The sequence below is a fragment of the Lactuca sativa genome, chromosome 2 (genome assembly GCF_002870075.4).
Source record: "Lactuca sativa cultivar Salinas chromosome 2, Lsat_Salinas_v11, whole genome shotgun sequence".
In the NCBI taxonomy this organism is placed as follows: Eukaryota; Viridiplantae; Streptophyta; class Magnoliopsida; order Asterales; family Asteraceae; genus Lactuca; species Lactuca sativa.
This window is the reverse complement of record NC_056624.2, coordinates 203,481,193-203,553,281: the sequence shown is the minus strand read 5'-3', so window position 1 is coordinate 203,553,281 and position 72,089 is coordinate 203,481,193. Positions and strand designations below refer to the sequence as shown.

General features: G+C 41.2%; 1 long non-coding RNA gene across 1 annotated transcript; it reads right to left on the bottom strand.

Annotated features, from left to right (window-relative positions):
- Positions 1 to 63,961: 63,961 nt before the first annotated feature.
- On the bottom strand, positions 63,962 to 70,544 carry LOC128132110 (uncharacterized). Its single transcript, XR_008230038.1, has 3 exons — positions 70,458 to 70,544; positions 69,491 to 69,585; positions 63,962 to 64,135 (listed from the first exon to the last, which is right to left on the bottom strand). It is a non-coding gene; the product is annotated as an uncharacterized LOC128132110 (long non-coding RNA).
- Positions 70,545 to 72,089: the final 1,545 nt, after the last annotated feature.

The window sequence follows — 72,089 nt, the reverse complement described above, 5'->3', positions numbered from 1 at the left end:
CTCGGCTAGGGCTGCAATTATCTGTGCCTGAAATGCCTCAGACTGGAGTTGGACATTATCTTGTATCTTGTCCAGTCTACGGATATCGGAAGTGTGAACCTGCACTTCCACGTTGATATCCCGGAGTCGGCTTGCTTGTACTCCGGACTGATAGGACTGATTGGCTAACTTACCAACCATTACCGGGAGTGCTCGATCAGCCGAACTGCCACCGCGGACATCGTAGAAGTCCCGACACATGCCGTAGGGAGGGCGTATGCCTTGTTGTTGGCTCCAATGATGTAGGTGACTTCCCCAGACGGGAGTGGGTCCTTGGAAGTTCCTCACATGGACAGGAGGTTGAATGGGCGGTGGATCGATCACTTCAGGCTCTGAGTCAGTACCGGAGTCATCACCCAATTCTATGGGTTCCTCATCCTCTTCTGGATCATCTTCGATCCATCCTCCGTTGCCTTGGTTGGGAAAGTAGGGGTCATTGGGGTGGTGAAATCCAGCCATTTGACTGTACGAGAAATAGGGTCGTAAGATTTGAATAAAGTCGGAACATGCAAAACATGTAAGTTAGTTTAAATAGCAACTACTCCTATAGCATTTAAATTATTGTGTTTGATTCTAATAACGGTTTGGTAAGTTTTTAAAATTTGTTGTCCACTGCAGACACCCCTCGGCACACGTTAGTCGGCTCTCGGACAAATATAGTTGATCAGGCTATATCCTTCCCAGTTCCGATTACATGTCCCAAGGCGTACCTGTACTGCACAACTCATTAATAATACTTCTAATATGGTACGATGTGGAACTGTTATTTATTACTAAATGAATGCATGCTTACTTACAAAAACTAAATAGATTTAATTTCAAAAGCATGACTCTTCTCAGAGTGTTTTTGCCCAGTTGAGTTTATAGTTGTATATAAAAAAATGGTTTTGATATACTTAATTCACTATAAACGAAGCTCTGATACCAATCTGTCACACCCCCAAACCGGAACGGCGGAATCGTTCGGGGGCGGAGGACATCATATTCAGTATCATAACAGTTCATAGAAAGGAAAGTACACACCACCATAATATAAATATGTTTGAAAAGTTTACATGATTGTAGGTGTTACATGTTTGCAAAAGAAATCAAATATAAAATGGTGATCCAAAACATGTTACTAACGCCAATGCGTTAGTCTTCAGAAGTAGTTGCTACCTGGCTAGCGGTTTCCTGTGAATACAAGTTATTTCAAAGAAAAAGTGTCAACATTTAAGTTGGTGAGTTCATAAGTAGTGTTTTGAGAAGATGTATGCCATTCGAAAGTGTTTGCATGTTTTCCAGAAAAACCCTTATTTTCTTATTAAAGTATGCAATGCATATGAATGTTCGTGATGTAAATTGCAACTAATTGTACCAAGAAAATCCCTTATTTTCCTATTAGTTGTTTGGTTTGTATACAGGAAAAACCCTTATTTCCCTGACATAGCTGGCAGTCTCTAAGACCGAAAATCGCAAGCAATCGACGTGCTCGAAAGGTGTGGCATAGTTTTACATAGTAAAGCTATACGAAGATCGCACTTATTAGATGAAGAATAGTTTTAATGACTACTCGTTCATAAAAGCATAATACCATAATAATTGTATATCCGATGAGTTTTATAACCATACTAAACATAATATGCCTGTAGCGACGTTCTTCAGGCGTCGTAGCGTTATGACAACTGTCACCCCAAAAGACGGACTGTAGCTAACAGTCAGGGCGCGGGATCATGACTTCCCGTATAGATCTATACACATTTGACACGTTCTCCGAACGGGAGACTCTGGTTATAGACAGGACTTGTTGCATTATTTTCTAATAAAGAAAGTAACGTTTGAAGATATACACGACTCATGGATTCTCAACTAAGTCCGTAATAAGGTAGTAGTTTGTATGCAAAGTTTAACCTCTTTCACAATGTTTGACAAAGCATAATCATAAGTTCTTTGAATGCATGAAATGATTTAGTAAAGAATGTTACCCTTGATATGATGTGTTTGTATGTAAACGTATAAATAAAACATATTTCTATTTATAAACATATTATATCCCAAAGAGGGTAAAGCTGTGTTGTGAGGGGTTTTGTATCATAATAACTTCACCAGATAGTTAAAACAACAGTATGAAAAGTATACCAAAAGGTTAATGTTTCACACGAATTTAGTCATGTGTTAACTTGTATTCCTCCCCAAAAAGAGTATAAAACATTTAAAATGTATTTAAAGAGTGTTCAAAGGGGATATGAACTCACTTGATAGTTTGAAGATTGTGAGGTGGAAAACCGAGCAGAGTTTCGTCTCGGGAAACTGATTTTTCTTGGGATTCTCGGGAATCTCGGGAGTAGAATCGGCCTTCGGGACTTGAGCCAAAAAGACCAGAACTTCGGGTTTGAACGGACATGGAAAACGAGGAAATGCTGAGAGAGAGAGAAGAGAAATGAACCCTTTCTTTGGAAAGCCTCGCATTCTATTTATAGGAAGGCAAGTCTGCCTCGGCACGCGGGGCGTACGCTCGTACGCGCTGCGTACGCGTACGTCATGCATGACCGAAGCCTCGACTGCCTCGGTTCGGATGGGACGGGTTCTTGGGTTATCGGGTCGGATGGGACGGGTTGCTGGGGAGGTGGGTCGGATGGGACGCCGGGTCGGATGGGACGTCGGGTCGGACGGGTCGGACGGGTCGGACGGGTCGGCTTCCTCGGATATGGCGACGTGGACGATCCGAGGCCAATCCTCTCGGTTACGCGGGGCGTACAGGAGTACGCAGCGCGTACTTCGGAGAAGGACGCTGACTCCTCTTCGGATAAAATCCGAATTTTGAATTAAATAATTAATTAATTTATTTAATAAACTTCAAAAATCCATATCTTCTTCATATGAACTCCGTTTTCGATGGTCTTTATATCCACGCGTAGGTGAGACTACGATCTACAACTTTCGTTTAGACTCCGTTGGCAAATTCCAAAATTATTTTTATTATTTATTTTATAACTAATCGTTTTTAAGGAATTTCTTTGAAAAATCATAACTTCCTCATGCGAAGTCAGATTTGGACGTTCTTTTAGTGTACGCTCACGGTTTAATGTTATCTATGACTTTCATTTAGATACCTAAGGCTAAATGTTATCGTATTGAAACTTTGCGTTTTTCGTTTGATCGGTGTTGTCGGTTTTGACAGAAATCTTAGAATGGTCATAGCTTCTTCGCCATAACTCAGATTTTAGTGTTCTTTATTTATTTGGAACCTTTAAGACGATATCTACTACATAGCGTACTCCAAATCAGAGCTTTTGAACAATTCATTTATCGATGATATTCCCATTACATTCAAAAAGGGTTACAAGACTCGGTTTATAATGCCCGGGATAACGGGTTGTTACAAATATGTATTCAATGAGAATGCTATACAGGTTTTAAACTATGTATAAAAATATATATTTTTATCTACTAATATGTTGGGTAGAACATGGGTAGATATTTCTGCGATAAACAGATGAGAGGCCTCGATGTTGTTTTGATTTAGTCATCTAGCGGAGTTTAGATGATGACCACAGACTTTTCTAGACAGTCCTATGGAACGCTAGCAGGTTCGCCACCTGTAGGTGTTAATGAAATCGGGTGCTCATTCGCTGTACTCCATCCCCCTCATGGTTGCCTTATTTGACATATATTGCCGGGAAACCCCCGAATGCATGTGTTGTCGCCCCGACGAAATATTCTAAGACTAGGTCCCTTGTGTTAGTTGTTTTAGGGACGTAAAGTGAGAATAACGGGAATGGGTAATTGGGTTATTGTTGGTTGGTGGAATTAAATATAATTATTTATTGTGGGTTGAAAACCTTATATTCTCACCAGGCTCCCAAGCCTGACCCACTCAGTTTATTTGTATTACAGGAAGTGGCGCAAGGGCATAAGATGGATGAATCATCAAGTTGTTTTGTTTACAAGTCTGTATATGTATATATTTGTTGAACGACTGGTAATGTTATCGTTTATGCTTTATGGTCTATATCGAAACATGACATCCCGAGTTTTGATTATATAATGAAAATACATTTCTTTATGAAATGATTTGGTAAATATTATTTTATCACATTTTGTTTTTGGCAACAAATTCCGCAACTCTTTCAAATCAAAAGGATTTACTCTGAAATTATTTTAAAAGCATAAATAAAAATCGGTCTTTTCTGGCCGAGATTTTGGGGATGTCACACTTATACCGGCTATGGTTCATTCAATTGAAGAGGCTGACAAGCCAGCCAAGAGGGGTAAGAAGCCTGAAACACAGAAGGAAGGACCGGTCATTAAACCAACCAAGGGGCAAACCCCCAAGAAGCAAAAATCTGATAAAGCTGCCACTTCTCAGGCTCAACCGAAAAAGCAAAAGAAGCCAGCTAGGAGACTTATTCTTCAATCCTCCAGTGATTCAGATTCAAAATATGTTCCTCCTAAGCAGAAGAACGCTCCTCCTTCAGAATCTGAGGGTGAAAGCTCTGATGAAGAGGCTTCGGGCCGAGGTGATACTCCGCCTTGCTCCCTTACTCCAAAAATACTAGTTCGCTCTTCTCCTCCTTCACCTCCACATGTTACAATCCCAATCTCCATCTCTCCTATCTCTCCAATTACCACCTCTCCACCATTCACTACAATTCCTATTCCCACTCCCATTTTCACAGATACCACCACTACCACTACTACTACAAAACCTGACTGTACTGTTCCCAATCCACCGCTAACCGAACCTCCTGTCACAACCGAACCTCCACCTTTTTCAAAACCCTTATCTTCCACATATTTCAGTCCTTATTGAGTACAGAGCGATGATGATGATGATGATCTTGTTACAAAACGTCATCTAAAGGCAGTAAACGAAAAGCTTGATCAACTGCTTTCATCCTCTTCCTCTGGTGCCTATTCTGAAGCTACCTTGAAGGCCTTGTTCTCTTCGGTCGTCACCGAACACAGTGCCACTTTATCTGTTGCAGCCAAGGCTATCGAAGCCTCCACTTCCCAATCTCAACAGGCCTCTCTTTCTGTTGATGCCTCTACTAAGAAGTGCAAGGAGGCAACCGTAAAAGTTGATAAACTAATCTCCGAAGCTCACTTATTTTTGGATTCCTTGCAGGCTGCTGCTGCCAAAAATGCTCAAACTGTCAACGCTTCAGTAGAGAATTTTCAAAGGTCTCTTCAATCTGAGTGCTCGAACCTGGAAGCGGCACGCCAAGCCATTGAAGAAGCCAACGAAACGCTCCATGCTAATGTCAACGAACGCTTAACTCAACTGGAGGCGGAGTTAGCTGTGTAAAATCAGATTGTGGATGAGTTAGACAGACGTACTGCCCAGCTTAAATTGCAAACACATAAGCTGCGTACTACTAATGCTGAGATTAATGACCTCACGTCAGAAAGGGAGGTCATTCGGAGTTCTGCTGTAGAAATTCACTCCATCCTCCTTCATCTTATTGAGGCTCATGATCCAATCATCACGATAACTATCAGACGTCATCTGGCGGACAATCTCAGACCGACATTGGACATTCTTAGCCGTATCAAGGGTGTTCCGGTGATCAGGGTCCAACCGAAACAAGGGGGAGAGAAAGTGTCAAAATAACCTCCTCCTTCTGGATCAAAACCATCTGCTGAACCGAAGGGTAATGAAGCTTCGGCCAGTAACAAAGACAAAAAGAAGAAGAAAATCGGTGAGGACGACACAGACAATGAAGATGATGTCTATGTCGAGAATCCCAAGAAACCCGTCCAGAAGGTTAACACATCTGAAAAAGAAATGGAAGAAAACACCAAGAAACAGCAAGCTGAGCTAGAGCTGAAGCGAAAGGAGGCGGAGCTCCTAGAGAAGAAAAAGTCCATGTTTCCTGTGTGGACAAAAGACTCGCTTCGAAGGTGTGCAATTGATGAGCCAAGCATTCTCTGGCTTGAGCCAATAATGTCATTTTGCCTTGACAATTCCAAGGATGCACAGTTCGATATGCCAATCACTCGAAAGGCATTTATCTTCCACTGCTTCAACTCAACTGCTGCTATTCCATCCCCAGACCCGAAGGTAGATAGGGATCTTCTGGAATTTTACTTGGAGTTTGCTCAAACCCAATACCTGAGTTGGAGCTCAAAGAAAATAGAGTAAACTACACGAATGGTCCCTATGGTTTGGGGTAATTTGCATGTTTGGTCCCTAACTTATTTTTTTAACTCGGAAGGTCCCTACTATTTGTTTTTGTTACGCACTTGGTCCCTACTGTTTGTTTTTGTTACACGCTTGGTCTCTGTCTTACCTAAAACGACTATTATTTAAATAGGAAAAAATGATGGGGTGGGTAAGGTAAGGTGAGAGGGGTGGGGTTGGGGGTGTGTTTATTTAAATAAATTAAAAAATCAAGGGCAAAATAGTCTTTTTATGTATGACAGGGACCAAGCGCGTAACAAAAACAAACAATAAGGACTTTCCGAGTTAAAAAAATAAATTAGGGACCAAATGCGCAAGTTACCCAAAACCATAGGGACCATTCGTGTAATTTACTCAAGAAAATAACCATAGTCAAGGTAATGAAGCCCTATTCAGCAGGGAAATTTATTAATGTCAAATTCAGGGTGACTCGAGGAACCGAAGGCTCAGTCTACCATTTTACCCTTGCTGATCTACCAAATCTTAATCCTCATGACTGGATACTCCTCAATAACATTCTTTTGTCGAATCCTCTGGAGTATCAGCCAATAATCGATCATGTCAAGCGTATGCTTGTTTGCTACATTCATGAGGTAGCGAAGATGGACCAGGAGATTGCCTCTGCCATACAAAAGCGAACAACGATCAAGACTATGGGCAGAGCTGGCAATGTCAATACCATGATCAAGGGGAAAATCGATTCAAAGTATCACACAGTTATGTTCCTCAGGGGTGAAGGTCAAAAATGTATGTTCACTCTTGTTGAAAAACACCTCTTCTCAACGTCTTGCCTTGAGCACATCTTGGAGATCATTCAAAGGTGCGACTAGAACAGTGCTGCTAATAAGAAATTATTCGCTGACATGCTGAGGTGGTACATACAGTTTAGACAGACTCTTCTCACCATAATTCCTCGTTTGTTTAAAGTTATAAAGAAGGTGAAGCCTGCTCAGAGGAAATAATCTCTCGCCTCATTTGACGCAAAGGGGGAGATTGTTGAGTCTATTAGATTGCGTCATGGGCTCGGTCCATAGCCCAGTTTGAATGCCGGTATTTGGCCTATCCAACCGTGCATATTTTTGTACTAGGTTTTAGTATATAAGTTGCATGCTTGCAAACTTAGTAGTTACTGCTTTCATTGTTTATTTGCTTCATAGTATTGTAAACCCTAGCTCGCCTCTACAGCGGAAGTTCTTCATCGAGCTCTGCTAAGGCATGACTCAGTTTTGAATCATAAGCGTATATTTGATTCTATTCTGTGCTCATTCTCATATTGTTTTTGAATTGTTTGATTTCTTTTATCGTACTTGTGAAAGATCTAATCGATCTAAGAGTTTTGAACTCATCAATTTCATTATGGTTTTAATCTGATTTTTTTCTAAAATCTGAAAATCTAAGAATTGGGGTTTAATCGAAGGAAGCATGACACGCTTCTTAAGGGTGCAATGCTCAGGCCCATGGACTGAACGTATTTTGGGTTTTCGAGGCTATTTAAGCACCATTAACCCCTAGGGTTTGCTCATATTCGGTCTCTGTCACTCCTTAGAGATATTTTTAAAAACCTTAACCTTTTCTCTCTTATTTCGAGCCTAAAACCTATCCTGGAAGCTTATTTCTCTTGATTTTATGTGAAGCTTGAAGAATAATGTGTTCGCTAAGTGTCTTGGTGAAGGGCTCAAGTGTAGATATAGCAATGCTACTTCATTTTTGGACCATTTTGAGTAAAACGTTTCTATCTTGCTCATTGGCTTCATAGATCTTGATGTTTGTCAAAGTTGTCACTTTTGGTCCCTTTGAGCTTATGTTTTGGAGTTAAGAGAACTCCAACACCTTTTGAGGACTATGGAACACTCTTTGGACTTGTTAGACTAGGGAATTTCTGTTTTGGTGCTTGTTCATTAAGCCTTGCAAGTTATGTGGATGATTTAAGTCATTTTGAGTTGGAAAGTCTAGATCTTGTGAGTTTTGGGAGGACTTAATGGATAAAGTTGGAAAATTTGTCCATTTGGACATCGTTGGAGCCTAGATCTGAAAGATGTAGTTCTGCCTTAATGGATTAAGACGAATTACCTTATGAAAATGGTCAAAGCACGACACGCTTTTCATGGGAACGAGGCGTTTTTAGTGTTTTGTGGTATGTGCCTGTTTTAGCCAAGAAAACTTACTATTTTGTCCTTTTATAGCCTTAGGGCATCCAAAAGGAGCGTGGCGCGCCCATTAACATGACCCACTGACTTTTTTACTCAAGTTTGACCGCAGGTCAAACTTTAGGGTTTAGAGTCCTAGACTTAGTTTTGATCTTCTATATGATGTCTAGGTGGTTTGTAAGGATAGTCATTACGTTTCTGTGAGCTGTGAAGTTTTACTAAGCTATTGTGTGGTGAGTTTTCTCACTATATTACCTATGTCATGTTTGTTGTGATTGGATTGTATCTTTAGTTGTGCTTGACTGTTGTTGTATGTTATATGTTATAATTAATTCATTGATGATTCAGGGTCGGGACATGTTGTATTTGAGTCGCTGATAACTCAGGGTTGTTGAGGGTCCAGATATGCTCACTACTAGAAAAACAGCCTTTTACGATGGGCAATGCATGTCATAAAACGCTCAGATGACGCGCAAATGCGTGTAAAGGAAGGGTTGAAGGCCCTGTTATAACAAGAAACGACACACTTTTGCGTCTTGTCTATAGACGGCGCGTATTTACGACACGCATTTATGACGCGCAATGCTTATCAAGGAAGCCCCTGTCATAAAGGAAGACTTCAGCAATCATTTATGATATACATTTACGACGCGTCTTTACGATACTCATTTACGCATAATAGAAAATTATGGAAACAAATACATACCAAAACAATCAATTTCATCCATAACATCAGGTCAAAAAATTGTAATACATTGGTATTAAGGGGATCCGATTGTACATTGTTATTAAGAGGTTTTCCCTAACTATATAACCTAATACTACATTGCTATTAAGGAACACCTTCTTGTTTCTACTTCTTATTGTTATTCTTCTGTTTCCACATGATACATGTTTTCATCATCAACACATTAGTAGTAACATACCTTTTTCCAAGAATCTAAGCTTCAATAGAGCCCATACTTGTACAAAATAAAATACAACAAATAAGTACCTCTAAAGATGAGGTATACATGTATACACAAGAATGATTCAAGAGATGGTATACATGTTGAGTTGATTTTATTTCCAACTTTGGTTCCATTTGCTAAAGGATGATGTGGCAACCTAAAAAATTTTGCCTTACAAGTCCAGCCATTCAATTCAACTGATAGTCAGACTCGTTTCTGCTATCAATTAGCATGGTTAAGGATCATTTTAAGGGTTCTAAGCTCAGTACATTCAAGCAGTGGGTATAGGATTGAGTTTTTTTAGGTTCTTCGCATTGAAATCAAGCCGAACACTCCATCAAAAAGAGTGTACGACCGAAAACATGGGTGTACGGTCGTACACCCATGTTGACCGTACACCCACCACTATATGTAGAGTATCCCTTCATTTCTAGTCATTTCTCTCACTTCCAAGTCTAGAAAATCGATTCTCTCTCAAGTATCATCGAGCTCTTCATCCAAGATCTTCAAAAACGTAAGTGATTCTTCCATCTTTGAGTTGTTATCCTTCTTAATCATGTATCATCCTTTGTTTCCATCCATGAAAATCATCTTTTTAGGTAGATCTTCAAGATCTTCATCTTTCACCAAGAACAACAAGAACACACACTTGTTCTTGGTGGCCGTGAACCCTCTTTGAGCCTCCAAAACGTAAGTATCCTTTCCTTATGCTTAGTATATGTTAGAAACTCATGTTAAACACCTTGGAATTGACCATTTAGCTGGAACAAAAGGAGTGTACAGCCGTACACCCTTTCATGGTCGTACACCCCTCAAAACACCCCAAAAGGGCATCCAAAGTGAGAGTCTAGTTCATATACTTGATGAGCAATCGACCCACTAGCTTTCCTATTATTCAAAGACCCTTTTATGCATGTTTTACCATGAGTGTACGGCCATACACTCCATGGCCGTACACACCAATTTGTGGCCGTATACACCCCTTTGATGAATCACATGTGATTCTAACACTTAGTCCAAGTGTTTCTTAGTCCCTAAGGGTGTTTCCTTGCATGATAGTTGCTTTAAACACTAAATTCATTCCAATATATGTCATTAGGACTCGTTTGTCCATCGGGACTTCATTCGTGGAACTTCTCATCCTTACACACATATTAGATTGGATCGCCCACATAAGGTGAGTTCATACCCCTATAATCAAGCTTTTAAATTGTTTTAAATGCTTTTAAGGGGGGGGGGGGGGGAATACAAGTTGGACACAATGATAATTGTGTAAATGTTTGGTTATAAAAATATTTTAAAGGATTGCTTATGTATTTATAAGTCATCAAAACATTTCAAAAACTCTTTTAAAGTCATGTTACTTTATAGTTTACAAAACTCCGTTCTTAAAGTACAATCATAACTTAGTAGATAAAATGAGTCTTTTCTTCAAGTCAGTATCAGTTCAAGTAAACATACTAGTAATCTATAATAGGTATAGTTTAGGTTTAGTAGATAAAATGAGTCTTTTCTACAAAACATACTTTTCAAATAGAACATTTGGTAGACAAACTAGAAACTTACCAGTAATGGGTTTAATCCATTTTATTAAACCAGATAACTTAAAGGACCTTAGGTGATTAATTCTATAATACCTTAGCTTATACATCAGGGTTATATATAATTAATACCTGGTACGTAGTTGGATGTGTGTTTTCCGCTCCATTTCCTATTCCTTGTTTGGTTGTGGGCTCAGGGTAGCTTCACACAACTAACTATCTATATTATATATAGCTGGTATAAACTAAGTGATTATAGAAGGAACCATTGTGGTTTCCATTTTTACTAGAATAAATAAGGGTTTTCTTAAAAGAATGTTTTCATCAAATATAAAGGAACTATTGCAGTTAACACCATGAGTACCAAGTGAATACGTCAAGGTTGATCTAACAAACAATGGGATGTGTGCTTTCCGCCTCATTCCCTGTTCCTTGTTTGGTTGTGGGCTTAGGGCAGATACACACAATCGATTGTTTGTTTACTCTGGGTTTTATATAACTTGTATCCATTTAGTACTCATAGAAAGGATTGTAGAGTCATTTTTACTTATCTTTCATCAAAGCAGGAAATATAGGATTTTCTGGAGGAACAGGAAAACTTTTCCAAAAAGAACTTACAAATTACTTACATCGCTAAAATCTTATGAACTCGCTAGCTTAAATATTGATCTACTCTTTCAAAATAACTTGTATTCCCAGGAAACCAGTAGACAGGTACACGCACTGGTATTCAGAAGATGGAGCATAAATAGCTTCATGTCTTGTTTTCTTATTTACATATGTAGTCTATGTTATGTGAACCAAATACTTTTTAAACACTTTATTTCTAATGAAATGGTTGTTTATTACTTCGATTACTATAATCCATGTCTTGTGATACTAAACATAACGCCCTCCGCCCCCAAACGTTTCCGTTGTTCCGGTTTGGGGGTGTGACAGATGAGCTCTTGGAGGAAAGACAAATGTGTGTCTAAAAGCTGTGAATAATATGAAATTACACCTGTGAGGGGCTTTAATGACTTATTGACTTTCCCATATATTCATTAAGTCCTAACTTTTGCAAATTTACCCTAGTTTTTTTTTCTTTCATTTTCTCAAATAACCTTTAAACATAATTTATCCATATTCCAGAAATTGATGAGTAGAAAGTATTTAGAAACTAACCATACCATACTTGATGCCTTCTTTCTTCCAATCATTCATAGAATAATAACGAGACATATTTGTAAGATCAATTACTAACCCTAGCTGAAAAAATATCAATAAAAAATCAAATAAAAATAGCTTCCCACAATTAGTCCAATCATACACAATACAAAACAAGGCATTGCAGAAATAAACAGAAACACATTTAAAGGTAAAGTGATAACATATACTCGCCTTCCTCCCCAAAACCCTTTGTTGGTGAATGACTTGTCTAAAGCAGTTTCTTTTACCAAGAACAATACATACATCAAAAGACTCACCAAGAGGAACTTTAGAAGGAACAATACAACCTATTTCATGACCATATGCAAGACAATCCAACCATCCTACAATATGAAAAGTAAACAATCTGATAATATATTATATATCAACCATGAATGACATTTTTTCCCTCCCAAACCATGGAAATAACTGGGCCAGAGATGATGTATTCAACGAGTCCATTGAAGAAAAGCTTTGAGGACAAATCAGCATAATGCTTCTCAGCAAAAGCTTGGTTAAAAGTCAAGAATTTCAAACATGATGTAACATCCGGATTCCCAGGTATATTATTATTTTCTTTTATTTTTTGGAGGTTGTGAAGGGACTCGGCGAGTTTGTGCTTAGACTCGCCAAGTAGGGACGCGGATTTTTATCCGGGTTCATGGTTGGACTCGGCGATTTCATGAGTGGACTCGGCTAGTCCATGCTGTTTAATGAAACCCTAATTTCCTGGGTTTGGGACCTATTTAAAGGCCCTTAGGGCCGTCATTTGCGGCTACCAAACCCCAGAGAGAAACCTAAAGGAGTTAGAGCGTTTGTGAGAGGAAAGGAGCCATTTCTTGATCTTTGTGGTTGATTCTTCCAAGAAGGAGGTGATTCCAGCTTAGGGGAGACCAAGGAGGTTGTGTATCTATGGATTTCGAGCAAGAGACTTCATCTTTGAGGTATTATATCGCCCCTTATCTGTTTTGTTGAAGGAATCCATAGATGTAGAGTTTTATGACCTTTATTGGAAGAAAATTGTGAGGATATGGCCCCTATTCACTTTGAGACTTCAGATCTAGACCCATAGTGGTCTAAAGAGCTTATCTCAGCTTGCTTTATGTTGAGCTATCGAGGTGTTGAGCTAAGGATGTTACTTTTGGGGCTAAATCACCAAGTGAAGCCTCCTAGACGTCCCATGAGTGTCAAGATTCGAACTTTACGTGTTTATCAGCCTTGGGAAGGTCAGATCTATGGAACAAAGGAACATATCTGACCTCAGGAGGCCATTTGAGTTCGTGCATGGCATGAACTCGACGAGTCCAAAGGCAGACTCGGCGAGTAGGGTTAGGGTTTCACGTACATGACTCAGTGAGTGGACTTGCCGATTTGGGGGCATAACTCAGTGAGTCATAGGGGGATTAGAGGACTGGAGTTCAAAGTGGATCTCGCCGAGTTGACCTTGAGACTCGGCGAGTTGAGTCGGGGTGGCCCCGCAATTCATGTCAGGTGTGACTCGTCGAGCAAGGGGAGGGACTCGACGTGCCAAGCGAGACTAGAGAGTTAGTGGAAACATGTAGACTCGCCGAGTTGCCCAAGTGCAGTCGACGAGTCGGGTCAAAGTTTGACCACTGACTTCTGTTGACTTTAGGATCTGGTGAACAATGTGGCCTTTGAGCCATAAGAGGGGTAAAATGGTCTTTTGCCTTCTGAGGGTGCCAAGAGAGGGTTGAGTCTAGTCCCGAGAGTTATATTTATGAGAATATTTACCTTATGTGATTAGGCGGAGGCTAGATCGTATTTCTACCGAGTCAAAGATTTACCGAGACATCTGAGGTGAGTCTTCTCACTATACTTTACCTAGTATGGTACAGAGATATGTGACAATGTATTTTAGAGTTATGTGCCAGTATATTTGCATGTTATTTATGTGTTGTGATTTATTGTGATATGTGATATGCATGATTCAGAGTATACAGAGTAGGACCAATGGGTCCATAGAGTTAGGACCAGAGGGCCCACAGAGAGTTGGGACTGGAAGTTTCCACTGAGACACACTGACCAGAGGGTCAACAGAGTTATAGCCTCGAGTGGCTAATATGTGTTAGTGTGGTATTTTGGGGAACTCACTAAGCAATTATGCTTACAGTGTTATGTGTTGTGTTTCAGGTACCAACGATGATCACGGGAAGGCGCCGGCATGATTCGTACACACGTACACTGGAGTTCATATGTTTAGATCTTGGGGTTTTGTATTAAGATAATGATGATACAATGTTTTAAAATGTGGATGTGAATGAAATTATATGGTTTTTAGAATGTCAAAAATTGTTTAAATTTTTACGGTGTTACAAGTTGGTATCAGAGCCTTGGTTTGAGGGATTCGGATGCATCTTCGGGCGTATCTGAACTCAAACTGAGGATTTGAGGAAAAATTTTGATAATATAAGTAAAAAAAATTTAGTAAATAGAGTTTTGAAACAAACAGAGCAGAGTCGTGTGTACGATTAGCCAGCGCCCGAACGGTGATTTCCCAAAATACCCTTGTAATAAGTGTTACGAGATACATTATGTTATGATGAGCTATATTATGCATGCTAGAGTAGACTAGGTATCCTTATTAGGACTAGAGTGGCCTGATATATATGATGCCTTAGTCAAGGAGTTTTGCTGCTATGGATGCTTGAGAGTGTTTAGATAGCAGCAAGGAGCTTATGAGAGATCAGCTAGCAAGTAGCATATGATTTAAGAGAGTAGAGTGCTTGGAATTTGGGACTCTGGGAAGAGGACTTGGGAAGAATGCTGAGGCGGTGTGGTCGGTAGTATTGGGCCCGTACTACCGAAGGCAACGGGTCAGTGCGCAACCCAAGTAAGAATCCTTAGGGTACCAGAGACCAAGTAGGATTGGGGTATCAAGTGTGTGTACACCCGAGCGAGTCTCCGATATCTTGTGTTGTATTTCAAAGAGGCATCATGGTGGGGACGCGCCACAGACCGGGTACTAGTGGAGGGGGTGTGAGTGACAAGGAGCTCCGCTAGATGATTCATGATGAGGTGGTTGCTGCCATCCGCTCTGAGATTCCAGAGATGTTCGGGTCTATCAAGACCACCCTGATAGAGACATTTGACGAGAGATACGCTGCTCTTTCTGATGCTGCTGTTGTTACGGCCATTACAGTTGTAGCTGCGGCTAGACCGCAGGGTGGTGATGCATTGTTGTTCCTGGAGTTCAGCAACACAAAACCACCAGAGTTTGATGGGACCCAGGATCCGATTGTAGTGATGAGGTGGATTTCAGACATCGAGGGGTGTTTCTTCACCTGCTCATCTCCAGAGCATTTGAGAGTTCGGTTCGCGTTGAACCAGCTTCGCTTGGGAGCGAAAGACTGGTGGAAGTTTGTGACAGCGCATTATTCACCTGCTGAGCTTTCTGTAGTGATTTGGGAGAGGTTCACTGCTATGTTCCGAGATGAGTACGTTCCCCAGGTGGAGAGGGAGCATTTGGCCCAGGAGTTTCTGACCCTCAAGCAGGGTACTAAGTCTGTCAAAGTGATTACGAGGATGTTCCATGAGCGGGCGATGTTCTGCCCAGAGCATGTGTCCTCCGAGCAGGCACGTATGAGCCGATATCTGAGCATTTTGAGGAGGGATATACGGGAGTTCATGGAGAACTCGACGTACCGAACATTTGAGCTTCAGGCAAATGCCCGGAAGAGGGAGATAGAGCTGGAGACCCAGGCTAGGGAGGACGCAAAGTCTCAGGGAAGGGATCGGCGACCGACGTAGTCTCAGCTGGCAGCCAAGCGGGCCAAGCCCACTGATTCGAGATCTGGGAGTCAGAAGGGTCGCACTTGTGGCAAGTGCGGCAAGATCCACGATGGGGTGTGCAGAGCGGGGTCTTGCTACAAATGTGGCAAGGAGGGGCATATGGCCAAGGATTGCCTCAAGGGGTTTGCAGTATGCTTTCATTGCAACTAGACCGGACACCGCAAGGCAGAGTGTCCATAGTTGCGAGGGACAGCCTAGGGAGCACCTCAAGGATCTGCCCCTGCTGCTATCAGAGCTACTGAGAGCCGGCCAGTGAAGGCCGAGGTACCGAAGACACGAGGGAGAGCCTTTCAGTTGACTGCAGAGGAGGTCCGCGCGGTGCCTGATGTCGTGGCTGGTATGTATCCTTTCTTGTATTTATTTTGATGTTGGGTTATTGTGTTTATTTTATGTTATGCGTAGGTACTTTTCTTGTGAATTATGTACATGCCTTGGTGTTATTTGACTCGGGTGCGAGTCGGTCTTTTGTATCTTTGGCTTTTAGTCAGCACATCAGTATTAGCCGAGAGGCATTGAGTCGACCTCTAAGAGTTTCCATAGTTGACGAGAGGACGGTGTATGCCGCCGAAGTGATCCGAGGATGTGTACTCGAGATTTTTGGCGTTGAGTTCCCGATTGATTTAGTTCCTATTGCGATGGGAGTTGTCTATGTCATCGTGGGCATGTACTGGTTGAGCAAAGTTGGAGCAGTCATCGACTGCGAGAGACAGTTGGTGACTATACGAGACCCTATTTGGGGAGTTCTTACGGTGTACGGCGAGGGTACACGTTCTGGGTCAGCATTTTGTTCGGCCGCCAGAGTGAGACAGAGTCTACAGCAGGGCTGTAGGGGACTTGTAGTGTATGTGATGGATGCGAGGGTTGATTCAGAGAGACCGAGGTCAGTTGATGAGGTCCCGATAGTGCGTGAGTTTCCGGATGTATTTCCAGAAGAGTTGCCAGGCGTGCCTCCCGAGAGGCAGGTAGAGTTTGGTATCGATTTGGTTCCGGGGGCTGCGCCTAATGCCAAGGCACCTTATCGCCTAGTGCCTCCAAAGATGCAGGAGTTATCCTCGCAGCTTCAGGAGCTGCTGGGAAAGGGGTTTAATCGGCCAAGCAGTTTGCCTTGGGGAGCGCCTATCCTTTTTGTCAAGAAGAAGGATGGTTCACACCGGATGTGCATTGATTACCGGGAGTTGAACAAGTTAACAGTCAAGAACCGTTACCCATTGTCGAGGATCGACGATTTGTTCGATCAGTTGCAGGGAGCATCTTGGTTCTTCAAGATTGATTTGAGGTGTGGATATCATCAGGTGAGGGTGCGAGATGAGGACTTCCAGAAGACAGCGTTCAGGACTCGTTATGGGCATTACGAGTTCGTGGTGATGCCTTTCGGACTCACCAATGCACCGGCGGTGTTCATGGATCTCATGAACAGAGTGTGCAGGCCAATGTTGGATTGCTCGGTGATCATGTTCATCGACGACATATTGGTGTATTCGAGATCCATAGAGAAACATGAGGAGCATTTGAGGGAGATCCTCGAAGTTCTGAGATCGGAGAGGCTTTATGCCAAATTCTCCAAGTGTGATTTCTGGTTGCGAGAGGTCCAGTTTCTAGGGCACCTCGTTAACTAGAAAAGGATATTGGTCGACCCGGCCAAAATTGAGGCAATGATGAGTTGGGAGGTGCCGAGGTCGCCTAACAAGATCAGGAGTTTCCTTGGGTTGGGTGGTTATTATCGGAGATTTATCAGGGATTTCTCCAAGATCGTCGTGCCACTCACCAAGTTGACCCGGAAGGGGGTTGCTTTTTCATGGGGTCCATAGCAGCAGGCCTCCTTCGAGACACTTCGCCAGAGACTATGCGAAGCCCCAATGTTAGCCCTTCCGAAGGGGATGGAGGACTTCGTAGTGTTTTGTGACGTGGTTATATTGGGGTTGGGAGCGATGCTTATACAGAGGGGTCATGTGATAGCATACGCATCGAGGCAGCTGAAGCCTCATGAGATGAGGTATCCCACCCACGATCTGGAGTTGGGGGCAGTGGTGTTCGCCCTCAAGATATGGCGTCACTATCTATATGGGGTTCGGTGTACCATATTGTGACAACCCCAAATCTAATTCCGTTACAAATACCATTTTCACTAACGGAACGTGTCGCTATACGTTATTTATGTAATATTTGGAACCGACAAAATCCGAATATCTAAGTCTATGCATGACTTAATATTATCATAAGAAATATAACTCATACGTGTTAACCCCGTTTAACCTAATAGAGTTGTTTTACCTTTTCAACCACTTCACCCGGGTAAAAAGATTTAACCCAGTTAACTTTAAACATCGGGTAGCCGTGTATCGAGTGCGTTTCCCGAGACATATGCAATGGGTGTGCACAACATTTGAACACTCATTTACTACACACCCACTCTCCCTCTCTACTTTCTCTCTCTAGACTCAAAATCGGCCCCGGTTCCGCTAATTTCCGACTTCCAAACGTAAGTACTCATCCCCTAACTTATTCTAGACATGCTTCATTGAAATTGAGGGCCAAAAATCATAGGAATCAAGGTTCAAAGAGGAGTTTACGGCCTAAGAAGCTCCTTAGGCCGTAAACCCCCAAATCCAAGCCAAGGACCAAGTTTTTCCTTCTTGTATGTTAGTATACTAATTAAGGCTTATAACTAGCAAGGTTTGGACCTTAGAACACAAGAGAATGATGCTTAAAAAGGAGTTTATGGCCCAAGCATGTGCTTAGGCCGTAAACACCTCAAACACCCCACAAATCCATGTTTTAAGCCCCAAAAACACTTCTAGGATGTTTGGTAATTTAGACTTGACAACAAGGAAGGCTTAAAGGCATTAAACAACATCATTTGAACACAAAAAGAGGAGTTTACAGCCTAGCTTAAGCTTGGGCCGTAAACACCCAAGAAATTGTGTCAAACAAGTCCCTAAACTACCCTAATGCATGAAAGGAATTTATCTAAGGCCTTTGGAAGTGTGTTGTACCATTAAACACCTCATTTTGACACCAAATGAAGAGTTTACGGCCAAGGATGTTCTTGGGCCATAAACTCCCCAAAAATGTATGCCAAATTGCTCCAAACTCACTATAGGGCCTTCTAGGATTTTTCTAAGCCATTTGAGACCATGTTGTACAAGTAAAACCATCATCTTGAAGGACTTATAGGAGTTTACGGCCCAAGAACAAGTCTTGGCCGTAAACTCCCCAAAAATATCACAAATTTTGATGTTAATCCTTCCCTCTTGGTCCAAAACACACACCACTAAATTAAGGAAGTGATATACGGCCTTAAACATACACTTTGGGACACCACAAGAGTTTACGGCCAAGCCTAGGGGGCTTACGGCCGTAAACTCCCAATGAATGGCTTTTAGGCCATAAACTCTAAGAGATTAAACTCAAGGACCCTCCCGTAAAACATCCATGGCCTTGTACCACTCCCGGGAACCCTTTCTAGGCCTTAAAACCCCGAAAACGACACTAGAATGTCCAAATTCTATAATGAAAAGCATAAGATGATTAACTTCTTGTAAAATACATATTTCATATGACATTAGGGTCCTAAAAGGTGCACAAGTGGTTATTTGGTACCAAACGCTCAATCGACACTATTACCCGATTTACCCGATTCGCCCGATTTCCGCGATTTCAGGTGAGTTCATACCCCTTTTATGAACCTTTCAAATGTTTTAAATGTTTTAGGGGGGGAGATACAAGTTGCTTATAAATGTTTATGTAAAGTTTTACAGAACGATTTCCGAGTTACAAGGATTAATCACATGTGATTCACTACTCTTAGTTCAAATCACATGTGATTTGTCCCTCTGCCTTAAAAACGGGTTTTACCCTTTTCAAACTATTTTTAAACAGTGAATCAGAATTTAAATGTTCTTTTGGAAAATACTTTTATTTAATCAATTTGCTTATAAAATGTAACCACTCTGATATATTTATATAAATAAGACTTGGAGGACTTAGGACCGATATCTCGCCTTATTTCCTGTTCTTGTTTGATTGTGGGCTTAGGGTAGTAGTTATCCGTCCGACTGTCGTTGATTTCTTACTTATATAAAATCTGTATATCAGTATGGGATACGAATATTACTGCTTTCACTTAATGCTAAAGTCACTAACGTGCTAAGAAACATCCCCACTAAGATAACCATAATAGGTATGGTTAGGGTCGCTACCGCTACTACTCGCTAAAGTTATTACTATCTACACTATAATACTCAATATTACTAGACGATACACTAGTAAGAGAATACACTATGATCAATACTAAAAGATTACTACACTATAACAATAGAGAAAACACTAAACAAACAATAATACACTAACCCGCTACGAGATACTCTATTCGCTATTCACTACGCCCGGAGTTTTCCAGCAGGGAGACGACTCTACATGTATAGATCTATACGGGTCAGACGCTATTACATCCCGACTGTTAACTCAGTCCGTGCCGTACAGGCCCAGGGATGCCACTACTTCACTACACTGTGCATGACCGGGAAGGTCATGGGATCCTCTATTATCCACACTATTGGTAATATACAAGGAATACCCTACAACTACACTAAAATACTACACTAAATGCTAAACCACATCCCGAAGTAAGTAAGTATCTATCACTAAAGGAAGCTCGCACCTCTATCATGAACCACGGGCTTAACTTATCCTATCACATTTGTTATTTGGAGATTTGCCAAAGTATTTTTACAATAAATTGTTTTCAAAGAGATAAAGAATGCATACTTTTCACAGATTGTCACTTACAATGTATTTCCTGGAAAAATATGGGATTTTCTAAGTTTCTACTACTTATGAACATAAATGATACCTTTTTAACACTAATGCTTTGTATACAAAAACTCACACTAAACTCTTATGAACTCACCAGCTTTATGCTAATAATTGTTTTCAAAATAACTTGTATCTTCAGGAAAAAGATAGACAGGTTCAGACGCGGCATTTTTTTGGAGAAGGTGGAGCACACAAGACCCATCTCTTATTTTTGATTTACTTTTGGGTGACTGTTAAACATTACAAAACACACTTGTAATTAAATTCACTATGTAAATGCAATGGTTGTATGTTTCTTGTTTTTACTATATTGCAATTGTGATGATACTGTTCACTACGTCATCCACCCCGAAACGTATTCCGCCGTTATCGGTTTTGGGGTATGACAGATTGGTATCAGAGCATTGTTTATAGTGAATCAAGTATATCAACCTATAAAAGATATACGAACTATAAACACTTCGGGACTAAAACACTCTGACCAAGAATATATACTGTTAAGTATCTAAAAGATCTAACTAAGTATATATATACTCACATCACTATAAAACACACCGTATTATTCTAGAACAAAACAAAAGTATTAAGATTGTTGGGCAGCGCAATTGGGTTTAGAGACATATAGTCACATTCAGGACGATGTAGCCTGATCAACTACGTCTTCCTGAGAGTGACTAGCATGTGCCTAAGTTTGGTTGCGATGTTTCAACAAGTCTAAAACTTACCAACAATACCACAATAACGCTAACATAAGAATACTATAGGAGTATTCTGTATCTCTAGATTATACGTATGTGTTAACAACAAGGGTCGTTACTAGTAGGACAATAGTTGCTAAGTGGATACACCACGATTACATGTGATTGGGGCGCTATAGACTCAGAATCTGTAGCCTTTGCTTCATTCTCTGTTTTTGTTTGAATGGGGGTCTGAAGTTAGGGTGGTTTATTCGAAGGACTATCTTGCTTCGATTACATGTAATCGGTATGCACTATGCAAGTATTGGGTCAACTAGTAATGATTCTCCCTATAAGTATCTTAGAATAGTACGTCTATTAATCTTCTTTCCCCCTTTCTCGCGTAGATAGCATGGCTGGCTTCCACCTACCCGGCGATCCGTACTTTCCGAACCAGGGCAATGGAGGATGGCTCGAAGAGGAGTCAGACGACGATCACCCTATTCCTTTGGATGATCATCATGCTGAAGGCTTCTCGGATAGCTCGAGCTCCGAGCCAGAAGTCAGCAACCAACCTCCTGAAGCCCCAAACCCAAACCCCCGACCGGCATTTCAGGGCCCCACTCCTATGTGGGCAATATCCTTGTGTCGATGGAGCGAGGAGCAGGGTCAGCCCTTGCCTTACAATGGAGACCGAAGTTTCTACAACATAAGTGAAGGAGGATCAGCAGATCGGGTTCTGCCCATCATGATCCGAAGAATTGCCAGGAATGTTGAGCAAGGTCAAGCTGCTATTGGTCGAGTTGTAGAAGTGGATGCCAACTCAAACCTCAACACTGTTCGCATTCGCCAACTCGAGGAAGCCGTGGACAGGACAAGGAGGACCAACGAGGCTCTGCAGCATCAGCTGGCCGCATCCCGAGCTGAAGTTAGGGAACTCCGAGCACGCCAAAGGACCCATGGTCGACACCTTCAAGAAGTCATGCGTCAACTGGAGGATCTAAGGATTCGCCCGACAAGCAGCCGTCGCCAGTAGAAGACATCTAGTTACCTCACTCTTTTGTTTAAAGGACTAGCCTTTTATCTCTATGTTCCGTAGGTCTCTTGTCTATAAACGTTCCTAGTTTAAAAGTACTCTAGCTGAACCTCTAAACTGCCAACATTTCTCTATGGTATGATGTAAGACCTACTGCTAGGTCAATTTTCATGAACTATTGTTGCATCATTAATACCAGTATATTGGCAGTTGATTCCTTTATTACTATAACTCTTACCCTGATCTTGGATTATGTTGATTTAATCCATGAAACACTCTATTCATATTCGCAATAGGCTCTTACTATTGCTATCATTTCTATGATCTTCCAGTGAAGGATGCCCCCACGAAAGCGTCCCAGCAGAGGAAGACCTGAAACTCAAACCCCTCCTCCACCACCTCCTCCTCCGCAATTCGATCCGGTGTTGTTTCAAGCGGCTGTGACTGCGGCTGTAACAACAGCCATGGCCCAAATGAATTCGGGTGATGCGAGCGGTGGAAATTCTAGATTTTGTGAAGTCCACCAACGAGTGCAGGGATGCACTTATAAGGACTTCATGAAATTGTAAACCTGCTTTCTTTGATGGGACCGGAGGAATTCTGGCATTGTCCCAATGGTTCGAAAGAACCGAAGCTGTGTTCGAGATGTGCTCTTGTCCCGAAGAGAGCAAAATCAAGTTCGCTACCGCTACCCTCACTAACAGGGCTTTGTCATGGTGGAACGGCCATGTCAACGCACTCTCCTTGGTCACAGCCAATGCCATGGGCTGGGACACTCTAAAAGATCTTATGAGAGGAGAGTACTGCCCTAGGGGCGAAGTTCAGAAGCTTGAGGAAGAACTCTGGAACCTCAAGATGAAGGGGACCGACATAACGGCTTATACGGCCAGGTTTTGCGACTTGGCGGCTATGTGTCCCAACATGATCCCCTCTGAAAGCAAGAAGATTGAACGTTACATCTGGGGTTTAGTGCCCCCGTATCGAGGAAATGTTCTAGCTTCACGCCCTACCACTTTCGACAGCACCAAGGAATTGGCCCAGAGTCTGATCAACCACGAAATCTCCTCCACTCCAGCAACAACAACCACAACAACCACTGCACCATCCGGATCATCCGATAGAAAGAGGAAACGATGGGATAAGAAGAAAGGCAAGAAAACTCAAACCGCTTCCAGGGATCAGCAAATTGTGGCGGTTCATGCTGCCACCATCCCGGCCGCACCAGCTGCTCCAGCCCCACCGAAAGCTTACAGTGGGAATTTGCCTAAGTGCCCCAAGTGCCCTTTTCACCACAACGGTCCATGCCGTGAACTGCAGTGTTCCAACTGCGGACGGAAGGGCCATACTGTCCGATTTTGCAAGGCCCCTCCCAAACCTATTACACAGGTTCCTAGTACGGGAGTGACCCCGACGTGTTATGGTTGCGGCGAAGCGGGCCATTTTAAGAAGAACTGTCCGAAGACTGCAAATGTCGGGGGAACTGGAAGGTTACTTGCTATCGGTCACAATGAAGCAGTAGTCGATCCCACAGTGGTCACGGGTACGTTCCTTCTCAACAACTCTTATGCTTGTGTCTTATTCGATAGTGGTGCAGAAAGGAGCTTCATAAATCAGAACTTTAAACACTTACTCAAACAAACCCCTCAACCACTAAAAGAAACATTCGTTGTAGAAATGGCTAATGGGAAGACAGAAAGCTCTAATGAAATCTATATAGGTTGTACTCTCACGTTAGATGATCACCCCTTTCTAATCGATCTTATACCAGTCTCAATAAAAAATTTAGATGCCATTGTTGGTATGGATTGGCTAAGCCTTCACTACGCCGACATTCTATGCTCCGAGAAAGCCATTCGCCTGAACTTTCCGAATCGAGAGGCCCTATTGATATACGGAGATAAGCCAAGTACAAACCTTCGTATCATCTCTAGTATTCAGGCTCAGAAATACTTGCGCAAGGAATATCGTGCCTTTCTTGCTCACGTCGTCGACACTAACCAGAAGTTGAAAGATCCAAAAGACATTCCAGTAGTATGCGATTTTCCTGATGTCTTTCCGGAGGATCTCCCAGGCCTACCTCCTAAACGACAGGTTGAATTCAGAATCGACCTAATCCCAGGAGCTACCCCTGTAGCTAAGTCGCCCTACCGACTAGCGCCCGCCGAAATGCAAGAACTATCTGGTCAACTCAACGAACTGCTTAGCAAGGGTTTTATAAGACCGAGCTTCTCACCTTGGGGAGCTCCGGTCTTGTTCGTGAAGAAAAAGGATGGGTCGTTTCAGATGTGCATCGATTATAGAGAACTCAATAAACTCACGATCAAAAACCGCTATCCTCTCCCTCGTATCGACGACCTATTCGACCAACTCCAAGGAGCAAGTTACTTCTCCAAGATTGATCTTAGATCGGGGTATCACCAATTACGGGTGCTTGAGGAAGATGTTCCAAAGACAGCCTTCCGAACCCGCTACGGACATTTCGAGTTCGTAGTGATGCCCTTTGGACTGACTAACGCCCCCGCAGTATTCATGGACTTGATGAATAGGGTGTGTCGTCCATATCTAGATCAGTTCGTCATCGTCTTTATTGACAACATACTTGTCCACTCTCGGAGCGAGGAAGAGCACAGAAGCCATTTGCGATTAATCCTGGAAACCCTGCGATCCGAGAAGTTGTATGCGAAGTTCTCTAAGTGCGAGTTTTGGATCCGGAGAGTTGAATTCTTAGGACACGTGGTCAGTGAGGAAGGAATCCACGTGGACCCCTCCAAAATTAAGGCTATTGAGAACTGGTCAGCACCAAAGATGCCTACGGAAATTCGTCAATTTCTAGGCCTCGCTGGCTACTACCGTCGATTCATCCAAAACTTCTCTCGGATTGCGAAGCCTCTCACCACGTTAACACAGAAGGGTGTGCCATTCGACTGGGAAGAGAAACAGGAGAAGGCATTTCAGACCCTGAAGCGAGCCCTATGCACCGCACCAGTATTATCCCTTCCCGAAGGAACTGAAGATTTCGTCGTATACTGTGAGGCATCCAATCAGGGGCTCGGTTGTGTCTTAATGCAACGAGGCAAAGTTATCGCCTATGCCTCGAGACAACTAAAGAACCATGAAGTGAACTACACTACTCACGACCTTGAGTTAGGAGCAGTCGTCTTCGCACTAAAAATCTGGAGACACTACTTGTATGGGACGAAGAGCGTGGTGTACACTGATCATAAAAGCCTCCAACATATACTGAACCAGAAAGAACTCAACATGAGACAGCGTCGATGGGTTGAATTACTTAACGATTACGACTGTGAAATTAGATATCATCCGGGGAAAGCCAACGTAGTAGCAGACGCCCTGAGCAGGAAAGAATATTCCGGACGAAGGACCAAGTCGTTGACAATGACTATACATTCACATCTATCCACGCAGATCAAAGAGGCTCAGCTGGAAGCTCTAAAGCCTGGAAACGTGACGGGAGAATTCCTGCGTGGAATGGATAAAAATCTGGAGGTTAAGGGTGACGGAGCCTATTACTTCATGGACCGAATCTGGACTCCACGCCATGGAGGTTTCAGAGATTTGGTTATGAGAGAAGCACACAACACTCGTTACTCCGTCCACCCGGGTTCAGATAAGATGTATCTGGATCTCAAAAAGCTATACTGGTGGCCGAACATGAAGGCAGAGATCGCTACCTTTGTAAGTAAGTGCCTTACTTGCGCGAAGGTCAAAGTAGAATGTCAAAAGCCATCAGGACTCCTCCAACAACCAGAAATACCAGAATGGAAGTGGGAGCGAATCACAATGGACTTTATCACCAAGCTGCCCAAGACAGCAGGTGGATTAGATACCATATGGGTCATCGTTGACAGGTTGACCAAGTCCGCCCACTTCCTACCCATCAAAGAGACGGATAAGATGGAAAAGCTCACTAGGACTTATATAAAAGAAATAGTGCGATTGCATGGCGTCCCTATATCTATTATATCAGACAGAGATAGTAGGTTCACCTCTAGGTTTTGGCAATCATTACAAAAGGCACTAGGGACGAGGCTGGATATGAGCACAGCCTACCATCCGCAGACTGACGGACAAAGTGAGAGGACGATCCAAACATTAGAAGACATGTTGCGAGCTTGTGTGATCGACTTCGGGAAATCGTGGGATACACACTTACCTCTTGTGGAGTTTTCCTACAACAATAGTTATCACACGAGCATCAAGGCAGCTCCATTCGAAGCTCTCTACGGCCGAAAGTGCAGATCCCCTTTGTGTTGGGCCGAGGTGGGACACACTCAGTTAGCTAAAGGACGAGTTCCTGACAGCACCCTCACTGGTCCAGAGATCATTCGAGAGATGACCGAGAAGATTGTACAGATACGTGAACGACTAAAAGCCGCTAGGGATCGACAAAAGAGCTACGCCGACAAATGAAGGAAACCCTTGGAATTCCAGGTCGGAGACCGGGTCCTTCTGAAGGTCTCGCCCTGGAAAGGCACGATACGCTTCGGGAAGCGTGGAAAGTTAAACTCGAGGTACATAGGGCCTTTTGAGATTCTTGCCAGAATCGGCCCTGTAGCTTACAAACTAAACTTACCCCGCGAGCTAAGTAACATACATCCGACCTTCCACGTCTCCAACTTGAAGAAATGTCTGTCGGACGAGACTCTCGTGATCCCCCTCGAAGAGATCGAGATCAATGAGAGCCTCAACTTCGTGGAAGAACCTGCTGAGGTTTTGGATCATGATGTAAAGCGGACGAAACAAAGCCGCATCCCAATTGTGAAGGTTCGGTGGAACGCCAAGCGAGGACCGGAATTCACTTGGGAGCGCGAGGATCAAATGAAACTCAAATACCCTCATCTCTTCGCTTAGTAGTATTGTAATATCATATCTGTTTGTATTCTAAATTTCGGGACGAAATTCCCCTAACGGGGGGATGATGTGACAACCCCAAATCTAATTCCGTTACAAATCCCATTTTCACTAACGGAACGTGTCGCTATACGTTATTTATGTAATATTTGGAACCGACAAAATCCGAATATCTAAGTCTATGCATGACTTAATATTATCATAAGAAATATAACTCATACGTGTTAACCCCGTTTAACCTAATAGAGTTGTTTTACCTTTTCAACCACTTCACCCGGGTAAAAAGTTTTAACCCAGTTAACTTTAAACATCGGGTAGCCGTGTATCGGGTGCGTTTCCTGAGACATATGCAATGGGTGTGCACAACATTTGAACACTCATTTACTACACACCCACTCTCTCTCTCTCTACTTTCTCTCTCTAGACTCGAAATCGGCCCCGGTTCCGCTAATTTCCGACTTCCAAACGTAAGTACTCATCCCCTAACTTATTCTAGACATGCTTCATTGAAATTGAGGGCCAAAAATCATAGGAATCAAGGTTCAAAGAGGAGTTTACGGCCTAAGAAGCTCCTTAGGCCGTAAACCCCCAAATCCAAGCCAAGGACCAAGTTTTTCCTTCTTGTATGTTAGTATACTAATTAAGGCTTATAACTAGCAAGGTTTGGACCTTAGAACACAAGAGAATGATGCTTAAAAAGGAGTTTATGGCCCAAGCATGTGCTTAGGCCGTAAACACCTCAAACACCCCACAAATCCATGTTTTAAGCCCCAAAAACACTTCTAGGATGTTTGGTAATTTAGACTTGACAACAAGGAAGGCTTAAAGGCATTAAACAACATCATTTGAACACAAAAAGAGGAGTTTACGGCCTAGCTTAAGCTTGGGCCGTAAACACCCAAGAAATTGTGTCAAACAAGTCCCTAAACTACCCTAATGCATGAAAGGAATTTATCTAAGGCCTTTGGAAGTGTGTTGTACCATTAAACACCTCATTTTGACACCAAATGAAGAGTTTACGGCCAAGGATGTTCTTGGGCCGTAAACTCCCCAAAAATGTATGCCAAATTGTTCCAAACTCACTATAGGGCCTTCTAGGATTTTTCTAAGCCATTTGAGACCATGTTGTACAAGTAAAACCATCATCTTGAAGGACTTATAGGAGTTTACGGCCCAAGAACAAGTCTTGGCCGTAAACTCCCCAAAAATATCACAAATTTTGATGTTAATCCTTCCCTCTTGGTCCAAAACACACACCACTAAATTAAGGAAGTGATATACGGCCTTAAACATACACTTTGGGACACCACAAGAGTTTACGGCCAAGCCTAGGGGGCTTACGGCCGTAAACTCCCAATGAATGGCTTTTAGGCCATAAACTCTAAGAGAGTAAACTCAAGGACCCTCCCGTAAAACATCCATGGCCTTGTACCACTCCCAGGAACCCTTTCTAGGCCTTAAAACCCCGAAAACGACACTAGAATGTCCAAATTCTATAATGAAAAGCATAAGATGATTAACTTCTTGTAAAATACATATTTCATATGACATTAGGGTCCTAAAAGGTGCACAAGTGGTTATTTGGTACCAAACGCTCAATCGACACTATTACCCGATTTACCCGATTCGCCCGATTTCCGCGATTTCAGGTGAGTTCATACCCCTTTTATGAACCTTTCAAATGTTTTAAATGTTTTAGGGGGGAGATACAAGTTGCTTATAAATGTTTATGTAAAGTTTTACAGAACGATTTCCGAGTTACAAGGATTAATCACATGTGATTCACTACTCTTAGTTCAAATCACATGTGATTTGTCCCTATGCCTTAAAAACGGGTTTTACCCTTTTCAAACTATTTTTAAACAGTGAATCAGAATTTAAATGTTCTTTTGGAAAATACTTTTATTTAATCAATTTGCTTATAAAATGTAACCACTCTGATATATTTATATAAATAAGACTTGGAGGACTTAGGACCGATATCTCGCCTTATTTCCTGTTCTTGTTTGATTGTGGGCTTAGGGTAGTAGTTATCCGTCCGACTGTCGTTGATTTCTTACTTATATAAAATCTGTATATCAGTATGGGATACGAATATTACTGCTTTCACTTAATGCTAAAGTCACTAACGTGCTAAGAAACATCCCCACTAAGATAACCATAATAGGTATGGTTAGGGTCGCTACCGCTACTACTCGCTAAAGTTATTACTATCTACACTATAATACTCAATATTACTAGACGATACACTAGTAAGAGAATACACTATGATCAATACTAAAAGATTACTACACTATAACAATAGAGAAAACACTAAACAAACAATAATACACTAACCCGCTACGAGATACTCTATTCGCTATTCACTACGCCCGGAGTTTTCCAGCAGGGAGACGACTCTACATGTATAGATCTATACGGGGCAGACGCTATTACATCCCGACTGTTAACTCAGTCCGTGCCGTACAGGCCCAGGGATGCCACTACTTCACTACACTGTGCATGACCGGGAAGGTCATGGGATCCTCTATTATCCACACTATTGGTAATATACAAGGAATACCCTACAACTACACTAAAATACTACACTAAATGCTAAACCACATCCCGAAGTAAGTAAGTATCTATCACTAAAGGAAGCTCGCACCTCTATCATGAACCACGGGCTTAACTTATCCTATCACATTTGTTATTTGGAGATTTGCCAAAGTATTTTTACAATAAATTGTTTTCAAAGAGATAAAGAATGCATACTTTTCACAGATTGTCACTTACAATGTATTTCCTGGAAAAATATGGGATTTTCTAAGTTTCTACTACTTATGAACATAAATGATACCTTTTTAACACTAATGCTTTGTATACAAAAACTCACACTAAACTCTTATGAACTCACCAGCTTTATGCTGATAATTGTTTTCAAAATAACTTGTATCTTCAGGACAAAGATAGACAGGTTCAGACGCGGCATTTTTTTTGGAGAAGGTGGAGCACACAAGACCCATCTCTTATTTTTGATTTACTTTTGGGTGACTGTTAAACATTACAAAACACACTTGTAATTAAATTCACTATGTAAATGCAATGGTTGTATGTTTCTTGTTTTTACTATATTGCAATTGTGATGATACTGTTCACTACGTCATCCACCCCGAAACGTATTCCGCCGTTATCGGTTTTGGGGTGTGACACATATACACGGACCACAAGAGCCTGAGGTGTTTAATGGATCAGCCCAACCTGAATATGCGCCAGAGGAGATGGTTGATGTGGTGAAGGATTACGATTGTGAGATCATGTACCACCCGGGCAAGGCTAATGTTGTAGCCGATGCACTGAGTCGTAGGGCGGAGGGCGCCCCGATGCGAGATGTTTGTTTGAGATTGAAAGTGATGACTCCGGTGTTAGACACCATTCGTGGGGCCTAGGCTGAGGCCATGAGACAAGAAAGCCAGAAGAAAGAGCGAGTTGTTGGGCTGGTATCGGAGTTCGTTACCGATAGTCGGGGGCTTATGACATTTTAGGGTCGGGTATTGTAACACCGAAAATTTCAAAAGAATTTTTCATTTAAAAAAATAATCGTTTAATTCTTAAAAACACTTTGCTTAAAATCTCATTCATAATCGAATTACAAAACATAACTCCATTTTCACTTGCATAATAAATCAGGATCCTCAAAACATGACTCTTTCTCTGGTGTGTACAATCGAGCCGGTGCCGTCCCGTGATCCTGAGAGAAACCTGAAACACATAACACAAAACACTGTAAGCACGAAGCTTAGTGAGTTCCCCAAAATACCACACATAACACATATTAGCCACTCGAGGCTATAACTCTATGGGTCCGTGGACCCTACTCTGTGAACCTTCCGGTTCTAACTCTGGGAACCTTCCGGTTCTAACTCTGTAAACATGCACATCATAAATCACATAGAAATAATGCAGTACAACACGTAACATACATAACATACAAATACTCTGTCACATAACTTTGGTTACCTACTCAAGGTAAAGTATAGTGAGAAGACTCACCTGGAAATCAGAAAGCAGTTATCTGCACATGCGAACCTCGGACTTGCTTCCGCCTAACACATAAGGCAAATATCTCTAATTAGTAATTGAAGTCCCAACTCTAATTAACCGGCGATTACTCTTTCCCTCTCTAGTCAGGTAATGGGTAAAAGACCATTTTACCCCTCCCTGTCCTCTATTACCTCTGTTGACCAAAACTCCCAAAGTCAACATAAGACGACTCAAGTCAACGGTCAACACTGACCAGACTCGGTGAGTACCCAAGAGTGACTCGGCGAGTCCATGCAGGTTCTCTAAATCCTTTTTAAACCTCTTAGACACGACGAGTTCCCTCTCCACTCGTCGAGTTACTCGGCAACGAAACGCGGGGCAACCCCGACTCGACTCGTCGAGTTTGCCTATGGACTCGGCGAGTTGCTCCCATGACAACCCTCATCTGACCTTCTGAGGTCAGATCCGCTTCACCAAACCATAGATCTAACTCCCTCAAAGCCAATAACCACGAAAAGGTCGAACCTTGGGCACTCATGCAAGGTTCTACAAGCTCATTTGGGTGAAACCCTCCATTATATAACAACCCTAGCTCAAAACTCCAAATAGAATGCATAAAGCAGGATGGAAGGGACTCTCTGGACCTCTTTGGGTCCAGATCTATGGCTTCACACTCAATGGGACACTATACTCCACAAATCAAGCCATAAAAGAAGCTAGAAAACCCTAAAATCACCAATCTTACCCAAACAGAAAAGGGAGAATGATTTGATACCTCAATAGTGAAGATGCAAGCTCAGAAGCTCTGAATCGACACCCCCATTGACCTCCCTTTGCTGGAAATGACTACTCCATTGCACAACCACCTCAAGAATGCTCCAAAATGGCTCTTCTTCACTCTCTCAGCTCTCTGGTTCAATAGGAGTCTATCAAAGGTGTAGGTGGCCGCCACTGAAGGCCATAAGGGCCTTTAAATAGGTCCCAAACCCGGACACTTAGGGTTTTCCTTGACAGCGCCGACTCGGCGAGTCCAAATACCCGACTCGTCGAGTCCCTTCATTAAACTGGTCCCCAAAACGCGATCCTACTCGACGAGTTGAGGGGTCAACTCGCCGAGTCTCCTCATTCGTCAATATAAAATACTCAAATTCCCAACCTGAATATCCGGATGTTACAATTCTCGCCCACTAGAATCAGACTTCGCCCTCGAAGTCTCACTCTGGAAACAACTCTGGATGCTGCTCACGCATCTCACGTTCCGGCTCCCAAGTAAGCTCTGACCCCTTCCGGTGTTGCCACTAGACCTGCACCAGAGGCACCTCTTTGTTCCTCAGAACCTTGATCTTTTGATCCCGAATAGCCACCGATCTCTCAACGTAGTTCACGCCCACATCCACTGAATATCCTCTAATGGCACTACTGCTGACTCCTCGGCTATACACTTTCGCAGCTGCGACACATGGAAAGTGTCATGGATCTGACCTAGCTCTGCAAGTAGCTCCAACCGGTAGGCTACCCTGCCTACCCTCGCGATCACCCGAAAAGGACCGATATATCGGGGCCCCAGCTTGCCCCTCTTCCTGAATCGGATCACTCCTTTCCAAGGAGATACCTTCAGGAGTACAAAGTCACCGACCAAAAATTCGAGCTCGGACCGGCACCTGTCCGCATAACTCTTCTGGCGACTCTAAGCGATCAACAACCTCTGCCTGACCTGCTGTATCTGCTCTGATGTATGAAGCACGATCTCTGTACTTCCCATCACACATTGCTCTACCTCTCCCCCGCAAATGGGGTCCGATACTCCCTTCCCTACAACAGCTCAAAGGGCGGCATACTGATGCACTAATGATGGCCGTTGTTGTAGGAAAACTCTGCCAAGGGAAAATACGGGCCACAATTTCCCCCCCCCCCCCCCCGGAATCTAATACACATGCCCGAAACATATCCTCGAGCATCTGAATCGTTCGCTCGCTCTAAAGTGTCCGTAGACATCACCATGGTAAACTCTAGCTCATTTCTCATATTCATCTTCGATACCGAGCACCAGGTCAGCTTTTGGCCCCACAGCTGAACCCCCAAAGGTCACACATAACATAATCCAAAACATCTCACTAACTTCCTCCCCGTGACCACTATCACGGCCCAGTGACACGCAAGTCACGAAATTCCCTTTTTCCTCATAAAAAAAATCCAATCGAAGATCGACTCAGCTCTAACCTCTGGCGTCTACTGCGCATATTCTCCCGCGCGCCTCGTTGACCCTCCCGACAGAGACGGAGACCCTAGTCTCGCCCCGGTGTAACCACTAGGCTCCAAAAACTCAACACTAGGGCTACTCAAGCCTAAAACTCTTATTCATCATGCTCTTATCGGAGAACATTCCATCATCACACTCTCTTGCCGTCTAGTGGGTACTATGGCTTCCCACAACATTACGACAGCCTCTAACTAGTGAGTACTACGGCTCCCTGTAGTATCACAACGCTAACTAACTAGTGAGTACTACGGCTCCCCGTAGTACCACGACTCCCTCCCTCTGACTTGTGAATACTACGGCTCCCCGTAGCATCACAACACCCTCTGACGGGAAAATACTACGGCTCCCCGTAGCATCACGACTCTCTCTCTCTCTCTGACTTGTGAGTACTATGGCTCCCCGTAGCATCACAACACCCTCTGACTGGTGAATACTACGGCTCCCCGTAGCTTCACCCTATACTCTCATTCTCATTACAACGCCACACTATGTTCACTAACTCATGCACCGAAGACTATCATAGATAGTTACACACACACTTGCCCCGATATGCATTACAGACTCTGGCGGCAACTGCCATATCACAGATCCTACCTCTGTGGAGATCCACTTCCTTAAATAATCCATCTTGATGACAATACACGAAGGGCTCCTACTGGAACTGTGGATACATGATACATCACTAGTCATCATAAACTCAAGACTCTAAATAACTCTGAAATCGGGACGTTATACGCGGAAACCACGGAACACCCTAACAGAGCATCACAATGTCCTGCCTCTACCACTAATTCCCTTACTCCCAGAACCATACACATACAACAATACATTTCCTCTGAATCCCATAATAATTTCCTATTTCACTCAATGCGCAACTTCGGTGCATCCAAACACTCAATTGGAATACAAGGAAGGCGCTAACCCTTCAGAACACACTGATGATCCTCCGAAATCCTTTCCACTACTGCTCAAAATCCAAACAAGAATACACATCCCAGCCCGGGAGTTGGCTACTCGACAATCTTCTACCCATATTTCAACCCAGAAGTTCTCAACTGCCCATACCATCATTACGAGTCTTCCACTTGAAACGACTCTGACCACCACCAGATTCCTGTCCATTGACCACCCGCCGTGGGGACACCCATCCTTCTCTCAGACATATACCACATGCATTATCTCGCCCTGCACCTTTCCTTGATCACCAATGACCCTGATCTCATGAATTCAAGCCGCAGGTTTCTGTATCCAACCCCTAACCGCTCTTGCACCAATCTCTAGTTCTATCAATAAACCACCCGGTTCTCCCCCACTTAGGGTTCGAACCATCACTATCTGACACATCAACAACCTCACGAACTATTTTCACCAGCAATAACGCACTTGCCCGTGGAAAGTGCTACGCAACGCCCGATAATCCCCTTTAAGGAAATCAATCGATCTCATAACTCTGAACCTCAGATGAAATCCCCAAGAACTTCTCGTCACGACTGCCTCTAGTCGTTCCAAGTCTCGTACCAATCCAATACCAAACAACTCAACTGTCCAATAACATCACTGACTCATAGACTGGACCACGAAATCATCATACTCCCCCACCTCGACTCATCAACCAACGTTCCAACACATGGATCATACCAAGAACAGGGACCCACTCCCTTATTCAATACCCAACATAGATAGAAAAACCACTGCACTGATTAACTCGACTGGACTCCCCACTGATACCTCTATAATACACCCTACTATACTCAAATAGGTGTAACGTGGTCCTCGACTATCTCAGTCCCAATTAACTATCTGCTCATGGTAAATCACTGCCTCGCGGCACACATGCTACCTGATACTCTGATGGAAAAATCATCATCAATAACAACCTGCAGGGTTTAACCCCAAACCCAAAACTTAAACATCATGCCTCTCATGTTCTGCACACGAACATAAATAGCACCACCCAGGTCATAGAAGGTGACATCTCCTCTATCGACTGATTGCTCAACTCAGACCGAAATTCTCCCCTCCCTCTGACTCCTTACCAAAATACTCTGAAACGCTCTCGACCTCCCTCTCAAGGGACGCCTCTTCGAACTCAATCATGGCCCACAGGCCTAAAACCCATAGCGTCCAATCTCTACCTCATCAATCGTGACCGGATAACTGGAGAACCACAAGCATCATTCACTACGAACCATGGTACTCATCCCATGACATCTCTTCTCAATATGCTCCGGTGTATGGTACCCGAACCATAGCATCACCCCTCCATCTACTCTGGTGTATGGTACTCGAACCATAACATCATTCCTTCATCCGCTCCGATTTATGGTACTCGAACCATAACATCACTCCTCGATCTGCTCCAATGTATGGTACTCGAACCATAACATCACTCCTCGATCCGCTCCGATGTATGGTACTCAAACCATAACATCACTCCTCAATCGGCTCCGATATATGGTACTTGAACCATAACATCACTCCTCAATACGCTTCGATGTATGGTACTCGAACCATAACATCGCTCCTCAATCTGCTCCGATGTATGGTACTCGAACCATAACATCACTCCTCAATACGCTTCGATGTATGGTACTCGAACCATAACATCACTCCTCAATACGCTCCGATGTATGGTACTCGAACCATAACATCACTCCTCCATCCGCTCATTAGAACCTTCAGAATACTCCCTGTATCAAGTATGGGTCCTCTACTTTCAGTAGTACGGGCCCATACTACCTGCCACATCTACCCATACTTTCCACACGGATTATCCCGGAGCTCCTAAGTAGCTGCTCAACCTTCTCATTCACCAATTCCGTGTTGCGCTCGCTCCCCAGCAAAATTCTCTACTCTGCCAGCGCACTCATCTGGCTAAGGTTACTCCCTAGGCTCTTCCTAGATTCCCACACTTCTCTACCATCAGCTGCTGAAGAGCTCCTAATGATGCCATCCATCTACCTCCTGAATATCGTCATATTCGCTTGGTAGCTAACTCCCACCATCGAGAGTTCCACAAAGCACGAAGCAAGCAGCATTCGAGCATCGAAAAATATATATGACTCACTCTGGGTGATAACTCCGCTTGCTCTGCTCATCCTCGAAAGTACCACCAAACTCTGCAACTCTTCCCCTCGTGGGTTCTAACTATTCTTTCTCTAAGTACCACGGTACTTATCTAGGTATCTCCCCTAGATTACTCCTCTACTCAAATCCCCTAAAGGATTCCAACTAAATATTCTCACTCATCACATTCTCAAAAGCACATCACATATAACAGCAATTCCTAGGCTAAGGCATCACAAATCAAGCCACTCTAGTCCTAAGATATGGAATACCTAGCCTGTCTCTAGCATGCAATAATATCTCATAAAGTGCATCATAAATATCTCATAACACAAAAGTAAGGGTATTTTGGGAAATCACCGCTTGGGCTCTGGCTGATTGTACACACTGCTCTCTCTCGCTTTCTCTTTGAACTCTTATTCGCTTTAGAAAATTATTTCTTTGAAAATTTTTCTTACTTCCTCAGTTTGAGTCCAGATTTACCCGAAGGCGCATCCGAATCCCTGAAACCAAGGCTCTGATACCAACTTGTAACACCGAAAATTTCAAAAGAATTTTTCATTTAAAAAAATAATCGTTTAATTCTTAAAAACACTTTGCTTAAAATCTCATTCATAACCGAATTACAAAACATAACTCCATTTTCACTTGCATAATAAACCAGGATCCTCAAAACATGACTCTTTCTCTGGTGTGTACAATCGAGCCGGTGCCGTCCCGTGATCCAGAGAGAAACCTGAAACACATAACACAAAACACTGTAAGCACGAAGCTTAGTGAGTTCCCCAAAATACCACACATAACACATATTAGCCACTCGAGGCTATAACTCTGTGGGTCCGTGGACCCTACTCTGTGAACCTTCCGGTTCTAACTCTGGGAACCTTCCGGTTCTAACTCTGTAAACATGCACATCATAAATCACATAGAAATAATGCAGTACAACACGTAACATACATAACATACAAATACTCTGTCACATAACTTTGGTTACCTACTCAAGGTAAAGTATAGTGAGAAGACTCACCTGGAAATCAGAAAGCAATTATCTGCACATGCGAACCTCGGACTTGCCACCGCCTAACACATAAGGCAAATATCTCTAATTAGTAATCGAAGTCCCAACTCTAATTAACCGGTGATTACTCTTTCCCTCTCTAGTCAGGTAATGGGTAAAAGACCATTTTACCCCTCCCTGTCCTCTATTACCTCTGTTGACCAAAACTCCCAAAGTCAACATAAGACAACTCAAGTCAACGGTCAACACTGACCAGACTCGGCGAGTACCCAAGAGTGACTCGGCGAGTCCATGCAGGTTCTCTAAATCCTTTTTAAACCTCTTAGACACGACGAGTTCCCTCTCCACTCGTCGAGTTACTCGGCAACGAAACGCGGGGCAACCCCGACTCGACTCGTCGAGTTTGCCTATGGACTCGGCAAGTTGCTCCCATGACAACCCTCATCTGACCTTCTGAGGTCAGATCCGCTTCACCAAACCATAGATCTAACTCCCTCAAAGCCAATAACCACGAAAAGGTCGAACCTTGGGCACTCATTCAAGGTTCTACAAGCTCATTTGGGTGAAACCCTCCATTATATAACAACCCTAGCTCAAAACTCCAAATAGAATGCATAAAGCAGGATGGAAGGGACTCTCTGGACCTCTTTGGGTCCAGATCTATGGCTTCACACTCAATGGGACACTATACTCCACAAATCAAGCCATAAAAGAAGCTAGAAAACCCTAAAATCACCAATCTTACCCAAACAGAAAAGGGAGAACGATTTGATACCTCAATAGTGAAGATGCAAGCTCAGAAGCTCTGAATCGACACCCCCCTTGACCTCCCTTTGCTGGAAATGACTACTCCATTGCACAACCACCTCAAGAATGCTCCAAAATGGCTCTTCTTCACTCTCTCAGCTCTCTGGTTCGATAGGAGTCTCTCAAAGGTGTAGGTGGCCGCCACTAAAGGCCATAAGGGACTTTAAATAGGTCCCAAACCCGGACACTTAGGGTTTTCCTTGACAGCGCCGAATCGGCGAGTCCAAATACCCGACTCGTTGAGTCCCTTCATTAAACTGGTCCCCAAAACGCGATCCTACTCGACGAGTTGAGGCATCAACTTGCTGAGTCTCCTCATTCCCCAATATAAAATAATCAAATTCCCATACCTTGATATCCGGATGTTACAGGTATGGGTGCCGTTTGTGGGCGGGATGCGTACCATTTTGATGGAAGAGGCTGATCGATCGAAGTTCTCGATCCATCTCGGAGCCACTAAGATGTATTTGGATCTGAAGAGGGGATATTGGTGGCCCTGTATGAAGAGGGATGTCGCATGGTTTGTAGAGAGATGTTTGACCTGTCGCAGGGTTAAGGCCGAGCACCAGCGTCCACATGGTAAGCTACAGCCGTTAGAGATTCCCGAGTGGAAATGAGAACAGATTAACATGGATTTCATCACCAAATTGCCGAGGACTTCAAGAGGTGTCGATGCAATTTGGGTGATTATGGATAGGTTGACAAAGAGTGCTCATTTCCTTGCTATCAGTGAGAGCTCTTCCTTGGAGAGGTTGGCAGAGATGTACGTGAGAGAGGTGGTGTTGCGGCATGGGGTGCCGATCTAGATTGTCTCAGATCGAGATGTGCGTTTCACTTCCAGATTCTGGAAGAAATTTCATGAGGAATTGGGTACGAAACTGCATTTTAGTACCGCATACCACCCACAGACTGACGTGCAGAGTGAGCGGACGATTCAGACACTCGAGGACATGCTCTGAGCATGTGTGTTGGATTTCGGTGGGAGTTGGGACACATACTTGCCCTTGGCAGATTTTTCCTACAACAACAGCCATCATTCGAGCATTGGTATGCTACCCTTTGAGCTGTTGTATGGGAGGAGGTGTCGGACCCCCATTTGTTAGGGAGAGGTAGGGCAGCGTGTGATGGGTAGTACAGAGATCACGCTTCAGACGACAGAGCAGATGCAGCAGGTCAAACAAAGGTTGTTGACCGCTCAGAGTCGCCAGAAGAGTTATGCGGACAGGCGCCGGTCCGAGCTCGAATTTCAGGTCGGCGATTTCGTGCTCCTGAAGGTCTCTCCTTGGAAAGTAGTGATCTGATTCAAGAAGAGGGGCAAGCTAAGGCCCCAATATATTGGTCCTTTCAGGGTGATCGCGAGAGTAGGAAGGGTAGCCTACCGGTTGGAGCTACCTACGGAGTTGGGTCAGATTCATGACACCTTCCACGTGTCGCAGCTGAGAAAGTGTATAGCCGACGAGTCGGCAGTGGTCCCATTAGAGGATATTCAGGTGGATACGAGCCTAAACTATGTTGAAAGACCGGTGGCGATTAGGGATCGAAAGATTAAGGTTCTGAGCAACAAGGAGGTACCTCTGGTGCAGGTTCAGTGGCAGCATCGGAAAGGGTCAGATTTGACTTGGGAGCCGGAGCGAGAGATGCGGGAGCAGCATCCCGAGTTGTTTGTAGAGTAAGACTTCGAGGACCAAGTCTGATTCTCGTAGGGGAGAATTGTAACATCCGGATTCCCAGGTATATTATTATTTTCTTTTGTTTTTTGGAGGTTATGAAGGGACTCGACGAGTTGGTTCTTAGACTCACCAAGTAGGGTCGCGGATTTTTATCCGGGTTCATGGCTGGACTCGGAAAGTTCATGAGTGGACTCGACGAGTCCATGATGTTTAATGAAACCCTAATTTCTTGGGTTTGGGACCTATTTAAAGGCCCTTAGGGCCGTCATTTGTGGCTACCAAACCCCAGAGAGAAACCCTAAAGGAGTTACAGCGCTTGTGAGAGGAAAGGAGCGATTTCTTGATCTTTGTGGTTGATTCTTGCAAGAAGGAGGTGATTCTAGCTTAAGGGATACCAAGGAGGTTGTGCATCTATGGATTTCGAGCAAGAGACTTCATCTTTGAGGTATTATATCGCCCCTTTATTTGTTTTGTTGAAGGAATCCATAGATGTAGAGTTTTATGTCCTTTATTAGAAGAAAATTATGAGGATATGGCCCTTATTCACTTTGAGCCTTCGGATCTGGACCCATAGTGGTCTAAAGAGCTTATCTCAGCTTGCTTTATGTTGAGCTATGGAGGTGTTGAGCTAAGGATGTTACTTTTGGGGCTAAATCACCAAGTGAAGCCTCATGGACGTCCCATGAGTGTCAAGATTCGAACTTTACGTGTTTATCAGGCTTGGGAAGGTCAGATCTATGGAACAAAGGAACAGATCTGACCTCAGGAGGCCATTTGAGTTCGTGCATGGCATGAACTCGCCGAGTCCAAGGGCAGACTCGGCGAGTAGGGTTAGGCTTTCCCGTACATCACTCAGTGAGTGGACTTGCTGAGTTGGGGGCATAACTCAGTGACTCAGAGGGGGATTAGAGGACTGGAGTTCAAAGAGGAACTCGCCGAGTTGATCTTGAGAATCGGCAAGTTGAGTCGGGGTGGCCCCGCGATTCATGCCAGGTGTGACTCGTCGAGCAAGGGGAGGGACTCGACGTCCCAAGCGAGACTAGAGAGTTAGTGGACATGTGTAGACTCACCGAGTCGCCCAAGTGCACTCGACGAGTCGGGTCAAAGTTTGACCATTGACTTCTGTTGACTTTAGGATCTCGTCAACAATGTGGCCTTTGAGCCATAAGAGGGGTAAAATGGTCTTTTGCCTTTTGAGGGTGCCAAGAGAGGGTTGAGTCTAGTCCCGAGAGTTATATTTATGAGAATATTTACGTTATGTGATTAGGCGGAGGCTAGATCATATTTCTACCAAGTCAGAGATTTACCGAGACATCTGAGGTGAGTCTACTCACTATACTTTACCTAGTGCGGTACAGAGATATGTGACAGTGTATTTTAGAGTTATGTGCCAGTATATTTGCATGTTATTTATGTGTTGTGATTTATTGTGATATGTGATATGCATGATTCAGAGTATACAGAGTAGGACCAATGGGTCCATAGAGTTAGGGCCAGAGGGCCCATAGAGAGTTGGGACTGGAAGGTTCCACTGAGACACATTGACCAGAGGGTCAACAGAGTCATAGCCTCGAGTGGCTAATATGTGTTAGTGTGGTATTTTGGGGAACTCACTAAGCAATTATGCTTACAGTGTTATGTGTTGTGTTTAGGGTACCAACGATGATCGCGGGAAGGCGCCGGCATGATTCGTACACATGCACACTAGAGTTCATATGTTTAGATCTTGGGGTTTTGTATTAAGATAATGATGATACAATGCTCTAAAATGTGGATGTGAATGAAATTATATGGTTTTTAAAATGTGAAAAATTGTTTAAATTTTTACGGTGTTACACATGAATAATAAAATAACAAAAGACACATGTTATTTTCATACATAATATCTTTGATTATTAGAAAATGCGGGTGTGTGACAAAATTAAAATAAGTTTGGGTAGGATAACTTTTAGTTAAAATTGATCAAGATCGTTAATTTTCATTTTATAGCAATTTTTATGAACAGGTAGTGAATCTTGAAAATTGATTTTTTTACATTTTCTTTTAACTATTTGAAAAATAGACAAAAAACATGGAGAAAACCAGAAGGGCTGATTCCATTACTGTTTTGACATTGGAATCAGTGACAGGGTTGTCTGCAATTGCATTACCTCCTCTAATTACATGCATGCCACCAATTTTTACAAGAGTGACAGATTTTGCATCCCCTGGCTGGAAAAGTAAACTTAAGTGCATATTTTTTTCTAAATTTAAATAGAATATAGTTCCTTGAGGTTAAGTATCAGACCTCCAATCTGGTAGTTGTTCCCGCGGGTATATTTAATCTCATGCCATATGCTTTTCTTCGATCAAAAATTAAACTTGGATTGACCTCGATGAAATGATAATGGCTTCCAACCTATAAAAGTAGTATTTATTTAAATAATAATGTAAGAAAATATTGAAATGTGAAAAGGAAAGTAGGAAGCCACCTGTATTGGTCTATCTCCTTTGTTAGTTACTTTAAGGACTGCTGCCTCCCTTCCAGAATTAAGCATTATATATCCATGTCTGAAGATCAGTCTTCAAAGTCAACATCTCTAATGCGAGTGATCAATGCAACATCATTTTCATGAAGATTCTTGTTTTGATTTAGGAACAAATTGCCATAAGTCAACAGCAATGAATATACAGCTTGAGAAGCAACCTGCTACATTCATATTTCATACACATTATTATGATACTAAAACGAATGGATTAATATAAAATTTATTAAATATTATTTAGCTATTTGTTAGGAAATATTTTATTTTTTTACCTTCAATGCGACATAGAGAAACTCCCTGTCAGCTCCTTTTTTCCGTGTTCCAAATGGAGGTTTCATTACAACAGTATCAGCAATTTGACCTTCAAAAATAACAAAAATTATCAAATATCAGTAATTATTAAGTTTTTTTAGCAAAAAATAAAAGGGAATTTAGAAAAAGGTTAAATAAGATAAGTGACCTCACCAATTTAAATTCTTGATTTCGCATTGAATTAAACCCATTTCGACATGGTAAATAAATCACCATAAAAAAAACCTTAAATCAGATAAATAGTTATTAACAAATCTTGAATGCTAAAGGATAAAAGGGTTTCTACAGATGTCATAATTACCTCCAGATCATCAACATTGATTGATGCAATTTCAAGGGACTCATCATCAACATTTATGCCAATGACATGTTTATTAAACACCAATTTAGAGTCAAATTGCAGACACATAAAACACATTCAACTCAAAGATTAAACAAAATCTGACTGAAAAAATAAGCCAAGAAGAAGAAACTTAAAAAAATCTCACTCTGCATCTTGGAGATTGGCAGCAAGACCTAATGTGCCACACCCACATCCTAATTTTGCTTCTACTTTGTTACTCACATTCCCATATGAATTCTATGCCTACATCAGTAAAATTGGAAAACTCAAAGAAATGATAACAATTATAGGGCTTTTATATCAACAAGCTTCCATTGCCACTATTACATATTATAACCAAACTAACAAAAACAGCTCATTGAACATATTTTGACTCATAACATCAATTGAATTATCGAACTATCCTAATGAAAGCAGTTGTAGTCAAAGGTGGATGTAGTGATTTGATCAGTTTCCCCCCCCCCCCTCAAAACTAAGGCAATTCATCTAAAAGTTGAAGTTGAATATGAAGAATGAGCTTCAATTCCAATTCTATACCTAGAATACCATCTCAACACAAACGTACAAGAACAATCGTAAAATAGAAGAGAAGGGAGATGGAGGAGGTACTGTGTATAGCATACGAGAAGCAATGTGAGCTCCATTTGGATATTGTTCATAGATAAACCAAACACTTGTTCATGTGTAAATCTGAAATTAGCCCTTTTTTCCAAGTCAACAAGAAAAAAAAAGCTCATGAAGAACGATCATATTACATATACTTGCAAGCTATCATCAACCACCTTTGCAATGTGTTGTAATGTAACTCAACATACAAAATTATTATTTTTTTCTAAATAACAAGAAAAAATATATATTTATAATTTATTACCTTCCATTGAAGAGAACATCAAACCAACATGCTAAACCATGTATCCTTGTGCCCACAGAAGCAGTGAATTTTAATGGAATGTCAATTTCATACAAATCCACTTCCTGTAAATGGAATTAACAAAAATAAAATCCAGAATTCACATTCATTTAGTGAAAAACATGAATTAAACACAAATAATATTATAGATTAAACAAACATTAAAAGCATTTACGAGTAATAAAAGAAATATGGAACCACACCAAAAGATATTTCACATGCTCAGCAACATAATGATGCACCATTCCAAAACTACCAAACAAGAAAAATAAGATTCATATTCAAGATTTAATAAAAAAATATCGTGTGAAAAGTTACCTTAACAAACTTCAATTTATAATCAAGATTTCCAAACAATCTCTGATTTGAAAAATAACAACTGATAGTACATAATCTGTCAATATCAAAGTTTCTCAGAACAATTTAATCAAGACCTCCCAGCATATCCTACATCAACAATGGCTTCTCCTTCACCACATAATCTGTTTACAAAACCACACATGCTTTATTAAGGCAGGGGTATTATGGACCAAAGTGTTTGAAAAATAAAAGATGTTAAAGTTAAGTTAACTAACCACCTTTTCTTGTTTCTTGAAGCAGTCCAGAAGCATGTCTTCTTATAATTTCAAGCTAAGACACCACCTCATGATCTTCAACATTAAAGAACACAGCAGATCCATATTGGAACACAACCAAATAACTACGGGAGCTAGGGTTTTCTTCAACATCAATGTCTTGCAGTAAAAAGCTTTTCTAAATTAGACTTTGTAGGAGGAAAATCTGAATTGAAATTGGAAAATCTGAAACCATATGATTTTCAAGCCAAACCATATGATCTGAACTGAAATTGAAATTGGAAAATCTGACCACAAAGAGCGATGTCTACAGCTTTGGGGTTCTTCTACTTGAAATAATAAGCGATCGTAGACCAGCATCTCAGGCAGTTGACTAGGTGGTTTTGCAAAGTATTTTCGAGTGGGCCACCCCACTGCATTTTCTTTCTTGAAAAAAACCCTCCTAGTTCTTCTGTGATATCGGGGACAAGGAAAACCTCAAAATCGTCGGCGTTTCGAGTTTGAAGAGTCATAGACCACTAATCGCCGACTCCATGAAAGATATTGTGAGGTTCGATTTTGTGGAAGGTGGGGTACTTAAATTTTTGGGGATTTGGTTTCCCCCGTTAGTTGCATGAAAGAGGGATGCACGTATTAAAATTTTATAAAACAACATCTCTACACAACACCCACTTAAATTTAGGTGCCTTCCATGTTTTTAATTTTTTTCGTTGCACATTAATTTTAGGTCATGCACAAATACATGTTCTCTATCCTTCAAATTTTGCAAAACTGACATTATTTTTTAGGGCACGCACAGATACGTGTCGTCTATCAGTGCATGTCATTGTTTGCGCATCATTAAAGGGCTATTTTCTAGTAGTAGCTATATTTGAGTCATTGAGGACTCGGGGTTGAACCAAACCATTGTTGTTATAAATGTTTAGTTGTGTTGTGTTATGTGATATTGTGGGGAAATCACTAAGATTTAACTGACAATTGTAGATTTAAATGTTTCAAGTACCTCTAATGATCAAGGAAAGGAAAAGGCATGATTGTACACTCTCGTCGGCATCTTCAACATTTGATGAATTTATGTTATTTGATACTTCGATTTGGATGATTGTCTTTCATAACATATGATTTAATTGGCTTTGTTATATAATTATATCTTTTTAACTTAATTGAAAATCAAAAAAATTATGAAATTGAGACATTACAAGTTGGTATCAGAACATTGGTTTCTGGGGTTTGGATGAACACTTGCGTGATTTCGATCTCAAACTAAGGATCTTATGATTTTCATAAAAGTTTTTGGAAAAGAATACATTTAAAAGGGATAAAAGAAGATGTGATGTGTACAGTTAGTCAGAGCTCAAGGAAAATGATCTACCAAAATATACATACTTGTTATATATCTCTTGATATGGGAATTGTTGGAAATGCATGTTAGATGATAGGCTAAGGATCCGCTTCAGAATCGTATGATAGTATTTCCTCAATTTTTGATGCCTTGTAGTCTAGGAGGTTGCTTGCTTTGTATTACTTGAAGTTTAGATTTATACCGCTAGTTGTTAAGTGTATACTTTATAATGGTACACGATTAGCATTATCTAGCCTTAGAATTCTTGATTTATCTGTACTTATAGTTCCTTGTTTTGTTATTGGTTTAAGATCAAGCCTTAGAATCTGATGATGTAAAACAATCATGTCCGAGTGCTAGTGGCCATGAGAGGCCAGGTACGAGTGACGCAAAGATTAGCAAGTTGATTTTTGATCAACTAACTGAGGCGGTCAAGGAGATGATTCCAGAGTTATTTAGGTCTATAAAGAACGTAATGATAACCATGCTTGATGATCATTAATCCACTATTACTGATGTTATCGCCAATGCATTCATTGTTGTGGGATCGTCGAGTGGGGGTTTGATGCTCTATTGGGATTTCAATAACACGAAACCCCTAGATTTTGATGGTGGCAGGACCTGATTACGGCTATGATATGGATCTCGGATGTGGAGGGGTGTTTTTACACATGTTCTTGTCCGGATAACCCTAGGTTTAGGTTCTCGCAGAACCTTCTTCGTACGGGGGCAAAGGACTGGTGGGATGTAACGACCCTAATTTCCTGTTTTGTTACTGAGGTTAGTGTCCCTTATTTTCCTAAGTTAATATAACCTTTAACTTTGTTAAAGTTAAATTACGAGGGCCGAAGTGCAAGAAAATGATTCTTGATCATGTATAAGGGTCATGGGGTCGTTTTCTCGTACTTTAATATCCTAGAATGGAATGTATCATGTATTTAACTCAACCTAACCCTAAAATCTAGGATTAACATCATATTTGAGGACAAAAAATCCTAAGTGAGTGAGATTTCTTGAGTATCTTCCCTTCTTGGAGTTGCAATCGATCAAAGATATGTTAGGGTCTTTCTTCTGTGAATTCTTAGTGTGTAGCTTTCTCCTCTCCTACCTTGTTCCTAGCATCATCTCGTATTTCCAGGTGTAATAATCCTTCTACTATCTCATATTTGTTTGTATAAAATGCATTATAATTCTTGTGGATGATTGTTGGACATGAGTTTGGGGGCTTTTGTGATGTTTGGCAAAATTAGAAATCTCGACTGTAACACCGTAAATTTCAAAACAATTTTTCGCATTTTATAAAAACATAATTCATTTATTACTCATAAAAACATCATTGTTTAAAACTCAATTCATAGCATATATCAATCCCAAGATCTCATAGCATAAAAAAAAATCTCGTGTGTGTACTGATCAGGCCAGCGCCTTCCCGCGATCCTCACTAGTACCTGAAACACATAACACATAACACTGTAAGCACGAAGCTTAGTGAGTTCCCCAAAATAACATATATAACACATATTAGCCACTCGAGGCTATAACTCTGTGGGTCTGTGCACCCAAACTCTGTGAACCAACAGGTTCTATCTCTGTGAACCTTCAGGTTCTAACTCTGTAACATTCACAGCATAAATCACATAGAATAATGCAGTGCAACACATAACACATACATAGCATACAACACTGTATCACATAACCCTGATTACCTACTCAAGGTAAAGTATAGTGAGAAGACTCACCTCAGACTCTCGTAAATCCCTGACTCGGTAGAAGTATTGCCTAGCCTCCGCCTATTCACACAAAGTAAATATCCTCATAAATATAACACTCGAGGCTAGACTCGACCCTCTATTGTCACCCTCAAAAGGGTAAAAGACTATTTTACCCCCCCCCCCTCTCGACTCAAGGACTCCATTGTTGACCAAACCCTAAAAGTCAACAAAAATCAACGGTCAAACATTGACCCAACTCGCCGAGTGCACTCCGGTGACTCGGCGAGTACACATATGACTCCTAACTCTTTGTCCCGCTTGGCACGTCGAGTCCCTCCCTAAACTCGACGAGTCACATCAGGCATGAATCGCGGGGCCACCCCGACTCAACTCGCCGAGTTTCAAGAACAACTCGGCGAGTACAGCCTTGAACTTCAGTCCTCTAATCCCCTTCTGACTCACTGAGTCATCCCCCAACTCGGCAGTCCACTCACTGAATGGTTAATGGGCAACCTTCATACTACTCGCCGAGTCTGTTCTTGGGACTCGGCGAGTTCATGCCATGCACATTCTCAAAACAACTTCTGAGGTCAGATCCATCCCATACAATCATAGATCTGGCCTCCCCAAGCATGATAATCACGTGAAGCTAACATCTTGGTGCTCATGCAAAGTCTTAAAGGCTTTATTTGAAGATATGACCACTAAAATGACATCCAAAGCTCATAACCCCCATTAACACTCACAAAGCTAAAGGGAAAAGGGTCTCTGGACCTCTTTGGGTCCAGATCTACAGCACCAACACGAGAAGGGACCAATTACTCAATAACCTTCTCTAAAAGGGGCTTAAAAGCCCTAACTCTAAGAATTACACCATAAACTGAAGAAGGGTCGAATGAATACCTCAAAATGAAGTCTCTGAGCCCTGGAATAACTGGATTAGCACCCTCTTCAGCCTCCTCTTGCCTTGGTCCTCTTCTATTTGCAAAAACACCAACAAGTGATCAAGAAATGGCTCCTTTCCTCTCACAATCACTCTAGCTCACTTAGGGTTTCTCTCTGGGGTCTAGTAGCCGCAAATGACGGCCATAAGGCCCCTTAAATAGGCCCCAAACCCGAGGAATTAGGGTATCATTAAACAACGTGGACTCGCTGAGTCCTCGAGGCGACTCGCCGAGTCCAGCCATCCACCCGGATAATGATTCGCGTCTCTACTCGGCGAGTCTACGCATCAACTCGTCGAGTTCTTCCACAAAACTTGAAATACAATGAATAAATATAATACATGAAATTTCGGATGTTACAATTCTCCCCCACTTGAATCAGACTTCGCCCTCGAAGTCTCATCCCTGAAATAGCTCCGGATGCTGCTCACGCATCTCCTGCTCCGGTTCCCAAGTCAACTCGGATCCTCTCCGATGTTTCCACTGAACCTGCACCAGAGGCACCTCCTTGTTCCTCATAACCTTGATCTTCCGATCCACAATCGCAACTAGTCTCTCCGTGTACTTCAGGATCGCATCCACCTGAATATCCTCTAACGGCACTACCGCCGACTCTTCGTCTATACACTTTCTCAACTGAGACACGTGGAAGGTATTATGAATCCGCTCTAACTCCGCAGGTAGCTCCAAGCGATACACTACCCTGCCCACCCTCGCGATCACTCTGAACGGCCCAATATACCGGGGCCCTAGCTTGCCCCACTTCCTGAATCGAATCACTCCTTTCCAAGGAGATACCTTCAGGAGAACATAATCACCGACCTAGAACTCAAGCTCGAATCGTCGCCTATCCGCATAACTCTTCTGGAAACTCTGAGCGGTCAACGATCTCTGTCTGACCCGCTGTATCTGCTCTGTCGTCTGAAGCATAATCTTCGTGCTACCCATCACTCGTTGCCCTACCTATCCCCAACAAATGGGAGTCTGACACCTCCTCCCATACAACAGCTCAAAGGGCGGCATACCAATGCTTGAATGATGGTTGTTGTTGTAGAAGAACTCCGCTAAGGGCAAATACGTGTCCCAACTTCCGCCAAAATCCAACACGCATGCTCGGAGCATGTCCTCGAACGTCTGAATCGTCCGCTCGCTCTGACCGTCAGTCTGTGGGTGGTATGCGGTACTAAAATGTAGCCTCGTACCCAACTCCTCATGGAATTTCATCCAAAATCTGGAAGTGAAACGCATATCTCGATCTGACACAATCGAGATCGGCACCCCATGCCGTGATACCACCTCTCTCACATATACCTCTGCTAACTTCTCCGCAGAAGAACTCTCACTAATGGCGAGAAAGTGAGCGCTCTTTGTCAAACGGTCTACTATCACCCAAATCGCATCGACACCTCTCGCCGTTCTCGGCAATTTGGTGATAAAATCCATGGATATCTGCTCCCATTTCCACTCTGGAACTTCCATTGGCTGCAACTTACCATGCGGTCTCTAATGTTCGGCCTTAACCCTACGACAGGTTAGGCACTTCTCAACAAACCACGCTACATATCTCTTCATACAGGGCTACCAATACTCCCTTTTAAGATCCAGAAACATCTTAGTGGCCCCGGGATGGATCGAGAATCTCGATCTATGCGCCTCCTCCATCAAGATGGTATGCGTTCCTCCAACAAACGGTACTCAAATCCGACCCTAGAAGGTCATAAGCCCTCTGCTATCGGTCACGAACTCTGACACCTGTCCAATAACTCGCTCTCTCTTACGGTTCTCCGGTCTTACTGCCTCAGCCTGAGCCCCTCTGATGGTGTCCAACACCGGAATCATCACCATCAATCTCATACAAATATCCCAAATTGGGGCGCTCTATGCCCTACGACTCAGGGCATCGGCTACCACATTAGCCTTGCCCGGGTGGTACAAGATCTCGCAGTCATAATCCTTTACTACATCCAACCATCAAATACTTCAAACTCTTGTGGTCCGTGTATATCGTACATCGAACCCCATACAGATAATGGCGCCAAATCTTGAGGGCAAACACCACAGCCCCCAACTCTAGATCGTGGGTGGGATACCTTGCCTCATGGGGCTTCAGCTGCCTCGATGCGTACGCGATCACATGCCCCCTCTGCATCAACACCGCGCCCAACCCAGATATCGATGTGTCACAATACACCACGAAGTCCTCCATTCCCTCTGGAAGAGCCAACACTAGGGCTTCGCACAATCTCTGGCGAAGAGTCTCAAATGAGGCCTGTTGCTCTGGGCCCTAGTTGAACACCACACCCTTCCGGGTCAACTTGGTGAGAGGAACGGCAATCTTGGAGAAATCCCTGATGAGCCTCCGATAATAGCCAGCCAGCCCTAGAAAACTCCTGATCTCAGAAGGAGATTTCGGCACCTCCCAACTCATCACCGAATCGATCATGGCCGGATCGACCAAAATCCCCTTCTGGTTAACGAGGTGACCAAGGAACTGCACCTCCCGTAACCAAAAATCGCACTTGGAGAATTTGGCGTAAAGCCTCTCCGATCTCAGCATACTGAGGATTTCTCGCAAATGCTCCTCATGCTGCTCCCTGGATCTCGAATACACCAAAATGTCATCAATGAACACAATCACTGATCGATCCAGCATCGGTATGCATACCATGTTCATGAGATCCATGAACGCTGCAGGCGCATTGGTGAGCCCGAATGGCATCACCACGAACTCATAATGCCCATAACGAGTCCTGAATGCGGTCTTCTGGATATCCTTCTCGCGCACCCTCATCTGATGATATCCAGATCTCAGATCAATCTTGGAAAACCAAGACGCTCCTTACAGCTGATCGAACAAATCGTCGATCCTCGGCAAAGGATAACGGTTCTTGACCGTTAACTTGTTCAGCTCTCGATAATCTATGCACATTCGGTGCGAACCATCCTTTTTCTTCACAAAAAGGATTGGTGCTCCCCACGACGAGCTGCTCGGCCGAATAAACCCCTTCCCCAGCAGCTCCTAAAGCTGTGAGGATAACTCCTGCATCTCTGGAGGTGCAAGACGATAGGGCGCCTTGGCAATAGGTGCTGCCCCTGGAATTAAATCAATGCGAAACTCAACCCACCTCTCGGGAGGCACACCCGGTAACTCCTCGGGAAAGACATCCGGGAATTCACGCACTATCGGAACCTCCTCAACCGTACTTGGTATCTCTGCACCAACTCTCGTATCCATCACATACGCTACAAAACCACTACAGCCCTGCTGTAGACTCTGCCTCGCTCTAGCAGCCGAACAAAACGCTGAATCGGGATGGGTACCCTCACCGCACACCGTAAGAACTTCCCCACTTGGTTCTCGTATAGTCACCAGTTGCCGCTCACAGTCGATAATTGCTCCAAATCTGCTCAACCAATCCATGCCTACGATGACACAGATGTCCCCCATCGCAATCGGGACCAAATCAATAAGAAACTCTACACCGAAAATCTCGAGTACACATCCTCGAATCACCTTTGTGGCATACAATGCTCTCTCGTCGGTGATGGGGACTCTCAGAGGTCGAATCAACGGCTCTCGACTAATACTGATAGGCTGACTAAAAGCCAATGATATAAAAGATCGACTCGCACCCGAGTCAAATAACACAAAAGCAAGTACAGAACACACAAGAAAGGTACCTACGCATATCATAATATAAGCACAAAATCTCAAACATTAAAATAAATACATGAAAGAATACATACCAGCTACAACATCGGGCGCTGCGCGGACCTCTTCCGCAGTCAACTGGAAGGCTCTCCCCCGAGCCTTCGGCGTCTCGGTCTTCACCGGCCGACTATCCGTAGCTCTAATAGCAGCAGGGGCAGACCCCTGAGAAGCTCCCTATGCTGACCCTCGCAGAAGCGGACACTCGGCCTTCCGGTGTCCGGTCTGGTTGTAGTGGAAACACACTGCAAACCCCTTGGGGCAGTCTTTGGCCATATGCCCCTCCTTGCCACACTTGTAGCAAGATCCAGCTCTACAAACTCCATCATGACTCTTGTCGCACTTTCCACAAGTGCGGCCCTTTTGGCTCCCTGCTCTGGGATCAGCGGGCTTGGCCCGCTTGGCTGTCAGCTGGGACTGTGTCGGTCGTCGATCCCTCCCCTGAGACTCCGCCTCCTCCCTAGCCTGAGTCTCTAGCTCGATCTCCCTCTTCCGGGCATTTTCCTGAAGCTCGGAAAACTTCCGGTATGAGGATTTCGCCACGAACTCCTGAATATCTCTCCTCAAAATACTCAGATAACGGCTCATACGTGCCTGCTCAGTGGACACGTGCTCAGGGCAGAACATCGCCCTCTCATGAAACATCCTGGTAATTACCGTAACAGACTCTGTACCCTGCTTGAGGGTCAAAAACTCCTATGCCAACCGATCCCGTTCCACCGGGGGAACATACTCATCATGAAACATGGCGGTGAACCTCTCCCAGGTCACCGCAACAAGCTCTGCTGGAGAATAGTGTGCTGTCGTGAACTTCCACCAGTCCTTCGCCCCCATGCGAAGCTGGTTCAGCGCAAACCAAACCCTCAAGTGCTCCATGCACGAGCATGTATAGAAACACCCCTCAATGTCAGATACCTATCTCATCGCTGCAATCGGATCCTGCGTCCCATCAAACTCTAGTGGCTTCGTGTTGTTGAACTCCCTGAACAACAACGAGTCACCCCCCTGCGGCCTAGCAGCAGCGACGGCTGCGGTGGCCGCTGCAACAGCATTCTCAGAAAGAGCGGCATAACGCTCGTCAAAAGTCTCAATCAGCATGGTCTTGATAGACCCGAAGATCTCTGGTATCTCTACCCTGATGGCCGCAGCCACCTCCTCATGGATGATCCGGCGGATCTCCTCATCACTAGTCTCGCTGCTCTCTGGCGCATGACGTGTCCTCACCATGATCTACCTCTAAAATACAACATACGATATATTAGAAACTCGCTCGAGCATACTCGCGCTCGATAACTCATCCCTCCTTGATCCCTGGCATCCCGAAGATTCTTACTTGAACTGTACACCGTCCCGGTGTTTTCAGTAGTACGGGCCCAATACTATCGTCCACACCGCGTCAGTATACACCCCAAGTCCTCCTCCTAGGATCCCAAGTCCCAAGTACTCTATTACTCTCTAACGGATCTCTAATAAGCTCCACACTACTACCTACTCACTCTCAAGCATCTCATAGCAGCTCACCTCCCTTTAGGCTAAGGCATCACAAATCAGGCCACTCTAGTCCTAATAGGAATACCTAGCCCACTCTAGCACGAGAATACATCATATCAATCTCATAAGCATATAACATAAGGGTATTTTGGGAAATCACCGTTCGGGCGCAGACTGATTGTACACACGACTCTGCTCTGCATTATCCAAAAATCTTTTACTCTTTTTAGAGAACTTGGTTCTCTTTTGAAAATATTTCTCAAATCCTCAATTTGAGTTCAAATACGCCCGAAGGTGTACTCGAATCCCTCAAACCAAGGCTTTGATACCAACTTGTAACACCGTAAATTTCAAACAATTTTTCGCATTTTATAAAAACATAATTCATTTATTACTCATAAAAACATCATTGTTTAAAACTCAATTCATAGCATATATCAATCCCAAGATCTCATAGCATAAAAAAATCCCGTTTGTGTACTGATCAGGCCGGCACCTTCCCGCGATCCTCACTAGTACCTGAAACACATAACACATAACACTGTAAGCACGAAGCTTAGTGAGTTCCCCAAAATACCATATATAACACATATTAGCCACTCGAGGCTATAACTCTGTGGGTCTGTGCACCCAAACTCTGTGAACCCTCAGGTTCTATCTCTGTGAACCTTCAGGTTCTAACTCTATAACATGCACAACATAAATCACATAGAATAATGCAGTGCAACACATAACACATACATAGCATACAACACTGTATCACATAACCCTGATTACCTACTCAAGGTAAAGTATAGTGAGAAGACTCACCTCAGACTCTCGTAAATCCCTGACTCGGTAGAAGTATTGCCTAGCCTCCGCCTATTCACACAAAGTAAATATCCTCATAAATATAACACTCGAGGCTAGACTCGACCCTCTATTGTCACCCTCAAAAGGGTAAAAGACTATTTTACCCCCCCCCCCCCCCCCCCTCTCGACTCAAGGACTCCATTGTTGACCAAACCCTAAAAGTCAACAAAAGTCAACGGTCAAACTTTGACCCAACTCGCCGAGTGCACTCCGGTGACTCGGCGAGTACACATATGACTCCTAACTCTTTGTCCCGCTTGGCACGTCGAGTCCCTCCCTAAACTCGACGAGTCACATCAGGCATGAATCGCGGGGCCACCCCGACTCAACTCGCCGAGTTTCAAGAACAACTCGGCGAGTACAGCCTTGAACTTTAGTCCTCTAATCCCCTTCTGACTCACTGAGTCATCCCCCAACTCGGCAGTCCACTCACTGAATGGTTAATGGGCAACCTTCATACTACTCGCCGAGTCTGTTCTTGGGACTCGGCGAGTTCATGCCATGCACATTCTCAAAACAACTTCTGAGGTCAGATCCATCCCATACAATCATAGATCTGGCCTCCCCAAGCATGATAATCACGTGAAGCTAACATCTTGGTGCTCATGCAAAGTCTTAAAGGCTTTATTTGAAGATATGACCACTAAAATGACATCCAAAGCTCATAACCCCCATTAACACTCACAAAGCTAAAGGGAAAAGGGTCTCTGGACCTCTTTGGGTCCAGATCTACAGCACCAACACGAGAAGGGACCAATTACTCAATAACCTTCTCTAAAAGGGGCTTAAAAGCCCTAACTCTAAGAATTACACCATAAACTGAAGAAGGGTCGAATGAATACCTCAAAATGAAGTCTCTGAGCCCTGGAATAACTGGATTAGCACCCTCTTCAGCCTCCTCTTGCCTTGGTCCTCTTCTATTTGCAAAAACACCAACAAGTGATCATGAGATGGCTCCTTTCCTCTCACAATCGCTCTAGCTCACTTAGGGTTTCTCTCTGGGGTATGGTAGCCACAAATGACGGCCATAAGGCCCCTTAAATAGGCCCCAAACCCAAGGAATTAGGGTTTCATTAAACAGCGTGGACTCGCCGAGTCCAACCATCCACCCGGATAATGATTCGCGTCTCTACTCAGCGAGTCTACGCACCAACTCGCCGAGTTCTTCAACAAAACTTGAAATACAATGAATAAATATAATACCTGAAATTCCGGATGTTACATCGACAGATTTGTGACCTGTATTGCAAGGGGTGTAGAGGCCATTCTGGTCCAGATTAAAGAAAATGACCAAAAGAAAAAAGTTTTGTGAAATAAATTCTAGCTTCCATAAATTCCAATAACATCCTGTTTGGAGTTATAGATTCTATTTTACACTCAAAAAATTGAACAGGGTTCGGGATGGGAAAATCCTAAAACTCAGAAAAGTAGCATGAATTGTAGTCAAGGTTATGTAATTAGTATTCACATGATAATTGGTTGTTTTGTGTGTTTTTGGGGTAGGTCTTGACAACTTCAAATGAGTGCAATACTTGAATTGAACGGGGGAATTCATTAGGGTTAAGGTGAGTCATTCTTTGCGGCTAATTAGTACATATTTTTGAGATTTGTATGTTATGATACAATTCATCTGGTCTAGGAACTGATATGCTATGTCATGATCTATTTGGTATGAGTTTTATGATCTGTGAAATTATATTAATCTGTCTAGGAACTGATATGCTATGTCATGATCTATTTGGTATGAGTTTTATGATCTGTGAAATTATGTTAATCTCTTTTGAACAAATTACGTAGGGTGAATTTGCATGCTAGTTAAAAATATAAGATGAACTGTATGGAATAATGTTGTTAGTATCATGCTATATCTGAGGGATGTATTTTGAGATATGGTGTGATTTGTATGTATGATGTAATTCTAGAATGTATTATTCTATGAATTAGGAAATGCATGCTAGTGAAGTAAATTACTAGAAATGTGTACTATGTTCACATGTTTTGAAGGTGTAATTTCAAATGTAATATGTCATGATATGATGACTTGATGAACATGCATATTTACATAATAATGGTAGTAGATGAGATAATGTATAACCATTGCGTGTGAATTAATAATGAATTAATGATAATGGGGAATACATATGGCGGGGGTAAAGGATAGTAACATAAACTTAGGCATGTACCCTTTCTAGATATAACGATGGCGTGTTAGGTTGAAACATTACCAATACGCAAAGAGCTTAAGACAATACGATGTTGAATGGTTTTATAAGTAACCATTTGAACGCATGGTCCCAACATGCGAGGGTTGGATTGATGTTGGTAATCTTGGATAACATGTACGAACATCACGTTTGAGTGGGAGGTATATACGGTGAAAATATGAATTCGTACTACTATCAAATGATAATTCATTGGGAAACATCGAAGTAGTGAAAGTGGAGAACCATAGACAATGTCATATGTGGGAGTCGCGCCCCATTTGGTGCACTAGGTCGTTAGGTCACGTTAGTAGCGAATGGGGTATTTTATGGGGGATTAAAGGTGGTTAGACCCTAGATAATGATGAACATTAAAAGTAATTATAGCAAAGATAAATAATTAATAATTACTATGGTGAAATGTCAAAGATTAATATATACCTTATATATTAATAATATATTAGTAATATTAAACGTTGTAAGGTGATTAATATGAAAAATATTGTGTGACTTATATGTGACTGATTGAAATCTATGAAATATGCATTTTTCTATACCTATTGTACTTGATATTGACACATTGTGTTGTTTTTGACACTTGATCAAGTAGTTTTTGCCATGTTTTACAAGTGGCTTGGTGAGGTTGAGACTTTTATTGGGTAGATTGTTACATTCATATTTAGTTGATACCTAGTTGGACGTATGGTATTTTATTTTGTTTTTTGAACTTATGAAACCTTTAATTTTACATTTGATTAAAGGGTATTTTGGGATTTTACATTTAAAGTCTTCCACTAACGTATTCTGTTAAAAGATGTTGAAAATAAAATAATTTTTTTTTAGTAAAAATCATGTGTTACATGGAACCGGGTATCTAAGGACCCTTCACTTGCGGAGCGAAGCATGATGACCTGGGACTGGTTTATTGAGATGTTTAAAGTGTTGGATTAGGTTTCTAAGCCCATAACTATATATTGGTATGTACTTGACCCGAGAGTAGCATGGTCCATTTGGGTTGCCTTCGCCAGAACAATCTAACAGGATGGATATTTGAGAAAGAGGTTATTTATGATTTATTAATATATTCCAAGTATAATATATTAATTGTGAAATCATAATATTTAATTAGTATTGGTCAAGAATTAATTTGGAATTAATTTAGTGATCAAAAGAGAATAATTAAATTAAAGGAGACTGATTATGTAAACCAGTGATATATAGTGTTTGGGCTATTGATCCATGATGGGCTAAGTTTTTGTAAGTATCCATAAGAGTTAGCCCACATGAGATATGGATCATAACCCAAGTGTATAGATTAGGGTTTACCCATGACTCTTCGAATCCTACATTATATAAATGTTACCCCTTAGCCAAAATCGGCGGACACAAGTGTTCTAAGAGTTCATATAACCGATTTTGTGTGCTCCATTCTCTCTCTCAAAGTCCTCTTTTGTTCATGGTGTTTGTGAACCATTTGAGGCATCACACTTGAGGTGTTAAGCTCTTGAAAGGCCAAAACTACAAGCTACAATAAAGAGGAATTCTTCTAATTTGATTTTATGATTTAATGTACCAAAATTGTATGCTATTTGTAGGCTTCAAGCATTGGAAATTTTATTGCATGTATAATTAGAGAAAACATAGATCCAAAGCTATTAGGGTTGCATGTGCACCATAAGAGTGTTATAGTGATTTAAATCCAACAGTGGTATCAGAGCCTAGGATTGTTTTCTGTTGTATTTGATGCTTTTTAATTTTCAAAGTTGAAAAAAATCGATTTTCTTGCCTCTGACTGATGAACTCGCCGAGTCCACTCAGTAAAAGGGCAACTCGACGAGTCATGATCATTCACTCGTCTCGTCGAGTTGGTGGCTCTGGTTGCAAAGTTTCGAGTTTTTGGCCAGAATTGGTTTGGGATCATTACCATAAAATGTTTTGTATCATAAAAAAAATGTATTTTCTGATTTGGTGATGATGATCCTCATCCAATTAAAGGACAATTGTCAAATTTTAAGATAATAAAGTAATTATTTGTATTATTTGATATGAATTGCTTTGCTATATGAGTTAGATTAGATCAATAATATATTATATGATAATGTGATAAGTTAAAATCGATCTTAGTTGTTCTTGAAATGAGTTTTTGTAACTTGTCCTCAAGTTATATGAAGAGTCTCATTCATGAACATTAAAAACTCATCAGTTTTCATAAGTTATGGAAACCAAAAGTTTTGAAAGTTACAAAACTTGCCCTCAAGTTTTGGTGTTTGAAAAGTCTCAAATTATGAAAGCATTAACTCTAGTAATTGAAATGTTTCAAAAGATGCAACTATTGGGTTCATAACTTAAAAACTAATTAAAAGTTTTAATTTTGAATTTTTAATAACCTAGATGCCTTGAATAGTTCAATTACACTTTATGGACTTTATTAAATTAATTAAAGTGTTTAATTAAAAGAGAAGTTTAATAAATCCATAATAACATGGTTTAAGTTTAATTAAATTAAGAATATAATTTATTAATAGACTAAACCATCTAGTATTTTAAATGTTTAAAATACACCATTATACTATATAAAATTAAAAAGTTTAATATATTATATGTATAAGTAAAAGGTCGGTCTTACCATTAGTAGGCCTCATTCACGAAGCCGGTCTATAAGGGGGTATAAGGTTACTGCCTATAAAATGGTGGTTTAATGGGTGTCCACTCTCACCCACCACTTTCTTGACTGGTGGAGGGTCGTTAGCTGAACGGGTAGGATAGGACATTAATTCTCATTAAAAGTATAATGAAAATACCAAGTAACTAAACACTTATAAATTCCCAATCTTAGTTACTTAGGAAAAATGTGAATTTGGTGCTAGCCCATGAAATTGCACTTTGCACCTTGTTAAGTCGTTAGTGGAGCGTATGTGGTTAACCGGCACACTAATCTAGGACTGACAGTATATGGAAAAGGGTATCTTGATGTTAATCATAGATCAATGGAGCGTGTGTGGTTAACCGGCACATTAATCAGGTGATCTGTAACATTAAGTGTACCAAGCTCATTTGCATGGTTATTCACACCTTGTTTGTGATCCTTGGCATCCCAGTCACAAACTTGAAGGGCACAATCGAGATTGAAACATGTCATTGAAAAGTTTAATGAATCTCAAAGAATCTAGGAATTTCAATTCATTTAAAAACTAAAATTCATTTTCGTTTTTCATGGAGGAAATTGGTAAATCATCATTTACCTACCTTCAAATATTTTACAATTGGATTACGGCATCCCTCTTCCGAATTGTAGAATATTGTGTTGGATCCTAGCCTTAATAGTTCATTTGGGTGTTATATTAAGGACTTAAATCAACTAACTTGAATATCTCCCATTATAGATGTCTAGGTCAGACAGCTATGGTCTTCCAAATCTTATGAAAAAAGCTTTCCTCATGAAGATGATGTTCCACAAGACAATCAAGGTGAAAGGTTAATCCCATATTTTTGTTGTAGTGGAACTTCACTTCCTACACCTCCTCCAATAATTTTCTCTAACGCAAAAGTTCAAAGAATTGAAAAGTTCAAGGTCACTCAATCCCTATTGGCAAGCCAACACCAAGATGGAAGGTCTGTGTGTGCACATGTCTTGGAGATAGAGTCACACACTGACAAGCTGGGAATGTTAGGAGTCGTTGTGTCAAGGAAGTTGGTTGTTGACTTGGTTCTTCAATCACTTCCTAAGTCATATGGTGAGTTCATTAAAGATTACTATATGACAGACTGCGACATGTCCCTTATAGATCTTACCTATTTGCTAATTGTTGTCGAATCAACAATGATTTGGCGCACTGGTAAAGCAAATTTGATTGGAAGAACTACTTCCCAAACTCCCATGGACATTGACAATGGAAACATTGGAAGTCCAGAAAAGATTTCTCTTTCCAGGGGAAAGGGAAGGGCTAAGTATGAGATTGTCCCATGTACCAATCTCAAAGAGTCCATATGTTTCTACTGCCAAGAGAATGGGCATTGGTTGCGAAGCTTCCGTATCTACCTGAAGGATCATAAGGATGGTAAGGTCAAAAAGTTTGACTCTACTTCAGGTAAGTCCACTGTCTAACTCTATTAAGTTCTTATTGGTAGATTGTTAATACATGATGTGATAAGATTAAATTTTGATGTTTTTTAGGATCAAAGGAAGCTTAAAGGAAAAACATGTTGAGTCTAATCGCGAAGAGATGGATTTCGATCGCATGGTTCGATGATCGGATTTTTTAGATGATCTAGGAAGTTATGATAGATTGGTTAGGAATATTTAGAAACATAATTTTCATATGTACTTGCATTGTAAAGAAAAGTGTTTCGTATTTTATAAATAAAGAGAAATTTTGATTATATCTTATTTATATTTCCTTGCAATGACATTTGTGAAACTTGATGTTTGTATGTTTCTATTTTTAGCAATATGGATTTGATTCTTTCGACTGTGGTAGTGTCATAATTTACCAAATAAGGAAAGATTCTCATCACCCAAGTTTCAATTGTCCAAAAACTTGGAATCGTGCACATTGTATTGTGTTATGGATGAGAACCTTCATCTTTGGGAAATTAAGACCGATTCCTTGTTCATATGTATATGTGAGTCAAGTGAAGGACTAAGGGATCAGGTACACTTGGTTGTGCATTGGTCAGGTCCACCACAAAGAACGATAAGGCTATTCGTCATGATTTACTAAAGTTTAGTAAATATTGTTATACTTAGAAGATTAAGTGTAATTATGAACGATTGGAAAAGTTTCAATGTATAGCAAAACAAATAAGAAGAATCAATTAGGCAGAAAGATAAAAGTTTCTCCAATCTGAAAGGAAAGGAGAGTACTTTAGTATCGTGTTTTATGATCATCTTAATGATTATGAAAACCATATCACAATTGATCCTCTAAGGACACCTTAGTGTACTTGTAAGGCTAAGAAGAGGAATCGTGAATTGTTGAAATGGTTAAATCAATTAAGCTAAATCATACTTCGTTCCAAAAACAAATCTTAGAGTCATACTCCAAGATTGTAACTTGAATGACATAATCTTAAGAAGGTTTATAACATACTCATCAAACGTGGAATAGAAAAGATGTTTTCTTACTCCTGCACATTTGAAATTGGTAAATTGTGATGTCTTGGACAAGAAAAAGACCAACTAAGACCAATTGTGTGAAGTGTTTTGTATTGATAAGAAATCGCACTAACTCTTGAATATTTGTTTGTCAAGTAATGTTTCTTGACAAAGAGAGTCTTATATGTCAAGAGATCAGCGGGAGTCTTAAAGATCTTGAAAAGCTTTAAGAACTAATCAAGAATAAACCTATTGTTAATCACTAGCATACGACTTGAGGTTTGTAACCTATCGTGTTGACATATTCTTGTTTCGGTGCCCATTCCAGTTAAAGTTGACTATGCATGTGAGTTCTATGAGTACTCAATTGTTTGCATAACAAACTGGAAGCAATGGTAGGCCCTTGAGATGCCAGGTGGCAAGAAATTAAGGTTGAACAAGTTCAGTCCATATGATTTTGGATTTACCACTAACCTCGTCTTGTGATTATGGTTATGACAAAGTCACATAGATAGGAACACATACACCATAAAATCTATGTGTCATAAGGTTTTTCTCCAATTCATGAAAATGATTGTGAGGAAACATTTTCACTAAGTAGGTTTTAAGGAGATAGAATTTGTGATATCTACATTCTCAAATTCGATTATGATTACGGCATCCCTCTTCATAGTTCGAATTATGAGAAATGGCAAATAGTTTGAACATTTGGAACTTATTGTTGTAAGTTCTGAATAGTTTAGACACACATATGAGCTTTCTAATAAAAGGTGTATGAGCTTAGATAAAGGCTTATCGAAGCATCTTGTATCAGAAATATGAACTTTGGTAAGAAAGTCAACAAGTATTGATTTCTAGAATTCTAGCTTATTTATGGGTACATGTCAAAGCTAGTGGGAGCATAAGTGTTATGCTAGTAAGATAATAATTATTATGTTGGTGGGAGCATAGTTATTATGGTAAATGTTGCGAGTTAGCAATGTTAATTATAGAAAACAAAATTTTCCATTCGCAAAGTTGTAGGGTTTGAAAAGTTGTTTTGCTATAGTTAAGGGAGAGGAACTCATACTTCATTTCAAATCTAAAAGTTTAGATTGTGGGATTTTAATCAAATTTAGTCAAGGACATATATGAATGTTATGTTGAAAAGATTCGACATAAGAAAATTCTATATATATATGGAAATGTTATAGAAAGAGACTGGTAAAGTATCAGTTCTTTATGTAAGACATTATGAATCGTGTCCCATATGCTTCAGGTATAGGTTCGATTGCATATGCTATAATATCTATGTGTTCTGAGTTTTCCAAATGCCTAAGACATTAAGAGGGAAAATGGGCCAGAACTGTATATAACTAAAGTTGTTAAACAATTGTTAAGGACAATCCAAGGTTCACTAAGGATTGGTCGCTTGTGGGAAATTGGAAGTATAGTAATGAATGGACCATATTGATATAATTCTGAATAGATAGGATTCTATTAATAATGGATAGTCATATGGCAATTATGGAAAAGTTTCCATAAGGGGATTTGGATATCAAGAATCTATGAGTAAGTTAGAAACTTTTATGCAAGAAGGATGTTTAAAGGAATGTACTTTGAATATGAGACTTCGTATTAATGGAATTGTCTTGTACAATCTCCAATGGAAAGTTTTGTAATTGGAAAAGTCATTATGACTTTTCTGCATAGTCATTACAAAAGGATCACTGCATATAAGCTTATGTGACATCCCCAAAATCTCGGCCAAAAAAGACCGATTTCATTTATGTTTTTTAAAATAATTTCAAAGTAAATCTTTTTGATTTAAGAGAGTTGTGGAATTTGTTCTCAAAACAAAATATGATAAAATAATATTTATCAAAGCATTTCATCAAGAGATGCATTTTCATTATATAATCAAAACTCGGGATGTCATGTTCCGATACACACCATAAAGCATAAACGATAACATTACAAGTCATTCAACAAATATATAAATATACAGACTTGTAAACAAAACAACTCCATGATTCATCCATCTTATACCCTTGCGCCACTTCCTGTAATACAAATAAAACTGAGTGGGTCAGGCTTGGGAGCTTGGTGAGCATATAGGGTTTTCAACCCACAATAAATAAATTATATTTAATTTCACCAACCAACAATAACCCGATTACCCATTCCCGTTATCCTCACTTTATGTCCCTAAAACAACATCTATCTCAAGGGACCTAATCTAGGATTTTCATCGGGATGGACATTACTGCTAAGGGGTTTCCTCAACAATAGATATCCTAAAGGCAACCATGAGGGGATAGAGTACACCGGTGAACACATCGTTCACAACACCTACAGGTTATGAACCTGCTAGCGTTCCACAAGACTACCTAGAAAGAGTCTGTGGTCGTTATCCATACTCCGCTGAATAACTAGATCAACAACAACAACATCGAGGCCTCTCATATGTTTATCACACATCAACTATCTACCCATGTTCTACCCAACATATTAGTAGATAAAAATATATATTTTATACATAGTTTAAAACCTGTATAGCATGTTCAATCAATACATATTCCACATAACAGATGAGGCACACCCACATAACACGTATTTCATAGAGAATAAATCATATCTATGAGATAGAAGAAAGTGAATATACATTCACACACATAATAACAAAATTATACACATAACACGTATTTCGTATAAAATACTTCATAATTATGCGTTAGAAGAAAGTAACTACACACTCACTTGATCAGAAGATGATCAGACAGCACTACAACTTGCAGAAGTAGTATTCTTCAGTAGATCTGGAAGATCTTCACAAAAACCGGGCTTCTCGCGAGCAGAGCTTCGGCTCGGGAATTGCACTTCTTGGGATCTTCGGGGCTCGGGATTGATACTGGGGCTTCGGGATACTTCTGGCATGCAAAATGAGGCAAAATGGGAGAAAAAGAAGAAAATTTGGCAAATGGAGTCGGCTGCCCTCGCAACCCTTTTATAGGAGGCTGAGGCCTCGTAGTACGCGGGGCGTACACCTCAGTTCGTCATTGCATGCGTCATCGGAGCACTCGAGTCCGAGGTGGTGCATGCATCGGGGTACGCTGGGCGTACTCAACTATGCTGGGCGTAGTTCGGATCGGATCGATGACTCCCCCCTTCCTTCGGATAATATCGGAATTTAATAATTAAATTTTAATTTTAATTATTTAATAAACTTTGAAAATTCATATATTCTTCATACGAACTCCGTTTTCGACGTTCTTTATATCCACGCGTAGGTGAGACTACGCTCTACAAATGTGGTTTAGACTCCGTCGGCAAATTTTGAATTTATTTTTATTATTTATTTTTAGTAGGCCGGGACAGGAAAACTTCGTTATAAATTCATAACTTCTTCATCCGACGTTCGTTTTCGCCTATCTTTTTATCGCTTTACTACTATTAACGAGATCTTCGATTCTCGTTTAGATTGTTTCAACCAATAATCACTCAATCTCGAATCGAGTATTCGGGCTGCATACTGCTAAGTCGAAACTTAGAAAAATCATAACTTCCTCATACGAAGTCTGATTTGGGCGTTCTCTTTATGCACGCTCTCGGTTTAACGAACTCTACGACATTCGTTTAGATCACTAGGGCTAAATATCGCTCTAACGTAAATTTCACTTTTTACGTCATTTAGAGTTGCCAGTTCTGTCGCGAAACTTCGACAGATCCTAACTTCTTCGTTATAACTCGGATTTTGGTATTCTTTATATATTCAGAAACCTCATTTCAACTACTAAAACATTATACATAGATATCAGCTTTATCTAACATTTTATTTTGACGCTTATTTTTATTCTCAATTACATTAAGACACACAATTAAGCACAAAACACATAATACTCAAATAATACACTTCTATTATTTCAAAACGGGTTACAAAGGTTAACCTAGACTATTATACCAACATTAATGACAAGCCCAGAAACACAGGCGTTACAGCTTAGAATCTAAGGTGTTGTTTGTTTTTTCGAAGAGAAAATGTATGAATTCTGCGGACCACCTCTGCAATCCTCTGTAGCAGAGGAGGTGGAACAAATAGTTGCAGCATTTAATAAAAAAGTATGTTTGTTTTTTAACGTCTGCAGACTGCTGTAGTAAGTTAAACTAAGGCATGAAGAGATTTGAAGCAGTTGGTTTAGTGCTGCGCCACGCAGCACACGTGCAACAGTTTTTAAGTCAGAAGTCTTTTGAAAAACAAACAGCTACGAAGGGCCAAGTGTTGTGTAGCGCAACAATAAGTGGTCTGAAGTGGTTTTTTTTAAAAAAACAAACAGCACCTAACAGATTACAGTAAGTGGCAAGGACTTGGTATTCTCTCACTTACGATAAGGATTTGGAATTATGAAATGAGTGTCATTGGAAATGTTTACAATTGATCTATTTCACAAAGTAAGGACCATAGGTAAACATAGTGTGCATGCTTGGAGCATGGGACAAGTATTGTTTTAATACAAGTATTTAGTTGATAAATCGAAACCTTATGCAATGAATAATGTGCAATCAATATGGTGATTAAATATAATGTGTTTTATTTATATTCAAAAGTTTTGAGACCATATTGGATTCGATTATTCTTGTGTTTCACTTTGCATGTTTTGACTTCCCGAGTAACTAAGTTATTCAAACTATTCATAGTCGATCATACTTTGGAAGTAGGTATTGAGGCAAGACTATTATGAATCTTTCTGTAGACTGTCTGAAGTGTTTTAGACATAGCACAGGTTTGTTGCAGTGTTCATGAGTACTTCTAGAATAAGATTCGAGTATTGGATTAAACCCACACTCATCTGTATCACTTCATGGATTTTATCACGAGTGATTGTGAGACGATAATATCTTATATTCTTGAAACCAAGACATGTGAGTTGTAGTTTACAAGTCGGTTGCACATTGACATATGTAAACGCACCAGTAACTTGGTGTTATAAAACATATTGTTGTGTGTGATTTGATGAGTAAGTACAAGCAAGCATTGGAGTTGAAGTTTATCCATTCCTTTTACCCAATGTAGGATAAAAGCGATATCTGTGAGCCCCTCGATGATTTAGTGATGACAACCCTAAGTGCTTGGCCAAGCCTGGACTGATGTGATTTGTTCAATTAGTCGGTCGTCATAAATCGGAAATCGGGAAACAACACATGAACAGAGAGAATGATTATAATCCATGTCTCAGTTTATACGATATCTAGAATGGAGGAATATATGATCCCTTATCTAATGGACGCGTCATTTGACTAGGTTAGAGTTCGATAGCGGCTTTTGAGAGTTACGATTGCTAGTCGGGATTTTGGAGTCGTACTTGCAATCATAGTTATTAGAATTTTCAATGTGGGAGACTGTTGGATTAGATGTCTAAGCCCATAACTATAATGGGTATGTACTTGACCCGAGAGTAGCATGGTCCATTTGGGTTACCTTCACCAGAACAATCTGACAGGATGGATATTTGAGAAAGAGGTTATTTATGATTTATTAATATATTACAAGTATAATATATTAATTGTGAAATCATAATATTTAATTAGTATTGGTCAAGAATTAATTTGGAATTAATTTAGTGATCAAAAGAGACTAATTAAATTACCGGGGATTGATTATGTAAATCAGTGATATATAGTGTTTGGGCTATTGATCCATGATGGGCTAAGTTTATGTAAGTATTCATAAGAGTTAGCCCACATGAGACATGGATCATAACCCAAGTGTATGGATTAGGGTTTACCCATGACTTTGGAATCCTACATTATATAAATGTTACCCCTTGGCCAAAATTGGCGGACACAAGTGTTCTAAGAGTTCATATAACCGATTTTATGTGCTCCATTCTCTCTCTCTCTCTCAAAGTCCTCCTTTGTTCATGGTGTTTGTAAACCATTTGAGGCATCACACTTGAGGTGCTAAGCTCTTGAAAGGCCAAAACTACAAGCTACAATAAAGAGGTATTCCTATAATTTGATTTTATGATTAATGTACCAAAATTGTATGCTAGTTGTAGGCTTCAAGCTTTGAAAATTTTATTGCATGTATAATTAGAAAAAAACATATATCCAAAGCTATTAGGGTTGCATGTGCACCATAGGAGTGTTATAGTGCTTTAAATCCAACATAGAGTTGAGTATATACCACCAATTGAGAGGGGGTGATTGGCTCAGGAGTATCTGTTACTCAAGATGACAACGGATTCGGTAACTGAGATCACCAAGATGTTCACCGAGAGGGCTTTGTTTTTCCTTGTGCATGCATCCTTGAAGCAGGTGTAGATGTCCCAATACTTGAGCACGCTAAAGACATAGATTAGAGATTTTATGCGAACACTTAGTATCGGACCTTAGTTGATTTGTACTCGCATTATAGGAGGAGAGATAAAGTTGGAGACCTAGAGGAGAGAGAAGAGGTAGACCCCGATTTATTTGTAGCAGTTGACCAAGTGGTTCAATACCGCCAATTCTAGATCTAGAGGCCAGAAGGGCTACACTTTCATCAAATAAGAGAAGGTTCATGATAGTACTTATCAATTAAGGTCTGGGTGTTTCAAGTGTGGCTATACCTAGGGATGAGCATATGGACCATGTTTGTGGATCATAACAAGTGTGACACCACTCCCACCAGCTTAATTTATGGTTTCCGTGTTTGTGGCTATACCTAGGGATGAGCATATGGATTGGGGAACCGGCCGGAACCCCATGGAACCGGTCGGGCCGAGACCGGGACGATATTCATGTGGATTTTTGGAATCGGGGATCGGTAGAATCGGCAAAAACCAGAACCGTATGTTGCTATTTCTCAAGGACCGGTTCCAACAGTAAAAACACGACAAGAACCGGTAGGAACCGGAACCGGTAGAACCGCCGGTTCGGTTCGGGTCCCGAGCCGGTTCTGGTTCGGGTCGGTTCCTTTGCTCATCCCTAGATATACCGTTAGAAATCCGTCAGAAATTTCTGACATAAATTTTATGTCGGTAAATTCCGTCGGTTAAAAATCAACTTTCTAGTGGTGATGAAATGATACTCAAAAAAACATATATTATTTTCATGTTGATGTCTTAAAAATTCATTGAAATGTCATTGTACACAATATCAAATTTTTAAGTTTTAGATAATAAATTTTTTAAAGAAAGATTAATTGGACTCGATCACCAAATAGTGAAAAGTGGTTGCTGACTAATGCTACAAACAACATAAAAGGCCCATGTCTATACAATCTTCATCACATAAATTCATGTAAAAAACGACCCTAGTGCACCAAAGCTTTTCGGTTTTACCAAATACATTGATGCAACCACTCTAAATGATTATAAAATTCAGAAAAGAGGTATATGGAGGTTTGTGACTAGGTTTGGGGACCCATAATGTCTCACCTTTTACTGCGCTTGTCTCGCTTTTAAGAAGCTATTTCATGTCTCACCCTTCATCACTCTGTCTACCACCCCACCCTTGGTTTACCCTGTACGCACTGCACTTTCGCACATGTATATCAACCTCAAAATATATATATATATATATATATATATATATATATATATATATATATATATATATATATATATATATATATATAATAAAATAAGAGAGAGAGAGAGAGAGATCGGTTGGCATGGGGTTGAAGTTATCTGTAGTATGTACATGCAAGATTCAATGTGTTAAAAACCAAACATTAGCAAGTCAACAACCACTAACTATTTGGTTATTATCGTTAAGTGATGAGGGTACTGATTGAGGTTATCTAAAGAAAGTGTGCTGGCATATATAATTGATCAGTACTGAAATGAAAAGGGACAATAAGTATGAGCATGTTCAATTTGGCTACTCTCCATGGAAAGCCTGTCAAGAAACCACTAACTTTCTACAACGAAAGGATAAGGGAAAGGAACCTACAGAGTACAAGGCCAATTCTTGAATCATTTCATTTGGAGTGCAATCTTTTTTGTGTCTAATTGTGTTACAACACGTAGACGCGCATTTTTGCTATCAGACCTCATCGCTTTTTAAGTCTTTTACTTTTGTACTCTTAAAGAATATGAGAATAATTTCGTGTTCATAGTTCATATATACCCTTAACACACTCGAACTTACATATATAATATTTGCATTAACTGTCGCTGTGTTACAATTAACTTATGTTACCTAAGTTTTTCTTCTTGAGCTTACAGTCAACTTTGTAATCAAGTGATCAAAAGCATAATTCTATTAAGCAAAACCTAGAAATGTGTGCAATATTCTTTCAAAACCGCTAAGAGAACATGAACCAGTCAATCCCAATGCTCATTTGGAAAAGAAAAAACGCGTAGGACCCTTTTTCTGAAGCTATAGGATGAAAGTACATACCTCAATGAGATTTTCTCTTACACCAATGAGTAACAGCTATGGAAAGAAGAGTAAACACTCTGTCAAGTGAAAAAAAATGACCTAAACTTAGCTTAAATGCTCAACCCATAATTTCTTTACCAGACTAAAAGCAGGAACAAGAATAATTTAATAAGTAAAAACATAATGATTACGTCTCAATTACTCTATATTCTGTCTGACATGCATGGCATAATGTTTGGCTTAGTAACAATACTATAATAACACCACTATTTGGCTTCAAGTCAAAGATAACAAATGCCTAAGAAATCATTAAGGTCACAAATACTGTCTTTAGCATTATTCAAGCTGTTTGCAACAAAATAAATAAATAAGATGTATTTAGGGGTCAAGTCGATTGCTTACTTTCTTGTTGATCATGATGTCTAAGTGCATTATATATTAAGAAGTTATCGAGTTTTGTGTTTTGATAATAGTGATTGATCTTACCCCATACTAGCTGGACTTGTGATAAAGTAGGGCTTCATAGGCCCATGAGCTATGATATGCTTCATAGAGAATAGAGATCACTGGTTATAAATGTTGGACAACCTTTCATATCATTTGCTTCATAAATGTCGGGGTTCACGTGTAGGGTTGTTGACCAGGTGTTCAGCCATAACAGCAAACAGGGACAGGAGGGTTTCAAGACTTTCAGTGGAATTCTGATCAAAGGCCCACCCAACACTAGTGTCAACTAAAAACGCTCACATAAAATAACATATAACATACTTGGGGAGGCCCAATTTCAAGGGTTTGTGGTAAAACCTTTAAGGGCCTAACCTTAATCATAAAAGACAGATACATGTGAACTGAATTGGCAACAAAATAAATGCGTACGTACGTAGCTAATAATGAAGGTTTGCCTGATAATCCACTAACAGTTAACCAATTTCATATGAACCCAAATTGAACAGATTCTCAAAATAATTAAGTTGTAAATGTAAATTGGACATGTTATATAAATTTGTCAAAACATTTATGGAGAGCAGCGGCGGATCCAGAAAGAAAAATCAGGGGTTGCACTACTAGAAATTTTTTGTTATCGAAGGAAGTTTCCGTCACAAAATCGTCAATAAACCAGTGAATGTACACTGAATTTATAATTATCAGACTTTGTGACGGATTAGTGACGGATTTCCAACGGATTTGTGACGGATTTTCAAAAAAAAACACAAAATTTACGTTTGACGGGAAAATTTGAGGGGTATCCCGGGCTACATAGTAGCTCCGCCCCTGACGGAGAGGTATAGAGAATGAACATTTAGTGTGATAACGCGTTCAGGTAGAAAGAAGATAGGAGTTCAAGTAGGGGAGTACTTTATAACTAGGCTCAAATGGAATGATCACTTTCCCCTTCTAATTTTCCTTCCGATTTGGAAGATTTGGAAAGGAAGAACAAAATGATTAATTTTCTTTCTACTTTTCTCAAACTCGAAAATATTAAAAAAAAATTGTTTTTCTTTCCTTTCTCTTTTTTTCTCTTCTTTTCTTTTCTTTTGTTAAACTCGAAAAGTAAACAATGCTAGTTGTGAGTTTTTCAAATAATAACACTTTTTGAACAATCCCAAATAAACTAAACACAAGACTTTTGATTTATATTTTCCATCATCA